Raw genomic sequence first — 60,948 nt, 5'->3', positions numbered from 1 at the left:
TAGCATGAATGTCGTATGTCAAACCAAACGCAAGCGCCTCTTTACGTTGCATTTGGTCCGTAAGTTACTTTAAAATCTATTTCCAGTTCTTTTCACAGGAGCACGTCCCGAGCCAGAGTGGGGAATGTTCATTTCATTGCAGCCCATGCAAGGGTCTGTCTTTCTGCGGGATTTTGCCATCTCGCGGCTCGCTGCTCTATGACAGGGAAGCAGCAGGGGCTAGCGGCGCAGCTGGTGAGGGTTGGTGCAGCGCTGCCGACTTCCGTGGAGTTCTGCCAATCCACAGGGTCTGCTCCAGGCACGGAACGGGAGCATCAACGGTCCAGTGACAACGGAAAGGGGAGGAGAGTTCGGGACCTGGCCCAGAGGGGGATGCAAGTGCTGTAGGGTTATGGATAATGCATTGCCCTTCCACAGCTGGCTTCATCTAAGGGTCTGTCTGCACTTCGCAGTCTTTAATTGTGCCTGGTGCTGTGCCTAAGAGGTAGGTCACTATTTCACCCCATTTACAGATGGTGACATTGAGACACAAAGAATGGAAGGGGTCACCCAGGGCCGGGCCTGGGGCTGGGCCTGGGGCCGGGCTGGGGCTGGGGCCGGGGCTGGGGCTGGGCCTGGGGCTGGGGCTGGGGCTGGAAGGGGTCACCCAGCGCTGGGCCTGGGCCTGGGCCTGGGCCTGGGGCCGGGGCTGGGCCTGGGGCTGGGGCCGGGGCCGGGGCCGGGGCTGGGGCCGGGGCCGGGGCTGGGGCTGGGGCTGGGCCTGGGGCTGGGCCTGGGGCCGGGGCTGGAAGGGGTCACCCAGCGCTGGGGCTGGAAGGGGTCACCCAGCGCTGGGGCTGGAAGGGGTCAGCCGGGGCTGGGGCCGGGGCCGGGGCTGGGCCTGGGGCCGGGCCTGGGGCTGGGGCTGGGGCTGGGCCTGGGGCTGGGGCTGGGGCTGGGGCTGGGCCTGGGCCTGGGGCCGGGCCTGGGGCTGGGGCTGGGGCTGGGCCTGGGGCTGGGGCTGGGCCTGGGGCCGGGCCTGGGGCTGGGGCTGGGGCTGGGGCTGGGCCTGGGCCTGGGGCTGGGGCCGGGGCCGGGGCTGGGCCTGGGGCTGGGGCTGGGGCTGGGGCTGGAAGGGGTCACCCAGCGCTGGGGCTGGGGCTGGGGCTGGGGCCGGGGCTGGGGCTGGGGCTGGAAGGGGTCACCTAGCGCTGGGGCTGGAAGGGGTCAGCCGGGGCTGGGGCCGGGGCTGGGGCTGGGGCCGGGGCTGGGCCTGGGGCTGGGCCTGGGCCTGGGGCCGGGGCCGGGGCTGGAAGGGGTCACCCAGGGCCGGGGCCGGGGCTGGGGCTGGGGCCGGGGCTGGGCCTGGGGCTGGGCCTGGGCCTGGGGCCGGGGCCGGGGCTGGAAGGGGTCACCCAGGGCCGGGGCCGGGGCTGGGGCTGGGGCTGGGGCTGGGGCCGGGGCTGGGCCTGGGCCTGGGGCCGCGGCTGGGGCCGGGGCTGGGGCTGGAAGGGGTCACCCAGGGCCGGGGCCGGGGCCGGGGCTGGGGCCGGGGCTGGGCCTGGAGCCGGGGCCGGGGCCGGGGCTGGAAGGGGTCACCCAGCGCTGGGCCTGGGGCTGGGGCTGGGGCTGGGGCCGGGGCCGGGGCCGGGGCTGGGGCCGGGGTCGGGGCTGGAAGGGGTCACCCAGCGCTGGGCCTGGGGCTGGAACCCAAGAATCCCGTGGTCTGGCCACGCTTCCTTCCGAACCGTTGGAAATCTGCCCTGCCACGCACTAATTCTCGCCCTGTCACCCGCGGAGCACAAAGGCCGGGCAGTTTGTGACTCACTCTCCTTCCACCAGCCGATCGCAAGCTCGCCCCGGGCGCCCGAAGGGCTGCGTGGTCCCGGACCCGCCCGCCGCCCGCGGGACTGGACTTGCGCTGCAAGGGCTCAAGGCAGCCCAGGGTGAAGCGCCGCGGGGAGAGACTCCCCTCGGGCTCGAACTGGCCGCAGGCGAGCCGGCACGAGGACCTCGGGGGCTCGGCCTCCGCCGCCCAGCCCAGAAGCGAAACGAGGAACTAAAGCGGAGGCGAGCTCTCGCCGGACGCTTCGCCCCGCTCCGCCGTTTGAACTGGGACCCAGTCTCCAGAGTCCTGGGGCTCGAGCCGGGCGTGGCTGGGGGCGACGTGGGGCTTCGCATGGGGGCTGCAGGGAGGTGAGTACAAAGCTCTGGCTGAAGCAACCGCTGCGGCTGGGTGAGGTGTTTCCCTTCTCCCCTGCAGGGGGGCAGCCGAAGACAAACGGGCCTGCAGCATTCAAGGGGCTGCGCTCAGGGGGATACATAGCAGGTCCCCGGGCTGGTAGGTGTAAGTGAGGGGCAGGCGGTCGGGGCATGTGGCCGGTTGGATATTTGATGCAGAGCTGCTCAGGTGCCAGCTCTGCGGCCGCTGGGCCTGCGACCCCCGGGTTCCTTTAGCTCTGCAGAAGGAGCTGCTCCGTGGGGTGATGCTTGAGGCAGTACAAACCAGCCTGACTTCTGGATCCGAGGCAGGTTTCCAAAGCACTTGTGACAGTGGGAAGGGAGGGTGGGACCATGAGGCTTGGCCCAATCTCATGGAGTATGTCAGAGACTTTCAATTCCACAGGCTACAGCAATCAAACCCGGTTAAAGTGGGCTGGACCAGCTCAGGAGCTGGTGAAGGATTTCCCCATTACCCCTAGGTCAGACTGGGAGTGACTGAAGGTTGTGAGGAGCATCTGACAGGGTTGTAATCTGGATGGTTCTCCTTCAAACATTTGTCCATGTGGATTCTACTTCTGGGATGCACGAGTCCCAGCTGGGGGATCCACGTGAACAAAACATCTCAAAGAACCACACTTACTGTCAGGCCTTTCCCACTGCTCAGGAAAGGCAGGGAAGCAAAATGACCAACTTTAACCCTCCCAATAAGCTGGGCACTGACTTCTGTGAATGAGCTTGATAGACCAGGCATTTGCATCATCAAACTACCACAGTTTGGCAGTGAACCCTTCTCTCAGCCTAGCAGTGGCTGCATCAAGCCCAGCTCACAAGATGCATTGGCTGGGTTGGGTGGGGAAACTTGCCATCCAGTTTGTTCTTCAGTACTTTGGATTCCCAGGGCTGATCAGCAGCCAGCTTTCTCCAGCAGGGTAGGCAAACGTGTGCTCCACAAGGAGCTCTGATATGGAGAAAACAGCCGCTGCTCAGCATCTGTTCTACCTATGTCATGGAGCGTTCAAAGTAGGGAATGGAGGAGACCTGTAAGGCCAGCTACTCTACCCCCTGCCAGTGCAGGACTGATCCCTAAGACAAAGCTCCTCTCCTGTGGTATCTAGAAGCCAGTACAAAGCATCCTTGTCAGCTCCCCATGTGCAACGCTTCAGCACTTTCTAAATGCTGTAGCAAGAGCTGCTGTTTGGCTTCTCTGCCTGCTGCCTCTGGTTCAGCAGAGAAACATTCAGCACTCAGCTCTCCGCGTACCTGCCCCAGGAAAGCAGCTGAACAGAAGAGGGGGAAGGGATAATGGGATCCAATAGGCAGGTCCCATGGGACAGACTGGTTTGATAGATGCGATGAGCCTCATGGGTGGTTTGTGTGGCTCATTCAGTAGGCTTTGTTCCCGCCATGTCTTCATTCATCAGTTGGGACCGGGGTGAAAGTAACTTAAAGGACTTACTAGTATGCAGGGCTGCCGGGAGCCTGGGCAAGGTGTGTGTGGGGGGCATCTCTGGGCTCCTGGAAGGGGCGGGGCCTTGGGCAGAAGGGGCGGGGCTGGGGAGGGGCTCCCGCAGCCAGCCCTTCAGTGCTGCCCGGCCTGCGCCGCCTGGTGCTCTGGCGGCTATTTAAAGGGCCTGGAGTTCTGGCCGCTGTCATGGTAGTGGTAGCGGCTGGGAGCCCCAGGCCCTTTGAAATCGCCAGGCCCCTGGGCAGCTGCCCCTTTTGCCCCCCACCCCCTCAGTGGCCCTGCAGGTACGATCAGCTGCATACCGGCGGTCCCTTTCTTACCGGTACGCCGTGTCCCCAGTACCGGTTTACTTTCACCTCTGCTTGTGACTGTGGTAACTGGCTCCCTTCCTTGACCCTGACTCTGGTTTAGTTTTAGTGGGGCAGGTGAATGGAAAAAACAATTGACTTAGAATCACAGAATCATAGAATATCAGGGTTGGAAGGGACCCCAGAAGGTCATCTAGTCCAACCCACTGCTCTAAGCAGGACCAATTCCCAGTTCAATCATCCCAGCCAGGGCTTTGTCAAGCCTGACCTTAAAAACCTCTAAGGAAGGAGATTCTACCACCTCCCTAGGTAACGCATTCCAGTGTTTCACCACCCTCTTAGTGAAAAAGTTTTTCCTAATATCCAATCTAAACCTTCCCCACTGCAACTTGAGACCATTACTCCTCGTTCTGTCATCTGCTACCATTGAGAACAGTCTAGAGCCATCCTCTTTGGAACCCCCTTTCAGGTAGTTGAAAGCAGCTATCAAATCCCCCCTCATTCTTCTCTTCTAAAGGCTAAACAATCCCAGCTCCCTCAGCCTCTCCTCATAACTCATGTGTTCCAGTCCCCTAATCATTTTTGTTGCCCTTTGCTGGACTCTCTCCAATTTATCCACATCCTTCTTGAAGTGTGGGGCCCAAAACTGGACACAGTACTCCAGATGAGGCCTCACCAATGTCGAATAGAGGGGAACGATCACGTCCCTCGATCTGCTCGCTATGCCCCTACTTATACATCCCAAAATGCCATTGGCCTTCTTGGCAACAAGGGCACACTGCTGACTCATATCCAGCTTCTCGTCCACTGTCACCCCTAGGTCCTTTTCCGCAGAACTGCTGCCTAGCCATTCGGTCCCTAGTCTGTAGCTGTGCATTGGGTTCTTCCGTCCTAAGTGCAGGACCCTGCACTTATCCTTATTGAACCTCATCAGATTTCTTTTGGCCCAATCCTCCAATTTGTCTAGGTCTTTCTGTATCCTATCCCTCCCCTCCAGCGTATCTACCACTCCTCCCAGTTTAGTATCATCCGCAAATTTGCTGAGAGTGCAATCCACACCATCCTCCAGATCATTTATGAAGATATTGAACAAAACCGGCCCCAGGACCGACCCTTGGGGCACTCCACTTGATACCGGCTGCCAACTAGATATGGAGCCATTGATCACTACCCGTTGAGCCCGACAATCTAGCCAGCTTTCTACCCACCTTGTAGTGCATTCATCCAGCCCATACTTCCTTAACTTGCTGACAAGAATACTGTGGGAGACCGTGTCAAAAGCTTTGCTAAAGTCAAGAAACAATACATCCACTGCTTTCCCTTCATCCACAGAACCAGTAATCTCATCATAGAAGGCAATTAGATTAGTCAGGCATGACCTTCCCTTGGTGAATCCATGCTGGCTGTTCTTGATCACTTTCCTCTCATGCAAGTGCTTCAGGATTGATTCTTTGAGGACCTGCTCCATGATTTTTCCAGGGACTGAGGTGAGGCTGACTGGCCTGTAGTTCCCAGGATCCTCCTTCTTCCCTTTTTTAAAGATTGGCACTACATTAGCCTTTTTCCAGTCATCCGGGACTTCCCCGGTTCGCCACGAGTTTTCAAAGATAATGGCCAATGGCTCTGCAATCACAGCCGCCAATTCCTTCAGCACTCTCGGATGCAACTTGTCCGGCCCCATGAACTTGCTTGCTCCTGAAGGCCTGTGAATGAAAGAACATCAGAAGAACATAAGAACGGCCATATTGGGTCAGATCAATGGTCCATCTAGCCCAATATCCTGTCTTCTGCTAATGGCTGGTGCCAGATGCTTCAGAGGAAAGAAATTGTGAGGATCTGGGCATAAGTGACATGCCCAAGTCACCCAGAGTGTCTGTAGCAGAACCAGGCATTGAACCCAGATCTCCTGGGTCCCACTCTGTGCTTTAATCACACAACCATCCTTCCCTCCTAGGGAGCATATGGCTTGGGAGGGGGGGCATAGTGTGGATGGGAAAACCCACAAGGAAGCCAGGCAGAGGTGGGGTGAGTGATTGGGGAGCAGTCCTGAAGTGGCATATGTCACAGACTCCAACTTTCTTGTGTCCAGGTGGGTGCTCCACCCCCACTCTGCCCCTTCCCCCAGGGCTCTGCCCTCGCCTGGGCTCTACCTGCCCCCGCTCCCCCCCCGAACCTCCTGCCCACCAAACAGCTGATCGGCGGGTGGCTGGCGGGTGCCGAGCACCCACTAGTTTTTTTCTCTGGGCGCTTCGGCCCCGAGCACGCACAGAGCTGGCGCCTCTGGCATATGTGCTAAGCTCTGCTGTGGGTGCAAATGGCTGTGCTTTGTTCACTCTTTGCCTCCCTGCACTGGATGGATTGGTCTCTGCTGCCCTGCCTTTGACTGGGTCCGGGGATGCTTTGGGAACAGCCACTGACTGTTACCTCAGCTGCCTGCTCCTCTTTGCAGCAGTGCTGATGGGTGTTTCCAGCTTGGCAGGCTCCGCTCCTATTGGAGCAGCGGGAGGCTTATAGGCCAGAGAGCCACGGGGGCTCCAATGAAGCCGTGGCATTTGGCAAGCACAGTTGTCCATGAAGATCTCAGAGACCCTGTCTCAAGTGAAGCTCTCTGCTACGTACCAAGCAACCTTCCATTTCCTCTCCTTCCCATTAGCCCACCAGGCTGCAGTTCTCCGACCTTACGGCAGATGCTGCCGGAGGGAAGGAGGGAAGGTTGATCCACTGAGAATGGTGGGTTACTGAGCTTTTCCCCTCTCCCTCTCGCTGCCCCAGCCAGAGGCTATTAGCAGCCACCTGCTGGCTCAGTGGCAGAGGTGACACAAGTTTGGAGCTATCCCAAGGGGCCACATCCCCAAATCCTCCCCTGCCCATGGCACTGCTATTAGCAGCCTCCGCAGAAGAGCCAACGGAGAGCTTTCTGTCTCTGCTCCCCGCCCTTCTGTTTCTGGGGCTCATCCAGTCTAGGGATTGCTTCATGCAGGAGCAGGTGTTCATTAATGGGGTGTAAAACAGGACTTGGCTCAGTGTCGACTGGCACTGTCATAGCTGCAGTGGTTAATTTGTGCCAGGGCTTGCCACGACAGTTATGAATATAAAAAAATTGCTTGACACCTGGCACCTCTTTCCTTACAAATTAAGCCCTGCATAGTTGGCTCTGCGGCTGCTGGTCAGTTACAGTTACAGGCCTGCTCTGGACTCGGGGAAATGGTGTATTTTAACACTTGTTAAAATGCTAGTAAGAACAAGGCAGATGATGGTTTCAGGTTGTGTGAGCTGATCAAGATAAAACCTGGGCTCCTGTCTCAGATTTACCTTGACCAGCTAGCGTGTTTCAATTACAGCTGCCTAGTCTTCACTCGTACTTTAGCACCCAAGAGCTCACATGGGTTAAAGATGCACTTTTGTCCTGGCACGAGTGTGACCCATGTGTCTCAGGTCTTGTTAGTTAATGTGAGGTTTCAGAGTAACAGCCGTGTTAGTCTGTATTCGCAAAAAGAAAAGGAGGACTTGTGGCACCTTAGAGACTAACCAATTTATTTGAGCGCTGTAGCTCACGAAAGCTCATGCTCAAATAAATTGGTTAGTCTCTAAGGTGCCACAAGTCCTCCTGTTCTTTTTAGTTCATGTGGTTGAACACAAGGCGCTGCTTTCCCACTGCGGCTGGTCCCTCTCCCAGGCTCGGGTAGATTGGTGGAGCAGGGAGAAGCTGGCCCTGCTGTTGTTCATGCTGTCCTGGTTCTGGGGAGGAACAGGGATTCCCTCTCCACCTCCACCCACCTGGCGCTTTTCACAGGAACTTAAAGGCACTAAAATTACTAAGGAACGGACGGTAGCACCAAAGACAACCACACTGTTTCTTGGTCAAATGTTGTCTCGGAAATGAACAAATCGCCACCTGGTGCTTATTTTTAGCCTTGAAACATCTGCAGTTATCTCTTCCTGTTGCTTCTCATTTTATAGCAGGCAGCAAGGAAGTGCTAGTAGGGTCTGGTGCAATAAAGATTCCAATACTTGAGATTACAAAGAAAACCCACTCTGTTCTGCCCCTTGTGATGCCCAGAAACCACTGTGACTCACCCCCCAGAAGAGGAAGAGGATGGGCTGCTATCACCTCTTCTGCAGGAACATGTCTTTAAACAAACTAAAAAAGACCTCCAGCTTGCTCAGCTGATGAAATGCTGCTATTTTTATTCCCTACCCCCATGCAGCTCAGATGCGGGGAGGGTCGCTGCAGGAGTCTCATAGCCTGGCCTCCTGGAACCGAGAAAGGGTGGGTTTGTCACCTTAAGGTGCCAGTGTATTAATCCAGTGGGGGAAAGCAGGGCCTCATTGCTGTGTCCTGCACAGAATTGCTGATGCAGCTGCTGCCTCCCCTTCCAGATGTGCAGTGCTGGTTTGGGTTTGTACACGCCCAGGGGCTTTTCATAGGTGACCCGCAAAGGGAGACGACATTAGGATTGTGTTCCCCACCCTGCCCTTTTTGCTTCTTTATATAGCAGATCCAAAAGAGACAGAGAGAGAGAGAGAGTTTAGCAATATCAGAACTGTCTGGAGGTCTGTGCTGGAGGTCTCTTTGGAGAACTCCAGGAGGAAATGGAGCACATTCTCAGTCCATCATTAGAATGGTCGTGGGAAGCACTGAATCTCAGGCATTCGAGTTCAATCAGCGCTAACAGAAACAAAAAGGGTGAACAAAAATCACTTTCCCCCTCAGTCCGTCAGGCCATTTTGCTTCTTTGGAGTCTGTCAGTTCTCTAGTCATCCATCGGGTCTTCTTGAAAAAAAATGGCTGTGAATTTCTAACTTGAAAAGCTTTCAGCCCTTCTTTACAGGGCAGACAGAGATAAGCAGGGCACAAACCCAGTGTTCCTGGCACCCATGGCTAACTCAAGTCTCACAATAGTTGGTGTTATTCTTAAAGCCCCAGATGCTGGAGTCATGTGAATATATGGGAATCTCAGCTTTCTTTTTTCAAAAAAAGTAAGTTCCTAGCTCTTATGGCTGTGGAGAAAAGCTTGAAACCATGAAGTGAGTGCAAGTAAAAGGCTCAGAAACCAGAAGGTGAAGGGCAAGAACTTCCAATATATTATTTTTTAAAATGTCATGATTGTGGATATTTCTCTGCTTTGGTGGGGGGCTGGGAGTATTGCACTCCTGTCCTGCTGCTGCAGATGGTCCACTGCCAGGGTGGGGTTGGCAGTGCTCTCCAGAGCCAGGGGGTGCTGGAGTTAACAGCCCATTGAAATGCAAGAGGCAGTTCCTCCCTCTTGGAGTGATGGTCTCAGGCTCTCAGCAGACATCCCTACATCATGGCCTGAGTGTAAACCTTTTAAATCTTTTCTTCACTGCTCTGAGGGCTAGAAACTTACTTGTTTAAAGCTGACATTGTGATTTAATCACATGACTCCTGGAGCTGGAGCCATAGGTGCTGACCTAGTACCTTAATCCAGCCCCGCTTATGGTAGAATAAATCAGGAATAACTCCATGAAAGTCAAGGGAGTTACTCTGGGTTTACAAACAGGATATTTCTGTAGGCAGATACAGTGGCTGGAAGATGAAGCTAGACAAATTCAGGTTAGAAATAAGGTGCAAACTTTTAACAGTGAGGCTGATTAACCATTGGAACAACTTGCCAGGGTATGTGGTGGAGTCTTAAAATCAAAACTGGATGTGTTTTTCTAAAAGATACAGTCCAGCTCAACTACAAGATATGGGCTGGATACTGGACGCACCAGCGGCCATTCTCTGGTCTGTGTTATACAAGAGGTCATGGGATCACAATGGTCACATCTAGATTTTCCAGGCTGAGAGGAACTGTGGGGTCAGGCTGACCTCAGACGAAGCAGAAGGAGGGTGCCAGCACCACCCACGCTGACTTCCCCCCACTGCCCGGGTTCAGAGAAACAGCTGGCGTCAAGTCCTGACTCATTTTCTCCATATTGTAGTTCTGTGGCAGGGTGACGCCTCTTGCCCAGTAGCGATTTCCTCTTCTTTGGGCAGCAGGATCTTAGCTCATCTTGTGCCTCACGCTGAGCCTGGATGATCCCATTTAAAAAGAAATGACCTACCAAAACCATAGTATGGGTGTGTGAGTGTTCAGACAAATGGTGCATCCAGCTGCCTGGGACATGGGCCCAGCAAGGGCAGCTGGTTACAGCAGCTTCAGTCACAGCTCTGCCTGACCTGCTCTCCACTGGCCCGATCGGCCATGAATCTGGCTTGCATCCAAGCAAAAATCCCAGGAGTTTTTCTCTCTCTTGTGAGAGAGGCTCTGGTGTTGTTTGCCCCGAAAAGCCGGGAGAGGCCACCTACCAGAACCCTCCAAGGCACAAGAACAAGACCAGCAAACTCCAGCTGTGTCCCTGCTTTCAAGTCCAGGTGCCTGAAGCTTCCAGTGTTTAAACTCTGCCCCCACTCAACCTCCCCAGCTGCTTTTCTCTGTTTCTAGGCTGCTCTGACTGGCCCCAGACTATCTCCTTTAATCAGCCTCATCTGGCCTGCCGGGATTAAATCAGGGCAATTATTGCCTTTCTCTGCTGCTCTCTTGGTCATTACGGTAACTTTGCACAGCAGCAGACCAGGTGATGCTCCAGCCTTCCCTGCTGGCACTGCCAAGTGCCCCCGATGGTGCGTCTGTGTGCTGCCAACAGATGACGAGCTAGAAATTGGTCCATAGTGTTTAGCTCCACTGAAATGACTAGGAGAGCTTTGGAAAGGGACCGAGGGAAACTGCAATAGAGACTCAGCCTCCAAATTAGTACCCCAAAGTATTATTTATATTTCCGCAGCATTCAGATGCCCCAGCCAAGATCAATGTGGCATTGTTAGACATCACATATTTGCTTATTAAGAGACAGCCCCAGCCCCCCTGAAGTTACAGTCTAAATAGATAATTATCGCCATTGCATAGATGAGAAATCAGGGGGTAAGTGACTTTCCCAAGGTCAAAGAGGGCATTTGTGGCAGAGCCAGGATTTGACCCCAGATTTGACTAAATCCTACTTAGTACCTTAGCCACAAAGCTGTCTTGCCTTTAAAAGAGGGAAAGCTGCTGTGGAGGAAATATGAGACTCAAGAGCACTGGACTCATGGCACTGCTGTACTCTCTAAGGCAGGATTTAACTGTGGCCTACAGTGGTGAAAGGCCAGTGGCCTCAGCCCAGTGCACTGCGGCGCCCTCTCTCCTGCTGACTGGAGAGTGTGACAGAATGGCGAGGGGCAGAAAGAAGAGTTATTTACCCCTGCCCATCCCACAAGAACCAGGGGCCCCCCAATGAAATGAACGGGCAGCAGATTTAAGACACATCTGGGAAGGTGCTGGGTTACTCAGTGCACAGTCAACCTGTAGAACTTGTCGCCAGGGGATGTTGTGAAGGCCAAAGATGTAACTCGGTTTAAAAAAGAATTAGAAAGCTCCTGGAGATAAGTCCGTCAATGGCTATTAGCCACGTTGGTCAGGGACGCAACCCCTTGTTCTGGGTGTCCATAGCCTCTGGCTGGATGACGGGATGGATCACTTGAAATTGCCTGTTCCGTTCACTCCCCCAGAAGCAGCTGGCACTGGCTGCTGTGAGAGCCCGCGTACGGGGTTAGCTGGCCCATTGGTCTGGCCCATCATGGCCGTTCTTATGACATCTCAGAACTGGGAGTCAGGAGTTCTGGGTTCTATTCCCATCTCTGCTCCTGCCTGGCCACAGGACACTGCCAGACAGGGGTTATGCGTGCTGCCCTCCTTCCGGAAGGTGCCTTCAGATTTTCCCTACAGAAGGGGCCATAGTGACACAAAGTATTCTGAGTGCAATAGTGTCTTGCCAGTGGAGAGTGAGGTGAGTGCATCGGGCCCTGCTGTGAGGGGAAGACGGGGCCCAGCGGAGTGGTCAGCAGTCTAAGCACAGCTTCTCCTCAGTTCTGTCCCAGCTTAGCCAGTGACAGCGCCTCTAACACTAGACAAGTCATTCCCCTGCCCCACTGTGCCTCAATTTTCCCATCTGCAAAATGGAAACAATACTTACTTGTCCCCCTAAAGCAGATGGCAGAGTCTACCATAATCCCCTTGCTGGTTCTAAGGTGCATTCCCAGTGGGGAAGTTTGTATCTGGCTGGTGTTGATCACACAGATTCCTGGCAAGCACTCTGTACCGACGGCCCCGATCCCACGGCCATCACCTTGGGAGCTGGGTTGCCAGCTTTGCAGCATTCTGTGGGGTCAGATCTGGCTCTCTTTAGACTTCACTTGTTGGCAGCCAGGCAGCGAAGGAGGATTTACAATGAAACACACAGTGCCTGGCATGGGGCTCCAGGGTCGAGCAGCCCAGCACCGTCCAGCACGCCCTGCGGGGGGACCTCTGCGGGGGCAGAAGCTGTGGGGGAGAGAAGGGAGGGAGCCATTTAAGAGCCGTGCTAGACACGCGCCCTGCGGTGCGCTCTCCTAGATGGTAAGCGGGGCTCCTGGGGCTCCTGCTGCAGGCACCGGGGGGGCCGGCTGGGGGTGCGCTCCCCTGGTGGGGCGTCCGTCCACCCCCGGCCTGCTGCCCTGCTCCTCTGGCTGCCGGGCGGCGCGGGTGCAGTCTCTGGCGTGCCCTGCTGCCGGCGGCCCCTGGAGAAAAGCCAGGGGAAGGGAGCCGCAGGCCAGGGGGTCTCAGCTCTCAAACGCGGCTGTCGCCACAGCTCCCTCTGGCCGCGATCAGGAGCAGTGGCGGGGCAGGGACGCATCAGCCAGCCCGGTAAGGTAACCCAGCGGCCGTGACTGGCACTGTCCCAGCCCCGAGCTCTCTCCCCACCCCGCCCCCTATACACCCCCCCTGTTCAGGGCAGGGGGCTGGGGTGACCCCACATACCTGGCCCACCCCCCTAACCCCCTGCCCTCACTCCTGCACCCCCGACAGCCCCAGCCCTGACTCCTGCAGCCCCTTCACGCACCCTCAGCCCCCTGACTTACCTGACTCCTGCACCCCCGCACTCACCCAGCCGCCCCACACCCCTGCCCTGACTCCTGCACTCCCCCATCCCCAGCCCCGCCCTGAGCACCAAACAGAAGTTGCCCCAGATAAGCGCTCTGCACCCCAACCCTCTGTCCCAGCCCTGAGCCCCCTCCCACACTCTAACTCCTGGCCAGACCCCGAACCCAACCTCCAGCCTGCTCCTGCCCCCTGACTCCCTCCCAGACCCCACACCCCAACCCTGAGCCTCCTTCCACATCCTAACTCCTGGCCAAACCGAACACCCCAATATTTATTTTTAAGTTTGTTTCTATAAAGCGCTCTTATCCAAAGCACTTTACAATAGTTGGCTAATGGTATAAACAATAAGAAAAAGAGGACTTGTGGCACCTTAGAGACTAACCCATTTATTTGAGCATGAGCTTTCGTGAGCTACAGCTCACTTCATCGGATGCATACCATGGAAACTGCAGCAGACTTTATATACACACAGAGAATATGAAACAATACCTCCTCCCACCCCACTGTCCTGCTGGTAATAGCTTATCTAAAGTGATCATCAGGTTGGGCCATTTCCAGCACAAATCCAGGTTTTCTCACCCTCCACCCCCCCACACACAAATTCACTCTCCTGCTGGTAATAGCCCATCCAAAGTGACAACTCTTTACACAATGTGCATGACAATCAAGTTGGGCCATTTCCTGCACAAATCCAGGTTCTCTCACCCCCTCACCCCCCTCCCAAAAACCACACACACAAACTCACTATCCTGCTGGTAATAGCTCATCCAAACTGACCACTCTCCAAGTTTAAATCCAAGTTAAACCAGAACATCTGGGGGGGGGGGTAGGAAAAAACAAGGGGAAATAGGCTACCTTGCATAATGACTTAGCCACTCCCAGTCTCTATTTAAGCCTAAATTAATAGTATCCAATTTGCAAATGAATTCCAATTCAGCAGTTTCTCGCTGGAGTCTGGATTTGAAGTTTTTTTGTTTTAAGATAGCGACCTTCATGTCTGTGATTGTGTGAGCAGAGAGATTGAAGTGTTCTCCGACTGGTTTATGAATGTTCTAATTCTTGACATCTGATTTGGGTCCATTTATTCTTTTACGTAGAGACTGTCCAGTTTGACCAATGTAAATGGCAGAGGGGCATTGCTGGCACATGATGGCATATATCACATTGGTGGATGTGCAGGTGAACGAGCCTCTGAAAGTGTGGCTGATGTTATTAGGCCCTGTGATGGTGTCCCCTGAATAGATGTGTGGGCACAATTGGCAACGGGCTTTGTTGCAAGGATAAGTTCCTGGGTTAGTGGTTCTGTTGTGTGGTATGTGGTTGTTGGTGAGTATTTGCTTCAGGTTGCGGGGCTGTCTGTAGGCAAGGACTGGCCTGTCTCCCAAGATTTGTGAGAGTGTTGGGTCATCCTTTAGGATAGGTTGTAGATCCTTAATAATGCGTTGGAGAGGTTTTAGTTGGGTGCTGAAGGTGACGGCTAGTGGCGTTCTGTTATTTTCTTTGTTAGGCCTGTCCTGTAGTAGGTAACTTCTGGGAGCTCTTCTGGCTCTATCAATCTGTTTCTTTACTTCCGCAGGTGGGTATTGTAGTTGTAAGAAAGCTTGATAGAGATCTTGTAGGTGTTTGTCTCTGTCTGAGGGGTTGGAGCAAATGCGGTTGTATCGCAGAGCTTGGCTGTAGACGATGGATCGTGTGGTGTGGTCAGGGTGAAAGCTGGAGGCATGCAGGTAGGAATAGCGGTCAGTAGGTTTCCGGTATAGGGTGGTGTTTATGTGACCATTGTTTATTAGCACTGTAGTGTCCAGGAAGTGGATCTCTTGTGCGGACTGGACCAGGCTGAGGTTGGTGGTGGGATGGAAATTGTTGAAATCATGGTGGAATTCCTCAAGGGCTTCTTTTCTGGACCCATGGAAAAGACCTCCAGCTTTCACCTTATCCTTATCCCACCTTATCCTTAACTTATCCTTGCAACAAAGCCCGTTGCCAATTGTGCCCACACATCTATTCAGGGGACACCATCACAGGGCCTAATAACATCAGCCACACTATCAGAGGCTCGTTCACCTGCACATCCACCAATGTGATATATGCCATCATGTGCCAGCAATGCCCCTCTGCCATTTACATTGGTCAAACTGGACAGTCTCTACGTAAAAGAATAAATGGACCCAAATCAGATGTCAAGAATTATAACATTCATAAACCAGTTGGAGAACACTTCAATCTCTCTGGTCACGCAATCACAGACATGAAGGTCGCTATCTTAAAACTTCAAATCCAGACTCCAGCGAGAAACTGCTGAATTGGAATTCATTTGCAAATTGGATACTATTAATTTAGGCTTAAATAGAGACTGGGAGTGGCTAAGTCATTATGCAAGGTAGCCTATTTCCCCTTGTTTTTTCCTACCCCCCCCCCCCAGATGTTCTGGTTTAACTTGGATTTAAACTTGGAGAGTGGTCAGTTTGGATGAGCTATTACCAGCAGGAGAGTGAGTTTGTGTGTGTACGGGGGCGGGGGGTGAGAAAACCTGGATTTGTGCTGGAAATGGCCCACCTTGATTATCATGCACATTGTAGGGAGAGTGGTCACTTCGGATGAGCTATTACCAGCAGGATAGTGAGTTTGTGTGTGTGGTTTTTGGGAGGGGGGTGAGGGGGTGAGAGAACCTGGATTTGTGCAGGAAATGGCCCAAGTTGATTGTCATGCACATTGTGTAAAGAGTTGTCACTTTGGATGGGCTATCACCAGCAGGAGAGTGAATTTGTGTGGGGGGGTGGAGGGTGAGAAAACCTGGATTTGTGCTGGAAATGGCCCAACCTGATGATCACTTTAGATAAGCTATTACCAGCAGGACAGTGGGGTGGGAGGAGGTATTGTTTCATGGTCTCTGTGTGTATGTAATGTCTTCTGCAGTTTCCACGGTATGCATCCGATGAAGTGAGCTGTAGCTCACGAAAGCTCATGCTCAAATAAATGGGTTAGTCTCTAAGATGCCACAAGTACTCCTTTTCTTTCTGCGAATACAGACTCACACGGCTGCGACTCTGAAACCTGTCGGTATAAACAATGTTTGGAAAGTTCATTAAGTGATCTGCAAAGACCCTTCGCGATTTTCAAGTGGTCTGTGAAAAAAAATTTCGACTACAAAACCAATCCAGGTACCTCACTTCATTTTCATTTACTTCCTATTACTTATAATATAGGAGGAAGAAAAAAAGAATGAAAAACAGGGATGGGGAGATAAGAGAGAATGTCTTTTTCTTGGCTTGGTCCTGAGGGAGGACCCCAAAAATGAAGCCGAGCCCAGGGCCCCACTAACTCTAAATCTGCCACTGCCAGGCAGCCTAAGGGCTTGTGCGCCTGGCTCTGGAGCGAGGCGACCAGTGTGTGTAGAGAAGGTGTATTTGTAGCTTCAGGGGTGTGAAGCAGAAAGTTAGAATCATAGACTACCAGGGCTGGAAGGGACCTCAGGAGGTTCTAGTCCAGCCCCTGCCCAGAGCAGGACCGACCCCCAACTAAACCATCCCAGCCAGGGCTTTGTCAAGCCTGACCTTAAAAAAGTTGCTGTGAAACCACATTTTCCGCTCTGGGGCTTCCCATCTCTCAGGGTCCTAGAGCCCGGGCTCCAGGCTGAGCCCAGAGCAGTGAAATGGCCCCTCAGCCCAAACCCCGCAAGCCTGAGTTGGCTGGCATGAGCCAGTCGCGGGTGCCTAATTGCTGTGTAGACAGACTCGTAGGTCCCTCTGTGGCCGCACTGCTGACAGCTCTCAGCAAAGCCCTGGGTGCCTGCGGCCAGTTACAGAAGGAAAGGGTTTCTTGAAAGGAAAAAATATTGCTCATTCTGTTTCCAGGAAAAAGTTCCTTGGCTTGGTCTGACCTGGGAAGGGGAAGCGTAAGAGATGTGCAGGGGGCTCCACACCCTCCTCCCATGCACAGAACTGACCTGCCCAGAAAGGAGAAAAGGGAAGAAGAGTGTGTGAGCCCAGCTGGGGCCAGGGCCAACAGCTGTGGGGCCATTTTTGTTTTTCTTCTTAAGTTCCTAAAAGTCCATGCGACAGGGTTTCAGCCGGCCACCTACAGTGATCCCCACCCCCGCATACACCCGCATACAGTGCATGCTGAGCTGTCTGTGGGATTTTTTATCTCCTTCCTCTGAAGCCTCAGGGAGGGCCAGGGCTGGGCTGGGTCACTGGACGGGGAGGTCCAGGGCTCTGAGGTGGCACTGGATGGGGAGGGCCAGGGCTGGGCTGGATCACTGGATGGGGTGGACCAGGGCTCTGAAGTGGCACTGCACAGGAGGTCCAGGGCTCTGAGATGGCACTGGATGGGGAGGGCCAGGGCTGGGCTGGGTCACTGGACGGGGGCCAGGGCTCTGAGGTGGCACTGGATGGGGAGGGCCAGGGCTGGGCTGGGTCACTGGATGGGGAGGACCAGGGCTCTGAGATGGCACTGGATGGGAAGGGCCAGGGCTGGGCTGGGTCACTGGATGGGGAGGACCAGGGCTCTGAGATGGCACTGGATGGGGAGGGCCAGGGCTGGGCTGGGGCACTGGATGGGGAGGACCAGGGCTCTGAGATGGCACTGGATGGGGAGGGCCAGGGCTGGGTTGGGTCACTGGACAGGGAGGGCCAGGGCTCTGAGGTGACACTGGGTGTTCTCTCTAGCTAGGTGCTTGGCTGGCTGGCCCTTGCTCCCATGCCCAGGGACTGACGCATCGCCCACTGTGGGTCAGGGAGGAATTTTGCCCCAGGTCAGGCTGGCGGTGACCCAGGGGGCGGGGTTCGCCCGCCTCTGCAGTGTGGGGGTGCGGGTCACTTGCCAGGGTTCTCTGGGTATCTCTCACTTACTCATTTCCCTGCCATTGCGGGGCCTCGGGCTCTGGGGCCCCTTGGCCCGTCCTGTTCTCTGCCTGTGGCACGGCGAGGTTTAGTCTCCTGTGAGCCGTAATACCGTGGTCTCATGTCGGTTGTTGGGTCAGTATGCGGGGGCTGGGTGGGAGTGGGGGCTTGTGATCTCCAGGAAGTCAGGCTGGATGGTCTGGGGATCCCTTCTGCCCTTAAACTCTAGGACCTAGTGGTTAGAGCAGGGCAGGGGAGTCCTGGCTCGTCACTTCTAGTCCAGGCTGTAGGAAAGCATGTGATCTAGTGGGGACAGCAGAGGGACCAGGGCGTCAGGACTTCTGGGTCCTAGTCCTGGTTCTGCCACTGACTTGCTGGATGGCCTTGGGCAAGACAGCTTGGGGGGTGGGGGGGCTTCTCCCAAGTGCTCCCAGCTGGCCTCAGGGAGTACCCGCCCACCCAGTGCCTTCAGTGGGAGCAGAGATGGGCCAGAGCCGAGCACCTGAGAATCCCACCCTTCTATTGTTTCTATGTGCAAAGCCGGGCTGCCATCTTGGGGAGGCTGGACCACCTCACCAGGCTCATGTTAGACCATGTGACCATTTGTGACACTATCAGCTTCTTGCTACAACCTTGCCTAGATCCCCTGGCGCTGGGTCAGACGCTGGCTCACGGTGGTCACCACAAACACCTTCAGCTCAGACCCGCCAGGTGAGAACACACCCATTCAGACTCACATTCACAAGCAGTTGTGGTGCTGAGAGGGGAAAACGCCTTTCTAATGATGAGTGATATGTAATCGCTCACGTCGACACCTCGAAAGATCCCAAAGCTCTTCACAACTGCGCAACATATAGTGGGAATCACTCTACCCCAGGTTAAAGGCAGCTGCTTCTGGGGTGGAGTGCAGCAGCTGTTCTAATGTTTGCTTGACAGTTTCTCTTTAAACAAGAAAACCCCAACAGAGTGGAGGCAGTGTTGGCCCTGCGGTCCTTCCTTCTCTGCAGCCCAGAGACCAATGGCTGTTTCCTTCTCCCAGGTGATTGCTGCATTTCCTCAGAGACAGGACTCCCCAGTGCAGCTGTGGATGTGCTGATGAGCCAGGCAGCATGTCAACAGTAAGTGGTGCAGGCTGTTCCAGCCCTCGCAAGGCTCCTGGCAGCACAAAAACCTGGAGCGTGGCTGACTTTCACTTTCCTGGAGGGCTGATTTTCAGACCCAGGTGCCTGTAGGGCACATGAGCCCATGCAAATGGGCAGCGTGAGGGTACCGCAGCCTGGGGAACACAGCCTCAGAGGGGTGCAGATTGTGCAGGCCCCAATGGTCAAGAAGGGGTCACTGAATGTGACACCCTAAAGTGAAATCCCGCTAACTTCCTCCCCCCAGGTACTCGCAGGTCTCCCCTCCTCTCCTTCACCCACTCACTGCCCTTGGGCTGGGCTGTATCCTGGGACCATCTCCAAATGCATGGGTAGCTAAACCCCTCCACCCCTCCTTTATGAAATTCCCAGTGCCAGGATCTGATTTATTCCCTCGAGCTCCCAGGCATAAACCAGCCGCTACCTGCCTGGCGCCAGCAAGGAAGAACCTTCCACCATGGGCAGACAATTGGCTCCTTGTCCCTTAATGGGGCTACGCACCCCTTCTCCTGCAGCAGCTGGCACTGGGGGAGATGATTCCATCTGGCATGACACTGCTTGTCTTCCTAGCTAACCTACAGCACCCGCACGCCCCTCTGCCATTGCCTAGTTGGCACCTGTTTGCCTGGCAATGCCTGGCATTGTGTCATACCAGCTTGGCCATTGATCAGCTGTGGAGCATCCCATACCCCTTGCAGCTCAGGTGGGGAGTACCCCAAATTCACAGCATGGCGGTGACCGTCTCACCCTTGCAGTCCTGCAGGGGTTCAGCCAGTCCTTAGCGCGTGTCCTTTACACAGACCTGGAGGGGTGACAGTTTCGTGTCTAGCTGCTGGGGGAGGAAAGGGGAGCCCTGGCTTGTTGCCGGCTGCCCTCATGCTACCCGCTGTTGCCACAGAAACGCTGGTTGCCGGGGACGCAGTGCATCGCCAAGCACGACCACACCAAGCCCAAAGCCCGCGAGCTCGCCTTCCGCAAGGGCGACATCCTCACCGTCGTCGAGGTCTGTGAGGTGAGCCGGGCGGCATGGAGGCATGCGAGGAACGCTGTGCACGGGGTGCCAGAGCCGCGACACCAGCCCAGAGGGCCAGGCCGCAGGGCACGAGCACTTGGGGAGGGGCTGCTCCCGAGGGCAAACCGCTGGGAAGGGGACCCGCAGAAGGGGCAGCGGCTGCTTGCCCACATTCTCCTGGTAATGGGGCAAAGCCCCCAGCCTCCCTCTAGGGGGCTCTGCGGGGCAGGGACCCCCTTTCCTTAGCCGTGTGTGCAGAGCCTGGCACAAGCAGGCCCCCAGCCGCCTGGGCCCCGAGGAGCTGCTGTAACATACGCCATGGAGCGTGGGCCATAGAGCCAGGAGGGTCAGACTCTGATTTACCCTAGGATGGCAGGATCCCACCTTGTCTCTCCCCACCGTCCCACCCCCACCTGACCTCGCCCCTCCCCCCCCGCTCCCTTCCCACCTTGTCCCCCCCACCCCATCACAGCAGCAATGAGAACCTGCCAGTGGAGGGAGTCGTGGGGCAAGGAGAGCTGGGGGTGGGCTCGTGGAGTTGGCCCCTTCCACCGAGAAGTAAGACCCCTCCCCACAAAGTGCCAATGGCATCGAGATCCCACCATGTTCCCCTTCAGCAGAAAGGCTGGTACCGAGCGAAACACAACGACACCGGCGAGGAGGGGCTGCTCTCAGCCAGCTCAGTGCGGGAGCGCGAAGCCATCCGCGTTGACCCCAAGCTCAGCCTGATGCCGTGAGTACAGCCGAGTGCTTGAAGGCGCCAGCATTGTGGCATGGGGTGCGCTTGCGTTGTGAAGGAGACCGATTTCTGTCCCACTTCTGGCTGGGATCAGCTAGTTTGAGCACCTGGGAGTTAACGTCATGCCCGGGCCGCGGGCCTTGCCATGGCTCAGGTCACGTCTAGGAAGTGGAGAGACCAGGTTATTTTACAGCTCTATTGGCTGACGCAGGGGTAGCTCGAATCTCAGGCTTCAGGCCATGTGCTGGTCACTGCAGGGGTCAGGAAGGGGATATTCCCTGCTCTATAGTCAGCTGTGAGGGGTTGGCCAGGTGCATTGTGGGTGCTTTTTGCCCTTCCCCTAAAGTATCAAGGATCGGATCTAGCCACAGGCTGGATGTCTGGCTATGTGGCCCTCCCCTGGAGTGCCCCCCAACCAGACTGGAGTGAGCAGGGGTTGGCCCTGCTCTGGTTAGGAGAGGGGCCAGCTGGGCAGTGACCTTCTCCGGGGCTGCTGGTCTCCAGTGTGGCACTCGGAGGGGGGGGCGGGGAGGTTGGCTGGATGTAGTGCAGGAGCAGCTCACCCCACGCCCCCTCCCCACACTCCCTGGGATGGGAGGGAACTCAGGAGGGGCGGGGGATCTCCGCCACACTGCTCATGTGGGGAGAGCTGTGTGGAGCTGGGGCTGGTTCCCAAGTGTGTGCAGCGTGGTTCCTTTCCTCCTTGCCCCCCAGCTGGTTCCACGGGAAGATCTCTGGTGTGGAGGCCGTGCAGGCACTCCAGCCCCCTGAGGACGGGCTCTTCCTGGTGCGGGAGTCCATCCGGCACCCCGGGGACTACGTGCTGTGCGTCAGCTTCGGCAAGGAGGTCATCCACTACCGCGTCATCTACCAGGAGAACTGTCTGAGCATCGACGCCTCTGTCTGCTTCTACAACCTCATTGACATGATTGAGGTCAGCAGGACACCTACCCAGGGTCCCAGCCCCCCGTGGCAACTGGGCAGGCACAGCTCCCTGGAGTCAATAGGGGGCTCCACTAGGCAAAAAAATGAACCAGAGCAAAAGCATCAGGCCCAACAGCACCCGGGCTCCTGGGCTGCATAAGAACCTAGACAGGAAGGTGGCTGGATAGACAGGCGGCTGCCCCTCCCCATCTTCTCTGTACGGCTCTGTCAGCCCTGAGTGATCCACTCGCATAAAGCAGCGGCTAAAACCGCATGATCTAAATATAGAGCCGCTGCTGAAACCCTGCGGAAGGAAGTGGAGTCAGCTATTTCTAATAGTCACCCTCTGGCCTTCTGCATCGCCTCCCAGCCCAGCGCTGCTGACTCCCAAATTTGGGGAATAAACCCTGCCCTGGGAAGCAGGGACGTATTTTTATCCCCACCTAACAGGCAGAGAAACTGAGGCACAGAGACAGGGAACTGCCCTACTTCTGGTTGCACAGTGACTCAGCCACAGAGCTGGGAATAGAACCCAGGAGTCCTAACTCCCTCCAAGAGCTGGAAATATCCCTCAGGAGTCCCTTGTGCCAATCCTGAGCCCTCCCAGGAGATGGAGCTCAGAGGGGGAGGGGTTCCCATTGCCTATGCCCAGTCCCACCAGGTGGCAGGGAGCATATCTCCATTGATAGATGGGCACAGGGCAGATTCAGTGACTTGCCCAAGCGCACCAGTGGCTAAGCCAGGAATCAAACCCCGGTCTCCTGCACCCCTGGCCAAGGCCCTGTTGGCCAGGCCATTCTTCCTGCTCTGGGTTCGAGGACTTGGTAGTGACTTGGCAATTGCTTCTGGGGCTGAGAGGGTGGCAGCGCATTCCCGGGGGTGGGGGTGGGGGGCTAGGAGAGGAGCTGTCCTGGCTGTTAGAGAACCCCCTAACGGTCACTTTGTGATGAGCTTGTCCCTGCTCCCTTTCACCATCACTGGGGTCTGCTGCGAGTGCACACACGCACACAGAGTCTCAACAGCGCCCCCTGCAGGAAATGGGAGGGAGCAGCCCAGACACCCTCTCCTCCGACTCCGGCACAAGAAGCCCTCCAGCTTCATTGCAGAGTGGGGAGGGTGGCACAATGCTAGGGTGGTGTGGGACCCGCTGGGCTGCCAGTCCTGCTCAATCTGGCGGGTCTCAGCAGCTGCTCCCAGTGGCAGAAGCACCCTGGGAAGGGCTGCACCCGGGCTCTGTGATGTAGGGTGCAGCGGACTTACTGGGCAGCAGCTGTGAGCCTAAATAACTCTGTCTGTCTGTCTGCAGCACTATATGAATGACCAGGGAGCCATCTGTACCAAGCTGGTAAAACCGAAACCAAAGCCCGGGATGAAGTCTGCTGAGGAGGAGCTGGCCAAGGGTATGAAGAATCTGTCTGCAAACTGCAGGGGTGGGGGATGAAAGGGGATGGGGACACTAGGGCAAGTGGCCGGGACTTTGGGGGGGAAGGTAAAATCCCCAGGGTCCAACGTTCTCGAGCGACAGAGCTGGGAGCTCGGGCCAAGGAATCCTATTGCCAGGGCTGAGCTGAGTGGAGCTTATGGGGTATGAAACTCGCACTCAACTCACGGAGGGGCTTCGGCAGCTCAATGGGGGTCAGGCTCGACACTTGGGGGGAAGACCCAGCCCTGCGACTTGTAACCAGCCAGTCTCCTCTCGCATGCAGCCGGCTGGTTACTGAAACTGCAGCACCTCAAACTGGGAGACAAGATTGGGGAAGGAGAATTTGGAGGTGAGCGCTTGGGTCGGTCCAGGGAGTGGGTGGATCCTGAGATGGCATGAGGCCCTGCCCACCAGTGCATGGAAAGAGCTCTGGGGAGCAGGCTGGAGGCTGAGTCCAGAGAGGGGCCAGCCGGGCAGTGCCAGGCACACCCCCTTGCTCCCATCAGCATGCCCTGTGGGAGCCATGGGTGGCAAAGCAGGGAGGGTCTGCTCGGCCTTGGCCTCGTGGCTGGGATGGACGGGGCAGATAGTTGTCATGGGGACATGCAAACCAGGCCCCTAGGAGCCACCCCATGATGCCCCCCCCCCACCCACCCCCGGCTCACTCCCAGGCTGGACTCGCCCTTGGAGTCACACCCCAACCTCTTTCCCTTCACCTCTTCCAGATGTGGATGGGCCCTCCCTGCCCCAGACCCTGCTTCTGTTTCCCCCTTGCCGGGGTGGGGCCGCCCTCTTGGCACCTGACCACCCTCTCTCCCCACCCCACAGCCGTCCTGCAGGCAGAGTATCTGGGGCAGAAAGTGGCCGTGAAGAACATCAGGTGCGACGTCACCGCCCAGGCCTTTCTCGCTGAGACCGCTGCCATGACGTAAGTGAGCCAGGAGGCTGGGCAGGTGCTCCCTACCCTGCCCCCAGAGGTCTGCAGGATTCCCCCGCGGGCAGGGAGCAGGGGCACGGGCAGCCTGCAGGGTATGACTGAGCATGCAGGGATTTTGCTGGAGCGTGTGTGCGGGAGACGGAGAACAGGCCGACAGGACAGACTTGTGCTGGTAAAGCCGTGTTGCTCAGGGTGTGATCTCTGAGCCCCTGGGCTAAGCCGCTGTACCAGGAGAGCTTATCTAACCGGGGACTGGAATAAGCTACGCTGGTGAAAGCGTGGTTTGGCCAGCGTGAGTGGCATCTGCACTAGGCGCGCTTTGCTGGTCTAGCACCATGGCTCTCAACATTCCCAGACTACTGTACCCCTTTCCGGAGCCTGAGGCCCGAGCCCCCCACCTCCCAGGGCTGAAGCATGTAACTTAGCTTCATAGGGCCCCCTGTGATGTGAGGCCCCAGGCAACTGCCCTGTTGGCCAAGCCCTAACGCTTGCCTTCACTTGCAACCCCCCTAAAGCTGTCCCATGACCCGCTGTGGGTCCTGATGCTCAGGTTGAGAAACACTGATCTAGATGAGTTGACACTGCCTCCTGGAAGACCTCTGTGTACCCCCAGGGGTACGTGTACCCCTGGTTGAGAACCACTGGGCTAGCACAAGGGTGTAGCTAGACCAGCAAACATGCCTAGTGAAGAGCTGGCGTTCCTCTGAGAGACTGGGAGCTGTGTGTGTTTGTGAGAGAGATTGTGTGTTTTCATAATGAACCTCAGTAATAATTACTAATCATAGAATCATAGAATATCAGGGTTGGAAGGGATCTCAGGAGGTCATCTAGTCCAACCCCCTGCTCAAAGCAGGACCAATCCCCAACTAAATCATCCCAGCCAGGGCTTTGTCAAGCCTGACCTTAAAAATATCTAAGGAAGGAGATTCCACCACCTCCCTAGGTAACACATTCCAGTGTTTCACCACCCTTCTAGTGAAAAAGTTTTTCCTAATATCCAACCTAAACCTCCCCCACTGCAACTTGAGACCATTACTCCTTGTTCTGTCATCAGCTACCACTGAGAACAGTCTAGATGCATCCTCTTTGGAACCCCCTTTCAGGTAGTTGAAAGCAGCTGTCAAATCCCCCCTCATTCTTCTCTTCTGCAGACTAAACAATCCCAGTTCCCTCAGCCTCTCCTCATAAGTCATGTGTTCCAGTCCCCTAAACATTTTTGTTGCCCTCCGCTGGACTCTTTCCAATTTTTCCACATCCTTCTTGTAGTGTGGGGCCCAAAACTGGACACAGTACTCCAGATGAGGCCTCACCAATGTCGAATAGAGGGGGACGATCACGTCCCTCGATCTGCTCGCTATGCCCCTACTTATACATCCCAAAATGCCATTGGCCTTCTTGGCAACAAGGGCACACTGCTGACTCATATCCAGCTTCTCGTCCACTGTCACCCCTAGGTCCTTTTCTGCAGAACTGCTGCCTAGCCATTCGGTCCCTAGTGCCACAAGTACTCCTTTTCTTTTTGCGAATACAGACTAACACGGCTGTTACTCTGAAACCGGTCCCTAGTCTGTAGCGGTGCGTTGGGTTCTTCCGTCCTAAGTGCAGGACCCTGCACTTATCCTTATTGAACCTCATCAGATTTCTTTTGGCCCAATCCTCCAATTTGTCTAGGTCCCTCTGTATCCTATCCCTGCCCTCCAGCGTATCTACCACTCCTCCCAGTTTAGTATCATCTGCAAATTTGCTGAGAGTGCAATCCACACCATCCTCCAGATCATTTATGAAGATATTGAACAAAACCGGCCCCAGGACCGACCCTTGGGGCACTCCACTTGACACCGGCTGCCAACTAGACATGGAGCCATTGATCACTACCCGTTTCAATATTAATCATTTATTATTCGGACTCCTTTTTAGCATTATACTGTGGTGGCCTCCAGCCAGCCAGAGCCCCCTGATGAGGGCACTGGACAAACATGTAGTGAGGGACAGCCTCTGCCCTGAAGAGAAAGCTTGCTAGACAAATTCAGACTAGCAATAAGGCATCCTCTTAGCACAGTGGGGTTAGCGAAGCATTGGAATAACTTGCCAAGGATGCGGCAGACTCTCCACCTCCTGCAGTCTTTAAATCAAGACTGGATGTGTCTTTCTAGAAGACCTACTCTAGCTCAACCACAAGTTGTGGGCTGGATGCAGGACTCACTGGGTGAGGCTCTCAGGTCTGTGCTCTACGGTCCCTTCTGGCCGTAAGATCTGTGACTGTAGGATTAGGGTTCCCAGGTGTCTGGTTTTCGACCAGAATGCCGGGTCGAAAAGGGACCCTGGTGGCTCCAGTCGGCACCACCGACTGAGCTGTTAAAAGCCCGGTCAGCAGCACAGCGGGGGCCCAGGGCTAAGGCAGGCTTCCTACCTGCCCTGGCTCCACGCTGCTCTCACAAGCAGCCACCAGGTTCTTGTAGCCCCTGTGTGCTGGGGTAATCAGGGAGGCTCTGTGCTGCGCGCTGCCCCCACCCCGCGTATCAGCTCCACAGCTCTCATTGGCTGGGAAGGCCAAGGGCACTGTGCAGAGGCGTCTGACTGCCCATGCACCTGAAGGCTGCAGGGACCTGACGGCTGCTTCCTCGGAGCCGTGGTAAGTGCCTCCGGGACACCGCACCACCATCCCTGGATCCCAACTCCCTGGCCCAGCCCAGAGCCACTTCCTGCACCCCAAACCCCTCATCCCCAGTCCCAGCCCAGAGCCCGTATCCCCTCCCACAGCCCAACCCCCTGCCCTAGCCTGGTGAAAGTGAGTGAGGGTGAGGAAGAGTGAGCGACCGGGGGGGGGGGGGGGGGATGGAGTGAGTGGGGGCGGACCCCCAGAGTAGGGGCGGGGCATGGGCAGGGCCTCAGAGAAGGGGCAGGGCAGGGTGTTCGGTTTTGTGTGATTAGAAAGTTGGCAACCCTACTGTAGGAAGAGCTCTGAGTGTAAGAGACAAGCCCTAGCAGGGGGATGAGAGCAGCAGGGAGCTATGGTGGGACCTGCCGACAAGTTCTCCACGTGGGGGTGGGGGCTGGGGGGTAATAGAACAAACAGGGTCTTTCCCTACAGATTAGCTATGTGCCCACTGCCAAGCTGGTAGGAGCAGCAGAGCAGTTGGGGGGGGTGGCCTGCAGGGGCCACAGCAGAGTGGGTTGGAGGAGGGGAAGTGGTGGCTTTGCAGGTTTCGGCTGGCAGCTTGTCCCCCTGTGAGAGGGAAGGCCCAGGGTGCGCGCTGGGGAGCCGGGCGATGGAGCCTGTGTCCCCCTCCCAATGCTGGCAGAGCAGACAGGTGAGCTTGCACGACAACAATGGGGGTGGGTAAATTGGGGAGGGCTCTGATGGCTGGGACAAGGGGTTCAGGTATCCCCAGTGCCAGGCAGCTTCGCCCAAGTGGGGCCCCCCCACAAGCATTAGCAGCTTGTGTGGCTTCCCCTGCAAGATGCACCGCTTGGCAGAATGTCTGGGCCCTTTAAGAACCCAGAGCTGGCCCGGTGTTGAGAGTTCAGCAGTTAGTCAGGGGAACGCCGCGTCGCCTTTCCTACCTTTGTGTGCAGGACAGTGACAGGGTTATCCCTAACTAGGAAGAGACATCTGGGAGGTTTGCTGGGCCTGGTGTCTTCTGACTTAACAACTGCGTGTGGGTTCCCTTTAACGACACCTTGAGCCTGAAAAATACTCACCCCACAAAGAACAAGGGCTGCAGCCAGGGCCCTGTGAGCTGCAAAGTTCGCCCGCAGTGCGGAATAAGGCTCCAGCAGCTCAGCTTTTGATTTGTGTGTGTAATGCTGACAGCCCCGGTCGGCAGGATCGAACCGGGGACCTCTGGAGCTTAGTATATGAGCCTCAACTGCACAAGCTGACAGCCACCCGGCTGTTAGCTAAGGGTATATAGCAGCCTCATTTTACCTCTCTCTCTAAGTGGTCCCTGTGCCACTGGATGGGACAGAACCCCACACTCGGAGTGTGTGGGTTACATGTGTTCCTGTGTCCCCCTCCCTCGCAGGCCAGGGGCTGGGTGTGTGTTTGTGTGTGTACACATGTGCGTTCCCTGTGTCCACCTCCCTCGCAGGAGGGGCTCTGTGTGTGTGTGTATTCCCCAGGCCCCCCTCCCTCGCAGGCCAGGGGCTGGGTGTGTGTTTGTGTGTGTACACATGTGCGTTCCCTGTGTCCACCTCCCTCGCAGGAGGGGCTCTGTGTGTGTGTGTATTCCCCAGGCCCCCCTCCCTTGCAGGCCAGGGGCTGTGTGTGTGTGGGTGGGTGGGTGTTTCCCTGTGTCCCTCTCCCTCACAGGACAGGGGCTGGGTGTGTGTTTGTGTGTGTACACATGTCTTCCCCATGCCCCTCTCCCTTGCAGGCCAGGGGCTGTGGGGGGGGGAAGGGGGGGTTTCCCTGTGTCCCTCTCCCTCGCAGGAGGGGCTCTGTGTGTGTGTGTATTCCCCAGGCCCCCCTCCCTTGCAGGCCAGGGGCTGTGTGTGTGTGTGGGGGGGTGTTTCCCTGTGTCCCTCTCCCTCACAGGCCAGGTGCTCTCTCAGTGTGGGTGCCACGTGTAGTTAGAGCCCACCCCTCTGGCCCGGCCCTTGATGTGGCCATTCCCTCCTCCAGGAAGGTCCATCACAAAAACCTGGTGCTGCTGCTGGGCGTGATCCTGCACAACGGCCTCTACATCGTCATGGAGTTCATGAGCAAGGTGAGAGCATCGCAGGCTCTGCTGCATCAGAGCAAACCAGGGCCCCCGACCAGCCCTTTCCACCAGAGACGCCCTCCCCCGGGCACTCGGGCTGGGGCCTGGTCTGTTGAGCCATTCACGGCTAGGCCGCAGGGTCAGATCTGGCCTGGTTCAGCAGTGACTGGAAACCCTCTGGGGGAAGATGGCGGGTCCCAGGACGGCTTGCAGGGAATAGGCCCCGTTGCAAACCCAACCCCTGCTGAGAGGCCAGGGACCGACTGGGCCATGGAGACCGTTCTTCCAGCTAGTCCTGCAGGTGGGATCAGGGAGGAGGCATGGGTGGCAGACGGCGCTAGCCTGGCTGGCGGGCCAGAGGGCTCCTGTCATCGGGGCTGGCCGTGCATTCCTTGGGGCTAATGCAAGAGGTGACAGCTCCAGCAGCCCTTGGGTTCTGATAAGTGTTTCTCTCTCCTCTGGCAGGGGAACCTGGTCAACTTCCTGAGGACACGGGGCAGATCAGTCCTCCAGCCCAAGCAGCTCATCCAGTTTTCCCTGTGAGTCCTGCACCTTTCCTGCACTGTGACCTGGATGCTCCCAGCAGGGGATAATTCTGTCCTTGCAGTCAGGACAAGCCTTGTCTAAGGCCACCCTCATCACAGGTGGCCCCTTTCCATCCCCTCTGTCCCCTAAAGGATCTAAAGCGCTTCACATTTCGCTCCCCTTGGGAGGCAGGCCCCAGCCATTGTCCCCACGTCACAAAGGGAAAGTGATTTGCCCAGGGCCACGCAGTGAGTCAGTGGTGGAGCTGGGACCAGGATCCAGGAATCCTGAGTCCCAGTCCCCTGCCCTGCACAGGTCAGAGGCTGGGGTTAGGTTATGCTCTGATTCAGGCTGCGCAGAGATGGCATGCCCAGGCAGGCTGCAGCAAACATTTGTCCTCTTTAGTGAGGGGCTAAGTGCACGTCTGTGGCTGAGAGGTGTGGAGGTGGGCACTGAATATGGATGATCTCTTCTCTCCCCGTGCACCTTGGTTTTGGCTGCCCATGCCGTGCAGGGACGTCGCCCAGGGGATGGACTACCTGGAGTCCAAGAAGTTGGTGCACAGGGACCTTGCCGCCCGCAACATCCTGATCTCAGAGGAGAACGTGGCCAAAGTGAGTGACTTCGGCTTGGCCAAGGTGGACCCGAAAGGCACAGACGCCACCAAGCTGCCAGTCAAGTGGACAGCTCCGGAGGCCCTGAAACACAATGTGAGTGAGGGGGAGGGAACTGGCAGGGCCACCCAGCCCAGCCCAGCCTTCCACAGGGCTCCTGCCCTTCACATCATCTTGGCCAAGTGAGATTTGTCACAGGCCGTGACGCCCGCATCTGACCCTGGTACAGCAACATGCCCGCGCAGCTGCCTGTCTCCCAACCCAGCCACGCATCTCCCTGTGTCTGAGCGTCCCCGATGCTGCCTCGCTGGGTTCGTCTCAGTGCATTCTGGGAGAATCCGACATTCCAGGCCGCTGTCCCTTTGTGCCTCAGCAGGGCGCGAAGTGCCCAGGGACACATGCGTAGAGTGGCACCAGCGTGGCAATGCATCCTGGGATTGCTAGTGCACAGAGAACAGGGAGCAAGGCGGAGCTGCCAAACCAGTTACAAACCTCTGGCAGAGCAACCCCCACTGGGGTGCCGTGGGGATGAGCCCTGCAACAGCCACGTGCATGGGCACAGCCCTGTGTGGAGCCAGCTGTGTCACATCTGGTTACAGACCCAGATCCAGTTACACTAGAGACAGGGCTGAGGGGATTCATAGAATCCTAGAAGATCAGGGTTGGAAGGGACCTCAGGAGGTCATCTAGTCCAACCCCTGCTCAAAGCAGGACCAATCCCCAATTTTTGCCCCAGATCCCTAAATGGCCCCCTCAAGGATTGAACTCACAACCCTGGGTTTAGCAGGCCAATGCTCAATTCTCTGCAAAGGGCCCATCCCCCAGTGCGTGGCCTTGCCACGCTCCCGGGAGCACCCAGAAATGGGGCTGGGCCGTTCACCGGGTGGGATACAGCTCCTGCCACCAGCCCTGCGTGGCTTTGCGACTGCCTGCGGCAGCGTCACCTTCCTCACATTCCCTGCAGAAATTCTCGGCCAAGTCGGACGTCTGGAGCTATGGGATCCTCCTGTGGGAAGTGTTCTCCTACGGCCGGGCGCCCTACTCCAAGATGGTGAGTGCTCCCCATGGGGAGGGGTTGGCTGACTCCTGCCACCCCTGGGCTAAGGCCTGGATGGCACAAGGCTCCAGTTAAACCAGATTTCTCAGGTCTTGCTAATGCCAAGCGCCTGAGCGTGGGGGAAGCATGGGAGCCTCCATGCCCATCCCCATGTCCATCCAGCGCCCTGGAGAGCAGCTGTTCCGTGGGGCATGGAAATCATGGGGAGCAGCAGTGCAGCAGGAGTGTCTGTGTCACAGGGGGAGATGGGGGCTCGAGGGTGAGTGAGAGCACACAGACAGAGGTGGGCAGGATTTAGCACTGCCCTGGGTGGTGATGGGGTGGATCATGGCGTTACTCTGCAGAAAGGCCCCAGGATGCATGCAGAAAGGGAGCCGGGGATCTCACAGCAGGTCTCTCTCTCTCTCCCCACAAGACTCTGAAGGAAGTGACGGAGATGGTGGAGAAGGGGTACCGGATGGAGGCCCCTGAGGAATGCCCACCCTCCCTCTACACTCTGATGAAGACCTGCTGGGAGATAGAGCCGGGGAAGCGGCCTTCCTTCAAGAAGCTCACCGAGAAGCTGCAGAAGGAGCTGAAGCACATAGGGGACAGTTAGCCCTGGGGGCTCCTGCTTCCAGGGCTGAAACAGCGCAGGGGCTGGCAGGCTCCATGCAGACTCTTCTGGGGGTTCTTGGCCTGGGTCACCCCTGCCTGACACACCAGGGCACCACACCTGGGACCGGAAACACGCCGCAGCACAGAGCTGCCAGGGCTGGTCCTGCTGCTGCACTGGGTCTGTGCTGCCTTGCCAGGCAGTAAAGATGGGGATGGGACCTGACCTTCTCCTCCTCCGACTCTGTGTGCCTGCACCAGGCTGAGAGACTGGTTCCAAGGGGCCGTATTTACCCTGGCAGCCTTAGCATGTCCCTGCCACAAGCACAGCTCTCAGAGAGCGTGTACTGGCTGGGACTAGACTGGCATTGGGTGCCTCGTGGGTACATGTCGCTGGTGCTCGTTCTGAACCATACCTGGCAGGTTTCTGATTTGTTCAGGATGAGTCTGGTCAGATGGCCCCATGGATCACAGTCTGGTGACCACATGCCCCCTGTCCACTCACCACTAACCACAGCTCAGGGACGGCTTGGAGGAGTGCGTCCCATTGCGCGGAGCCAGCAGCACCCTCCTGGGTGCTCGAGCACGTGAGCCCTGGACACTCCTGGGTGTCTCCATCCCATGCTAACCTCTTCAATCAGTGCAAGTGGCCCACTGCCTGTCTGAGAAAGGTTCAGCGTTTCTTCAGCGTAGCCAGGCCGTCTCCAGGGCCCAGGGATGGGGCTGGGGCTGGGGCGAGGGAAGGGTGGGGGAGAGGAAGTGCTGCTCCCCAGCTCTTGGCCCCTGGACTCAGCTCTCCTGAGTTTATTTCCAAGTGTTTCCCTCGTGTTTTAGTGATTGAAAATGTGGCCGCAGCACAAAATGAAGAGAGTTCCACTGTCCTCAGCCTGGCGTGTGCGTCATTCACCAGGACCAGCTGGGATTTGGCAAAATTCACCAACATGGCTTCAGCCAAAATAGCTCAGCAGCTTCATGGCTAAAGGCATTGCTGTAACAAGGGATGCCTGATTGGGTGTCAGGCCCAGCCTTTGCCCCAGTTTCCCTTTGTGGAGGTCTTCAGCCAGACTCTTGTAAGTCAAGTGTCTCAGCCCTTGCTGCCTGGTGTTCCCTCCAGCCTGTTCCTCTTTAGGCTTCTGCCTCTCGCTGCAGGCAGCTCCAGCTAGGCATGGCTCGCCCTCACCGAGCTGCCAGTTGGCCTGTAGGGTGTCGCCTGATCCCAGACCCGACACCTGGATGGCAGCCAAGTAGTTGCAGGTGGGGCAAAGGCCAGCCCACGCTGCAACAGTCATTTGGATGAGCCCGTGAGGAACGTGGATTCTTTGCTTGAGATGCTGTCGCAACCGCCCCTCCCACACACACACACACAAGTGCAGGCAGTGGGCACATATCCACACCTAACGTACATACACAGCAGCACACACCAAGCCACATGGATACACCCTCGTAATAGAATCATAGAAGATTGGGGTTGGAAGAGACCTTAGGAGGTCATCTAGTCTAACCCCCTGCTCAAAGCCTTCCTCTGCAGCGTGGGGCACGGGTCACTTGCTGGAGGAGTCTCTGCACCTTGAAGTCTTTAAACCACGAGTTGAGGACTTCAGTAGCTCAGACATAAGTTAGGGGGTTGTTACAGGAGTTGGTGGGTGAGATTCCGTGACCTGCGTTGTGCAGGAGGTCAGACTAGATCATCAGAATGGTCCCTTCTGACCTTAAAGTCTATGATTCTATGAAAGCAGGACCAACACCAACTAAATCATCCCAGCCAGGGCTTTGTCAAGCCTGACCTTAAAAACCTCTAAGGAAGGAGATTCCACCACCTCCCTAGGTAACGCATTCCAGTGCTTCACCACCCTCCTAGTGAAATAGTTTTTCCTAATATCCAACTTAAACCTCCCCCACTGTAACGTGAGACCACTGCTCCTTGTTGTGTCATCTGCCACCACTGAGAACAGCTGAGCTCCATCCTCTTCAGAACCCCACTTCAGGTAGTTGAAGGCTGCTATCAAATCCCCCCCCCCCGCTTCTCTTCTGCAAACTAAATAAGCCCAGTTCCCTCAGCCTCTCCTCATAAGTCATGTGTTCCAGACCCCTAATCATTTTCGTTGCCCTCTGCTGGACTCTCTCCAATTTGTCCACATCCCTTCTGTAGTGGGGAGACTAAAACTGGATGCAATACTCCAGGTGTGGCCTCACCCACCAGTGCCGAATAGAGGGGAATGATCACTTCCCTCGGTCTGCTGGCAATGCTCCTACTAATGCAGCCCAATATGCATGCAAACATACAGGAACAGGCACATACACCCATATATGCACGCACCACGTGGACACTTGCAAAGATGGACCTTTGGTCTGACCCAGTATGGCCATTCTTATGTTCTTAAAAATGCATGGTATGTATATATACATGCTCACACATGCATGTTCCTACACACGTGTGCCCAGGCAAACACTCGTGTGTGCACACATTGGAAACATGGCCATGTTCACAGTGCCGGTCTCCTGAGCCATGTGAGCTGGGAAAGAAAGAAATCCCGGGGAGGAGCCCCCACCCCCACCGGAGCAGCCCTAGAAGCTGGTTCTGCAGCAGCTCCCACAAATGGGGTGTGACCAGGCATCAGGTGGCTTTGGCTGGCCATTCTTGCCCCTTTGCTTACTGGCTGCTGGCTCTGACCCCTCTCGCCCAGGCTCACCCCCCCCTCCGCCCCCTGCATGCTTCCTGCCTACCTTCCCTCCTTCCTCTCCCCATCCCAATCTCCTTCTGTGGCCCTGCTCCTGCCCCTGGTCTCCCCAGTTAGCCAATCCCAGCCCTCCCCACAGCACTAAACCCCACCAAAAGGGTTAAACTAACACACCCTGGCACCAAGTGAGGTTTGCACCCCTCACTTTGCTGTCTGTGCATTGGTTACACCCTTCCCCCAGGTTGGGCTGGGCTAGTCCATGGCAAGGACGATCTATTACTCTGTCTGCGTCCCACTTGGCACAGTGGGGCCCCATCCTTGGCTGGCCAGTGGGTGCTACTGTAATACAAATAATAATAATGTACATACACCTGCTGACACTAGTGTGTGCACACACTAACAAACCTCTAACACTAGTGTGCAAACACACACCTGATGCTAGCATGGACACACCTGCTGACACTAGTGTGTGTGCACACTAACAAACCTCTAACACTAGCGTGCAAACACACACCTGATGCTAGCATGGACACACCTGCTGACACTAGTGCACTCACACACAACACACACATCCACTCTCGCTAATGCATTCCCTCTGACACTAACACGCACAGCGGCTGACGCTCCTGCACACACCCACCTGCTCTCACTAGCATGCACTCCCTCTGACACTAGCATTCACTAGCACACGCTCAGTCTATAGCTAGTTAAACTTCCCCTGGCTGGAAACTTCACTTAAGATTTGACCCTCCCAGGATGGGATTTTCCCTCACGGGGCCCCAAACCCTCTCCAAAATGTTTCCACCTCCGTACCTGAAGTGGGGGGTGATAGTGCCACAAAGGACCCCCAAGGCAGTGGGGGTAGGGCGTGTGCTCTGGGTTCCCGTCCCTCCCAGCACAGACCCTTCCCCCGACACCTGATGATGCTTAGCTCATTCCCGAGTCCTGCAGGGCCCTGTGCTGAGCCGCCCTGGGTGCCAGCTGGAGTGCAAGGTGCACTGAAAATGCAGCTACCTCTGCCATCCCCCACCCCTGGCGTTTAGAGCTGATTTGAAAGTTGGGTAATATTTTGGTGGGGAGAATTGTGAATTCCCTCCCCTCCCCTGCCCCCCTTTTGTTAAATCAGGATTTTGAGGCCCGTCTCCCAGCGGCACTGATTGCAGGCTCTGCGCTGGTGAGTTCGTGTTGCTCTGTCCCGGCTGCTCCTGAGCCACAGCGGAGAGGAGTCTATTGCACCCCACGTAGGGCATACCAACAGCACACCCTTTTAGCTCTGCTGGTGCCCAGTTCAGCCCTGGGTGTTGGCCCAGACGATGGCCGTCACACCCACTCGAGTGACTGGTACTCACTGGCATGTGCAGCGTTCACAGCTGCTCCCGTGGGATTTTCATGGGGCACAGGCCTTGTGCGCTCTCTCTGCACAGGAGAAAACAGTTTATTACATGCTCCAGTGGGTACAGGCAGCAAACAGGCCAATGTGTCTGCCTGGAGGCACGAAATCTCCCCGTGGTGGAGAACATGGTGGAAATCCATCCGTGTGTGGCACTTACCTGGCCTCAGTCACGACAGTATCCGAACCCCTCGCAGCCTTTGATGGATTCACCTCCCACCCCCCCTTTGATGTGCTGTGATCCTGGGACCAATGGGGACCTGAGGCACAGAGAAAGCAGGAGCACGGTTTAGACATTGAAGGGCTAGATCCACAAAGGGATGCAGGTGTAGGCACCACTGGTTCAGGAAATCCCGCTCTCTGAGCCCTGCAGGCAGCTGGATCCCTCTCTCCCCTCCCCCAGCTGCCAGAGAGCTCCACGCAGGGGGGAAGACAGGTGGTGAAGTGCCTGTTTTACCTGTGGGGCCTGAACCGTTGGCCATACAGAGGGGCCACCACGCTGCACACAAACCAAGAGGCGGTGGAGGAGGAACTGCCTTTAGCCCAGTAGTTCAGTACTCGCTTTGGGGGTGGGAGCTGCCTTTATCCCTAAGTTAAGTGCTCGCTGTGATGTTCCCCTCTGGTGTTATCGGGGCCAGTGATCTGCTAGCTCCAATCCTTGACTCTGGGAGCCAGCTTTACCCTGCTCTGCTGGGAGAACCCCCACTCCTGGGCTGTTCACACACAGCCTCTGGCATGTCAGCTGCTCCTTGGATTGTGCAACTGAATGACACTAGCTAATATCTCCGGTCCCAGACACAACCCAAGAAACCTCAGTCTTGCAGTGTCTAGTTATGCCTGCTGGACGCTGCAAGCTTATATGAGTTCATCGATTTAACAAAGAAATTGATATGTACCAGGTTTGTTATCCCAAGGGGAATCTCTGACACACTTCAAACCAAACACACGGCTTCAGGTAGAATAAACAAACAGATTTATCAATTACAAAAATAAATTTTAAGTGATTATAAGTCAAAGCACAACAAGTCAGATTTGGTGAAATGAAATAAAAGCAAAACACATTCTAAGCTGATCTTAACACTTTCAATGTCCTTACAAACTTAGATGCTTCTCACCACAGGCTGGCTCTCTAATCAGGCTCTCCCCTTTGATCAGTGGTTCAGTCCCTTGGTGGTGATGGTCATAGGCACCAACTTTCCCCAGTGCCGGTGGGTGCTTGCGCCCCCCTGCCCCTGGCCCCGCCTCTACCTTTTCCCTGCTTTGGCCCCACCCCCATTACATCCCCTTTCCCCCAAAGTCCTCACCTCAACTCCACCCCCTCCCTGCCCCTGTTGGACCCCTCCTCAAATCCTTGCCCCAGCCCCGCCTTTTCATAGAATCATAGAACATCAGGGTTGGAAGGGACCTCAGGAGGTCATCTAGTCCAACCCCCTGCTCAAAGCAGGACCAATCCCCCATTTTTGCCCCAGATCCCTAAATGGCTCCCTCAAGGATTGAACTCACAACCCTGGGTTTAGCTGGCCAGTGCTCAAACCACTGAGCTATCCCTCTGTCTCTTCCCCCAGTGCGCCGCGTTCCCCCTCCTCCCTGCCCATTGAAACAGCTGGTTCATGGTGCAAGCGCTGGGAGCTGGGGAGAAAGCAGGCACATGGCACGCTCGTGGAGGAGGTGGGGAGCGGAGGTGAGCTGGGGGTGGGGGTGGGGCGGGGTGGGGCAGGGAGCTGTCATTGGGTGCAGAGCACCCACCAATTTTTCTCCATGGGTGCTCCAGCCCCGAAGCACCCATGGAGTCAGCGCCGTTGGTGTTGGTGTCTGTAGGTGGAAGAGAGAGAGCAGGGCAAAATATCTCTCCCTTTTATCATGTCCTTTCTTCCTGTCAGAAACATACAGCTAAGGGTAGCATAAAATCCCTCCTTTATCTGTAAGGGGTTAAGAAGCTCAAATAACCTGGCTGGCACCTGACCAAAAGGACCAAAAAGGGAAGAAAATCCTTTCAAATCTGTGGCGGGAAGTTTTGTTTGTGGGGTCTTTTGTTGTTCTCTCCAGAACAAACAGAGACCAGGGCAGGAAAAACACATCTCCTAAAACCCTACCTGAAATAAGCATCTAAGATTACAAATTGTAAGTGATAACAAGGAAAGGTGTTAGATTATCTTTTGTTTTAGCCTGTGAATTTTCCCTATGCTAAGAGGGAGGTTTATTCCTGTTTTTTTATAACTTTAAAGTTTTGCCTAGACGGGAATCCTCTGTGTTTTAAATCTTATTACCCTGTAAAATTACCTTCCATCCTGATTTTACAGAGGTGCTTCTTTAACGTTTTTCTTTATAATAAAGTTTTGTTTTTAAGAATCTGATTGGTTTTTAGTGTCCTAAAAACCCAAGGGTGTCGTCTGTGCTAACCTATTTGGTTGGTATATTATTCTTAAGCCTCCCCAGGAAAGGGGGTGAAGGGGCTTGGGGGGGGTATTTTTGGGAAACAGGAACTTCAAGTTGTCCTTTTCCTGAATCTTTGTCTAACTCACTTGGTGGTGGCAGCAATACTATCCAAGGACAAGGAAAGGAATTGTACCCTGGGGAAGTTTTAACCTAAGCTGATAGAATTAAGCTTAGGGGGGTCTTTCATGAGGGTCCCCACATCTGTACCCCAGAGTTCAGAGTGGGGAGGGAACGCTGACCCTTCCCTTTTGGCTTTGCCCTGGCCCCAACTTCCGAGTCAGGGGAGCATTACCTCATCGCAGTCCCAAACTGCCCACAGGAAGGGGGGTCTTTTGTTGCTGCCTGAGCCAGTGTCCTTTGTTCCTGTGAGGCTGGGCTGGGTTTGTTCCATCCATGCCCTGGTGAGGTGTGAACAGCCTCCCTGTTCTTGGAGAGTTTTTGCATGGGCTTGCTTTAAGCCATGAGGATACATTCTCAGCCTCATAACTAGATACATGAAATTATAACCTATAACCTCACTATAACATTACTGTAACAAGTACAATAATGTCACTATAATAACCACACTGAGTGCATTATGAGCCTTCCAAAGACACCCAACACAAAGTTTGTGTTGGATGCCACACACTCTTTTTATAAAGATGAACATATGCGTTCCCCCGAGGTACAGAGAGTCACACTTGCCTAGGGGAGGGAGCTGCCTTTAGCCTGGTGGTTAGATACTCCTCAGCATCAGCCAGGGTTGCTCAAGGGGTTCCCTGCCTGGCATGCCGGGTTTTATGGATTGCAGGTTAAGGCACCTACCTCTCCCTATCCATGGTACAGGGAGCCTGGCGTTGGCCAGAGGCAGGGGGAATCCCAGTGGTTTTTGAGGCACCTGAAGGAAGGCCTTGGGACGCTCAGTGGCACAGCACAAAGTCCCTTTGTGAATCTAGCCCTGACTGTCGCAGTCGGCGCCTAACACCAAAACGCAGCCCCCAGAAGCCTGCTCCATTGCCGAACCTTCCAGCTTCTCCAGTCCCCATGGCACCTAAGTGTCTGCCAGGGGCATGTGTGCAGCCACCTGACATCTGGTGCCTAGCTTGTACCTAAGCACTGAGAACCTGGGCGATCACTCACCTGCAGGGCCTGAGCTGGTAGCCTGGTCTGAGGCCACCTTAGAGAATGGCCACCAGACTAAACAGATGGCAGCACTAAACACAGCCAGAGGAGGAACCCCCTGCCCCCCAGGTGTCCTTGTGGTTAGCCCACTCACCCAGGCTGTGGGGAGACAGGTACAAATCCCTGCTCTGCCTGAGAGCAGTTGGGACTTAAAGCCAGTTCTGTCATCTTCCAGGTGCGTGCCCAGCCCACTGGCTGCAGGGCACACTGGAGGGGAGTGCTCCGTCTCTGCTGCTGAAGCTGCTTCACTCTGTGTAAGATAATCAAATAGTCCCTGAGCAGCTGGCTCTTCCGCACCCCAGGCGTGTGCCCCAGCAGGCCTGCTGAGTATTTAGCTATTTCATACAAAAACAGAACAGCTTCAGCTGGTGAGATGCAGCCCAGAGACTATGGCACGTGTAAGGTGGGAGACCCGGGTGTGGGTCCCTGCTGCTATCAGGCCCTGGGGGATTTGAACCCTGGTCTCCCCGCACTGGGGTGTGCTCGGCTCACAGGGATGGGCATGGCAGTAGCACCGCCTCCTTTTGCCAGCAGGGGCCGCGGTGGTTTTGGTGCCTCCGGTCAGGCGAGGGGTCACAGCTGCGAGGTGCCTCCGGCCAGCCCACACAGCGCCTGACCCCCTTTGAGTGGCAGGGTGAGGGCCACCCCTATCGCCTCAGCATTGCCTCCTGATTGGCTCTGCGAGCACCCCGCGCTAGGTTCTGCGCTCACCGTCCTTAGACGCCTGACACTCCCAAGCCTTGTGCAGGGTGCCTGGGCACCTCACCCAGGGCTGAGGAGTTCATGGGCACCTAACCATCAGGCGTTGCAACACTGAGCCAAGTCCCCTTTCTGGCCACAGCCCCAGTGTCACACAGCAAGTCTAGGCTGGAGCAAGACTTGAACCCTGGGCTGGGGCATGACTCCGAGCAGTGATGAGCTGCCAAAATCTTAACAACCGGTTCCCTCCTCACCCCATGAGGGTGTCGTGGATCACCCCCACCCCCCAGGACTCCTGCCCCATCCAACCCCCTGCGTTCCTTGATGCCCCCCCGGACCCCTGCCCCATCCACCCACCCCCCCGTCCCCTGACTGCCCCAAGAACCGGGCAGGAGGGTCTCGTGGGCCACCGTAATGGGTGCGCACCCTGTCCCTAAGAGCCAGAGAGACCTGCCGGGGGGCGAGGTGGGGAGTCCCGGCGGTGCTTACCTGGGGCAGCTCCCAGGAAGCATCTGGCAGGTCCCTCTGGCTCCTAGAGGCGGGGGAGCGTAGCTGGGGGGGAGCAGGGGGAGCAGCCGCTGCCCCCACCGATCACATCAAAAGTGGCGCCTTAGGTGCCGACTCCGTGGGAGCTCCAGGGCTGGAGGCCCCAGGGGGAGAATTTGGTGGGTGCAGAGCCCCCGGCAGCTCCCCGCCCCGCGCCCGGCTCCAGCTCACCTCCTCTCTGCCTCCTCCCCTGAACGCGCTGCCCTGCTCTGCTTCTCCCCCCCCACGCTTCCCACAAATCCCGCTCTGCTTCTCCCCCCCCCCGCTTCCCGCGAATCAGCTGTTCGTGCAGGGGGGCTGAGAAGCAGGCTGCGGCTTCATGCTCAGGCCCAGGGAGGCAGAGGGGAGCTGGGGCGGGGGGGGGGCGAGGAGGGGCGCCCGCGCCGCAGCAGGTAACCCGGGGTGAGGGTGGGGTCGCAGGGGAACTGCTCCCCGCCCCAGCTCCCCTCCGCCTCCCTGGGCCTGAGCGCAAAGCAGCCGCCTGCTTCTCTGCCCCCCCACCCCCGGCTTTCCGCAGGAAGACAAAGGGGGGGGGTGGCAGGGCAGAGAAGCTGAGTGGGGCAGTGTGTAACTCAGGGGCAGAGGTGGAGGCAGAGTGGAGTGGAGGGGAGCTGGGGCCGGGCGTGGGGTGGGGAGCTGCCGGTGGGTGCTCTGCACCCACCAAATTTTCCCCGTGGGTGCTCCAGCCCGGGAGCATCCACGGAGTCAGCGCCTAAAGCACCACTTTTGGCTGGTTGTTAAATTTAGAAGCCCTTTTAGAAACCAAAAGGGCTTCTAAATTTAACAACTGGTTCCAGTGAACCGGTGCGAGCCGGCTCCAGCTCACCACTGACTCCGGGACTAGCCTCACTCTGTTTATCGGGTGATTTGCTTCTTTGGCAACGCCAGCTACTCTCCGTTCCCTCCACCCCAGCAGGGCTGGAGCAGGCAGGGTTTCTGTCTGGCAGCGCCTGCGGGCAGAGTCCCCGCTGTGGAGCTTAGACCCAGACCGGAACGCCGGTGCGGCTTGGGGCTTTGGTGCGGGCCCCGTCCTGTTCTCAATAACAGCCTGAAATCCCCCTAGGCACTTTAGCTGCTCTAGGGCGGCTCCCAGCCCGGTACATCTGGACCCACCCTCGATGATGTCTGGAGCCCAGACATGCCACTGAGTGCTGAGTGATCACAGCCTTGGCTTGGGGGGAAGGTAGGTGCATGAAGGGGCATGGGCTGGTCCCTTTCCCCAACCCTCCTAGCAACAACTGCTGTTTTCTAAACAAACCCCCTCACGTAGGGTGGCAGGGGGCCAAGGGGCATCTCGGCTCCATGAAGATTAAAACTCAGCCTCCACCTCCCCCATCCCTCTTCCCTCCAGAGCAGACAACACCCGGGCCCAGGGCCTGTGTGCACCCATCTCCCTCCATCCCTGGCCTCAGAGAGAGACAGAGCAAAACTCACACAGCTGCTCAATGGCCTAGGATGGAGATATCCCGATTCTATCAAAGAAATTAGTTCAACAGCGTCTCTAAGCCTCTGAGTTCAAATGAGATCTATCCCTGACTCAGGGAAGGGTCAGCCCAGCCCATGGTTCAGGGTAAGGGGCTTGGCTGCATAGCAAAATTAGAGAGGAGGGTCTGTGTGTTGGGGGGGCATAGAGATTTAACCCTAAAATACCCCCTCTCTACTGATATGCTGCATGGAGGGTCTCTAGTTCCTGGCCCTGGCTCAGACCACGGCCCTGCCCCGCTCCCTGCCCTGCACAGGGATTAGACTTTTAATCGGCAGCTGTGTGGAAAATCGCTCACATAGAGATAAAGCGCAAGGCACCTCCTTGGGGCACCTCCGTGATCACCCAGCCTGCCCGGCCACAGAAGGGGGGCAATGTACTCAGCCCCCCACCTAACAACCAATCTCGTTGCCTTGGTGGTGCCCAGATTAATCAAGTGCGCGCGTGTGTGCCAGGGATGGGTGGCTCCACTCCAATCCCCTTCTTGTCGCCATTCCAGCCTTTCAAACCTTGGCTGAGTTTTGCTGCCTAATCCTCTTGTGTCTCGCTCTGCGCTGCATTCCGGCACCTCCCTAACCCCGGGAGCTCTGCGCGGCTGCAGACATGGCGGCTGGGACAGCTCCAGCCATCGGCCTGGCCAGCTGGGGTGGAGGATCTCAGCTGCGTGTAGCTGTGCAGCAGGCTGGAGGACACCACCGTAGGGCTGGGGCCAGGGCCAGGCAGGCCAACACCTTTGCAGGACTGTCAGCTCCAGGAGATACAGCCGTGGGGGAGCAGAGGGGGTGAAGGGCAGCTCAAGGGAAGTCCACCCCTCTTCTCCTGAGACGGTTCCCATAGGCCCTAGTCAGCCCTGCAGCCCCCAGTATGTCTTTCCAGGAGGTAGCTGTCTGTCCGTCTGCATTTCTAATGCACCCATCACTGTGGTTTCTGGACATCAGGTGTGGCCAGGGGAGCAGCACTGGAAGCGCCTCTCCCTGGATTGCAGCCAACGTGTCCCCACCCCCAGCCTGGCATGGCCATCGATGGGGACATGAGAGGAGCGTGGGCTCCATGGCCCGCTTGGCCCTCAGCTGGGGCTGCCCAGAAGGGGCCAGTTCGTAGCCGCTGGGGGGGTGGTTTGGATAAGCTGGACATCTGCCTATCGGGTACTGTACTGAGCCCCACCAAACTCATTTCACCTTTGCTCACTGTGCTGCTGCCGCCTGGCTGCCTCCCCTCTGGCCCCTGTCAGGCTCCCACTCTGGGGCTCCTTGGCCCTGGGTCCCAGCCCCTCCAGTGACCCAGCCTAGAGCCCGGTTTACAGAACTCCCCCACCCCCCATCCCAGCTGCCCGGGCCGGTGCAGGGGCTGCAGCACGATCCCACCGACCTCCAGGACGCTGCACGGGGCGAAGGAGGGGGCATGTGACGTGGCAGGGCCTCAGCCTCCATCCTTTACCAGGTGCTGAGCCACCCCTTGGAGCCCTGCCACTCTCCTTCCCAGCTCAGCTCCTCTGAACACCTGGCTCTGTCAAACCCACCCTCCGGCCACATACCCCTGCTGCTGCCACCCGTCTCCGAGCCCCAGCCGCCTGTCTGCCTCTCTCCAGGGCAGGTCTGTCTCTGAGGTATCTGAGCTAGCAGGGAACCGCGCAGGCCTCTGCCCCACACAGCTACTTGCTTTCCACCCTGCTGGCTGCAGATCCTCTCCTAATGCCTTAATCCTGCTGTTATCCCTGCCAGCCCCGACAACGATATTCCCTTGACCTTGACACCCTGGCCCTCTCCAGGAAGGGGGCCCCGGCAGCTTGTGGCACCAGGATTTTGAGACCTAAGGACTGGCTGGAGGTGATCCACCATGGCCTCCCTTCTGCAGGCCACCAGGAGGCAAGGAGCTGGGGGGCCGGCAGCCCTGCCCAGTGGGATGGCCCGCATGGAGTTTGAGGAATGCCAGCAGTGGGCACAGAGTGAGCCCCCAGGGAGGCCACATCCATCAGCGTTTGGGTGTGGCCGATGCCCCAGTCCGGGTGTCACCTGGGCTGTCAGAATCCCCCAGGTGAGGGGCCATGCTGGGCTCACTCTCCGCCTTCTGGGGCTGGTGCCCTGACCATGTCAGAAACATGGGGCTTCTCTGGCCACAGCCCCACACCCGACGAGGAGGAGGAGGATAGAGACAGTGCTAGAGGGAAAGCGAGAGGAGGAAAGCTAGTGGGCACATGAGCAGGGAGAGGGCTCTGCAGAGACTGCGGCTGCAGAAGGAAGCGCTGGGCTAAGTTCACTTCTGGTACTTGTTCCCAGAGCTCCCCCTGGCTCCTAGGAGATTATAGAATATCAGGGTTGGAAGGGACCTCAGGAGGTCATCTAGTCCAACCCCCTGCTCAAAGCAGGACCAATCCCCCATTTTTGCCCCAGATCCCTAAATGGCCCCCTCAAGGATTGAACTCACAACCCTGGGTTTAGCAGGCCAATGCTCAAACCACTGAGCTATCTCTCCCCTCTGTTTATGTATTTGTTTGTTTGTTTGTTTGTTTGAGATGGGAGGTGCCAAGCTAGGACACACAGTGCTTGTGTCCCTGCTGACTGGAAACAGATATGGAGCCTTTAATAGCTGGGCTAGGATTTGACGGTGGCCAATGAATGGGATGTTTTCAAGTAGTACAAAGGGGCTCAGAGTGGGCATTTGGTGGCATCTAATTCTTTGCTTCCCACCATGAGCTATAGATTGTTAAGAAGCTGCCATATTTCCTCCCAGAGGGGGCTGCATTTCAGTGGTGGGTAAAGCAATTCCGATATTATACACTAAGTGCTAAGCTCACCTTGCCCTTGATTATGGCACTGCAGCCGCAATTCTCTGCTATCTGTGCGCTGCAGTACAGGGTGCCATGAGGCTTGATCAGTGGGTGCCAAATTTTCAAAAGCAGCCACTGATCTGGGGCCCCCAACCTGAGCCCCCATGGGCCCAATGCCCAGAGACATGCTGAGCAGCCACTTCTCCAGATGACGGAGCCACAACAACCAGCAGCAGAGGCCACTTTTTGAAGCTGATAAAGTTCTCCGAGCTCCTCAGCTGGAAGGTGCTGGGGCCGGCTAAGGAGCAGGCCTGGCAGTGCCACCTGCGGACGAATTAGGATGAGGTGAGCTGGAATCATTTCAGATCCTGGGACATGGGGCCTTGTAGCATTGTGTCTTCTTGGTGGCATACAGGAGTTTGCACAGTGCTTTACAAACAAGTACCTGCTGCTTCTACAGGCATTGCTGTTGGGAAGGCAATTTGCATTTTCCACCTGCAGAAATCCATGTCTCAATGGCTAAACCCAGCAGGGGCTGGGACACTGAGGCTCTGCCCCGCTCAGAATCCAGGGCTCAATGCGTACGTCTGCCTGGGAGTGAGTGCATCAGGGTGTGGGAGTGTGTGTGTGAGGGTGAAGGATTGTGAATGTGTGTGGGGGGCTGTCTGAGGGCGTGGTTGGTTGGTGTGTGAATAAGTTTGTGTGAGTGCAGATTGCGGCTACTAGAGGACAAAGCCGTTTCTCCAGCAGGGTCCGATCAATATTTTCCCAAGTGACACCTGCTGCTGGTACCTCAGTCACTGGGGACCCAGCCTGAGACACCCTGGGCCTGGCAGTGCTGAGCTCCCGTGGCCCCGGCTGGGGGGCCCCGGGGGTGTGGCTGTGGCCTGGCAGAGAGTCTCTCTCGTGCTGTGTCTCATTCCTCCTGCAGGATGGCAGAAAGGGCAGCTGTGTGGGGGCACCTGAGGGGCAGGTACCAGCTGCTGCAGGCCAGTGTCACTCCGCCCTCCGCTCCCTGATTTTAAGGCACTGCCCCATATTTCATTTATCTGTCCCTTAGGGCGTCCCTGGTGTTAAGCCGTATTGAAGTGTATCCCTACGGCTGACAGGTACCATGGCAACGTTACACTGCAGCTTGGGAGAACGCTTGCAGAGGGCAGTAGAAGTGTACGCTGGAGAGGAAAATGCACAACATGCTCAGGGCACTGGGGCTTCCCTAAAATGTCCCTTAAATTAAGGGGTTGGCCAATGGTTTCCCCACATGGTTTCCCCACATTTTCCACTCCAGTGGCTGGAAACCCCCGAGAGCCAAGGGACCGAGCTGTACTGTGGTTGCAGCAGTCACACTTGTTGCTTCCATCGCATGCACTTCAGGGCACGTGCTCAGGCCCTTCAGATCCAGAGATGCAGGCCCTGCTGGTCCTCACCGCTTGCTGTAACAGCCTTAGGTGTCCTCTGGTCTCTGGGGCGGGAGGGGTGACACCAGATTGAGATTCATTCCCGTAGCAGGCAGTGGTCTCCCCCCACCCACCCCCACACAGAGCAGGGCTCATCCCCTGCAGCAGGGGGCAGCAGGCGCGCACATATGCACATGCACACACTAGCTGGCGACATGACAACGCCAAGCAGCAGCCTCCGGTGTAGCTGGGATCAAAGGAATTAGGTGCCTGCCTACAATGCAGCAGCATCCCAAGTGGGTTCAGTGCAGCTCTGGCTCGCAAACGGCTATTGTCCAAAACTCACCCATCTCCCCTCCCTGCAATACCAAGGGGTTTCCCCCTTGTGTTGGCTGTTTCCAGGGTTTCTCCCAGCCAACCCTCCTGCCTCTTTCCCTGGCCTCCACCTGGCTCAGAGCCTCTCCATCTTTTATATGGCATTAATGAGACCCACCTGCTCTGACAGCCAGTGTGAGTCAGTGAAATAGCTCTTGTCTTCATGCAGGGTTCTCAAAGCTGACACTGTCACCATAGCCAGGCAGCAGTTGCCACCTCTGCAGGCTGCTTTCTGTTTTCCTCTGTTCTTTTGTCACTTTCTTGGCTGTGGCATCCCTGGCCCCCATTGCTGCTTGGCAGTAGCCCTGAGCCTACGGGCAGGGCAGAGGGACTGTTACTTGTTGCACTCACACACCTTGCCTACTTGCAGAGGGACCGGGATGGTGCCCTGCTCCAAATGGCTGGAGATCTCCCCAAGAAGCTGGCATTAGCGGTGAAGGTGAGGAGGAGGCAGGGGTTGAGGAAGCTGCAAGAGGTGGATTTTGAAGCCTGAGGAGTCGAGTGCAGGGCGCTGCCCATGTGGTGAAGGAGAAGTGCTTACTGGTGTATGACCCAGCTTGCCTCCTGCTAAATGAATCCAAACTGAGAGCCCACTTGCTCGGCTTCCGTGGCCTAATGGGTGAGGCGGGGGCAGCCTATGCCAGCCAAGGTGGCTTCAAATGGCATCTGGGATGGGAACATTCAGAACCTTGATATTTTAGACATTCGGATCCCACCATGCTGGGCGCCAGCTAAGACTTGGACTAGAATAACCCCCAACTGCCTCCTCTCCTCCCTCGGCCACAGAGCACAGACACAACCCTGCTGACAGCTGGTGCAGGGACCCAGACCCTGTTCAGCAGAGACTGCTTCTGCCACAGCCCTTCCTGCTCCTCTGGGGTGTGGTGCAGCCACTCGCTTCCCTCACTGTGTATGAGGCTGCGTTCAACTGATCTGGTGTTTAGGGCCTGGCTGAAATCAGGGCTCTGGTGGCAAATTCCCCCAGGAAAGGCTGGGGCTTTCCCGCTGCCCTCGGGGGTGAGGGTGCATGTCCTGGCACTGCTTTCCGGGTCACTGGAGCGCCACAGTCGGCGGGCTCAGCCCAAGCTCTCTGTCATCCTGGATAGGTTGGAGTTGCACAAGCCCGTGGCTCCGTCCCATACGCAGGATTTCAGCCTGTTCTGGGTGCCCTGTGGCTATGGATCCACAGCTGGAGACCCAGGCTGGGCCGGGAATTCCTGCCATGCCACTTGCCCCTTTTTCTGTTCCCCCCTTGACACTGAGATTGAAGGGGTCTGTGTGCACCCCCTGCTGGAGAGAGGGAAGTATCACCACTGTTGCAGGATTTCGAACAGCAATGTGTGAAATCGTTTTTTGGCATCAAACACCCTGTGAAGGTGCTGGCTGGGGGAGGGGTGCATCTTTCACCGAGCACGGCCAGGGTCCCAGGGGTCTAAGCACTGAGGTAGCTTTTGAATTCTCCTCTCTCTGTCTCCAGAGAGTACCCGGCTATCTAGCTACCTACCCCTCTAGCTATGGATCCATCTCTAGCCATACCCCACCACCCAATCTATCTGGTCAGACCCCACCACCCTTTGTACAGCGAGGTTTTGGAAGCGCACAGAATGCAGGACCAGCCCCAAGGGGCATTTGTGTCCAATCCATAATCAAAGCCTCACAGGACCTGGAACTAGGGGAAATCGGGGTATTTTAGTTTTACAAAACCCATGTGCCTCATTTTATTTTTCTCATGTACAAATATGCATCAATTGTCACTTTCATTCCTAGCCAGAGGCAGTGTGGTGCAGTGGATAGGGTCCTGGTATGGGACCCGGGACCTCTGGATTCTACACCTGGTTCTGCAGGTGACCTAGAGGTCTCTTCTGTTTCTCCTCCCACCTGCTGTCTATTTAGCTTGTCAGGTCTTGGGAGCAGGGAGGTTTCTGACTCTATGTTTGTACAGCCCTCAGCACTGAGGGATCCTCATCTTGACTGAGGCTGTGACGCTGTCTCAGGGCATCCAGAATTGACACTGTCTCAAGGCACCCAGAATTATGGGTCACCTCCCCTCTTTACCCCTCTGCCTTAGCAAAGAGACTTGCTAGGGAGTTGAAGTGTACACCAGTTCCCTGACACTCACAGTCAGTTGCCACCCAATCAATCTCCTCCAAAGGTCTGCCAGCCTTTACTTTGCCTTTCAGGTAACACTTGGTTCTTGCCAGCTCCCAAGCCCCCTGGATGAGTGTGTTCCCCTGGATGTGCCCAGAAACGCCCAAGTCCGCTAGCTCCAGAGAGAGAGTGCACACATCGGTTTGTTTGAATCAATGACTCATATTACACAGACTGTACTGAGAGTTAGGTACGATAACACAAGGAGAAGTTTGTTAACAAAGATAGAGATTTAAGTGATACTGTGTAAGAAGAGAGGAAACAGCTGAGAGACTGAACATAACTTTATCAGGCTAAACTCTTTGTCTAAGATAAGCTTCTCACCTAAAGCAACCTCTCCGTGTCACCATCCCCCAGGGCCAGGATCCAGCTTTCATGGGTGCGAAAAACGCTGCCCTTTTTGCTTCCTCAGTGCTGGATACCAAAAATCCCTGTTTGCCTCCTTCTTATAGTCCAGTAGACCTTTGAAACGTAACCGGCTGTTTGCTCTCCGGAGCGCTGGTTGCTCTGTTGCTCTTCTCATCCTCTTGTTAGTTTGCTTTTCCTGTTGACTTCAGATGCAAATAAACTCCCATGGTGTTTGCCTTACCCTGCTTACTATGCATCAGAGCTCCAGGCAGCCCAGTCAACCAACGTTCTTTTGTCTGGGGAAAACAGATTTGTAATACATACATACAACGGCTTGCATGACACCTGTTCATACACCTCACAATGCTTATGATGCCCAGTAGAATATAATCTTTTATTTAAGACCTTACACAACATTCTTTATAGATTAATACCATGGTAGCCATGTGTTAGGTGTAGTGAGTTTGTCAGGTCTGAGAGAGGTTGCTGGTACATGACAGTGAGCCCTTTGTCAACTGGCACGAGGGGCTCCTAGGGTCACAGAGGCCTAGCAGTTACCATAATCTAATGAATAAGAACTGAAGCTCAATACCACGGGCCTGTCTCATCACTGCACAACAGTACAGGGCTTGTTGGGAGGCTGGGTTTGGTTCTCCAAAAATGACACTACCGCCCAGACTGGTTCAACTTCTGCTTCCAGTTTATCTGCCCTGCCAGAGCTCAGGCAAACGGATACGGAGAGGCCGTTCGCTAGTTCAAGCCAAGGCGTGGGACTGGGGAGGAAGTACAGGAATGACTATGGATTTATGTATCGGGGGTAGCCGTATTAGTGTGTATCCACAGAAACAACAAGGAGTCCGGTGGCACCTTAAAGACTAACAGATTTATTTGGGCATAAGCTTTCGTGGGTAAAAAACCCACTTCTTCAGATGCATGTTTTTATGGATTTATGGACATCCAGATTCAGAACCTCAACTGGTGTAGAAGAGCATGCACCGATTTCCACCAGCTGAGGATCTGGCCCTAGAGTGTGTCTGGTGTAAATGGGCATGTTTTCATTCAATATCATTCAATAAAATCCAGATCCTAACTGTTTGTAGCCATAACACAGATCAGGGTACTTTTTCCCAGAGCGGACATGATAACCCTGGTGTCCCAACTAAAATCCAACCCAAGTAAATTGGATTCAACCTTCAGTCCCTGCTGAAGCTTCGCACGGATCCAGGATTCTTCTTGCCCTCCTGACCTCAACTATTTGTGCAGCACTGCTGTTGACTGTTAAACAGCTGGTGCCTTCTACCCCAGAGGTGGCTGCATTTCAGCTGTGGCTGATCTATCCAGATGCTTTGCAAGGTGGTGAGTGCTTATTGAAATGAATAGGAATGAGTGTGGCTGCCTTACAGGATTAGGACCTCTCTTTGTAAACGACTTCAGACTCAAAGGCCCCAATATGTTATTTTTATTATTCAGTTTTATTAAAAATAAACTCGCCGCTGTTGAAGGGAAAGGCTATTCATTCCCTCCTAGCCCCATTTGAACTCCTCACGTGAGCTACATGGTTAAAAAGCTCCTGTCTTTGGAAGACAAAAAAAATAAATAAAAAAATCAAGATGACATTAGTTCTATTTTTCAACTCTAAGATTACTTCATTGAGGACATTCCCTTATTACGTATATTCCACAGGTACCATAGGCTTAAATAGTGCAGAGCAGACAAATAGCCATGGAAGGTTGAAGGCTGCTAAGATCACTAATACCTGTCTATTTTAGTGAGGTCTAATCTGCCTGAATCTCCTGTCCCCAGAGCACTAAGCTAGCTGAACCCTTGCAAAATGCACGGCAGTATTCTATAGTAATGGCCCCAAACGTTGCTGTGTGACCAAGGAAGCTGTGGGGCTCGGGGTCATGGCTGGAGAATATTGGGTTATAGGTTTATAAAGGAAATCAAGCCCTTTGATTGCAGCCCCTGCACTGGGCTGCATGTGGCTGTGCATTGTCCTGCCTGAATGTTAACCCATGTGTCTGTAAGAGCTGGAGTTTCAAAGGAGGCTGTCTGGGCCAAGGACTCTGCCTCCGTTTGTGTTTGCAAAGCACCTCCGGCATCGTGGATGCTCCTGGAACCACAGTGGTGAGCTTTTCTTGGCAAACAAGTGTAGTGTCCAGGTTTCACAGGGTGAAGTGACTTAACCAAGGCCCACAGGCAGACAGTGGGAGAGCTGAGGTGAGAGTCGTCCCTGAGTCCTGAATCCCATTTCGCAACACTAGCCCTGGCTGCTCTCCTCCCTTTGGGTAATGCACTCTTGGCATGTTTAATCTCAGTAACTGAGAGCCTTTTTTCCTGCAGGGACATTTTCTTGCCCTGTTCCCATAGCCGCTGGCTTGGCTCCTGGTGTTCCTCAGTACTTTTGGTAGCCAACTGAGATATTTGGTAGGCCAAGTACTCAGGAACGTGATCTAGCAGCTAAAGACAGAAATGGGAGTCGGAGAGTTTTGGGTCTCTTCCTAACCATGTCAGAGAATTGCTGAGTGGCCCTGGTCAAGTCACATCCCTGCTCTGTGCCTCAGTTTCAACTGCTGTAAAATGAGGCTCATGATCCTCCTCTACTGGAAAGCACAAACGTGCTTGGATATGACAGTGAAGGGGCCTTGTCAGCACCTAGAAGGACAGAGTATTATGAGAATACATAGCCCAGGTACCACAGATCACAGTAATGGGGAGAGGAGACACTTGGTTCAGATAAAAGAAAAGGAGGACTTGTGGCACCTTAGAGACTAACCAATTTATTTGAGCATGAGCTTTCGTGAGCTACAGCTCACTTCATCGGATGCATACCGTGGAAACTGCAGCAGACATTATATACACACAGAGATCATGAAACAATACCTCCTCCCACCCCACTGTCCTGCTGGTAATAGCTTATCTAAAGTGATCATCAAGTTGGGCCATTTCCAGCACAAATCCAGGTTTCTCACCCTTCACCTCCCCCCCCCACAAACTCACTCTCCTGCTGGTAATAGCCCATCCAAAGTGACAACTCTCTTCACAATGTGTATGATAATCAAGGTGGGCCATTTCCTGCACAAATCCAGGTTCTCTCACAGAGGTCCCCCTCGAGATATCTGCTGCACTCAATTCCCATTAGCTTCAGTGGGTGCTGAGCACCGTGCAGGATCTCACACAGACCAGCCACAACTAAAATGTAGTCACCCCGGGGTGGAACGCACCAGCTGTTTAGCAGCACACAGAAGTTCAGGTAAGCTACAGAGACCTCTCTCAGGATATCTGCTGCCCCCACAGGAATAACACCCACTCAGCCCCAAGCACACAGCACACTTGCCATGCCAGGCCTGTCCCAAGCTGCCGTCTGACATGCTGGGCTGGGCCAGGCTGGGCTGCCCTTTGTGTCTTCCCAGGGTTCTTTCCTCCCTAGAATGATTCGGGGGGCACCTCTGCAACTGCCACCATCCCAGGGAGCACTGGGTAGTCGTAGGGGAGGCGCTGGGAGTCCAGCAGCAGCGATCCCAGCCCCTGCTGATGTGTGCCTGCCTGAGCAGAGGAGCCCAGGGTGCCCCAGGGGGCAACACTCTGGTCCTTTTGGGGAAGAAGGAAAGATGCCAAGCCCAGATTCATACAGCAGGGTGACACCCATGGCGGGGATGGGCCTAGCAGGGGTGAGCAGCATTGTGGGGGTGCTGGCCCAGAGCTTGCTGGAGTTGATGGTAAGGAATGGTAAGCAAATACTTCTCTGAAAGGCCATGACCTCCTCCCCTCCCTCCTGTTACTGAGGAATATGGAGCTGCCTGGGACTAAGGGCTGCGGCGAAGGTGCCTTGCAAGCCAGGCCAGCTCCTGGGACATGGCCTTGGGGGTACCTGGTTGCTCCCAGGGCAAAATAGCCCAGGCATGTGGGAGGGGGGTCCCCAGCCCTGGAGGACATCTCCCAGCCCCTGCCTTGTCAGTGAACTATTCAAAGGGTCCAGAATTACACACTCATGGCTGATTTCGGGGGACGAGGTAGGATGGGAAGGGACAGGAAGGAAAGAACAATTAAAACAGCGATGCATCAGAGATCTGGCCTTATATTAAAATGTAACAAATGCCTGGGTGTGTGACCGAGGGGGACAAGAAGCCAGTTCGCCCACCTACCCCCATGTGCCTGCTTGTGTGAAAGCTACAGGTCCTGCACATCAAGTGCAGCCCGTCCCTGACCCAGCGCTGTGCCATGCTCCCCTCCAGCCGTGCTGTGGGCAGGGCCCTTGTTTAAGGCTAGTGGGTTTCAGCATGTGTCAGGCTCAGGCATGGGGAATACGCACCACCAGATTCGAAAACCTACAAATCTGAGGAGGCTTTTTTGCAGTCACACCATGATCCTGTTTTTATGGAGGAGCTGCAGCATGTTCCAGTGGAGGGGGAAATGGACCAGCTTGAGTGAAACTGGGTCAATTCCTCCCCCTCTCTTCCAAGGAAAGGGCCCTGCTTCTGAGGCAGAAAATAGCAACACGTTGGAAATTTGAGACTCTGAAATTTCGTTTTGGAGAAGGTTAGTATTTGCACTGAAACGGCTGCTGCAAAACACGGGCCTTTGGGGCCAGTGCTCCAAAAATGATGAAACTGGCGCTAGAGTATTGTAACATCCTTCATGGTAAACGTCAGCTTTGCACAAGCTGGGGGGTGGTCTTGCAGTCCTTGCACAGTCAGGGCTCCCCATTGAAGTGTGCTTGTCGACACTGGCATTGGGACAGGCAGATCGCACCCCCCCATGCCTCCCCACGGCATTTCCAGATAGCTCCAGTACCTGCTGAGCAACTGAGGTAGATCAGCACCAGCCCCAGATTAACTCGTTTAGAGATGCCTCAGTTTTCCCATCTGTAAAGTAGAGCTAATGCCACCGACCTCCTGTGTGGAGCCGTTTGACAGCTTGGGGCTGTCTGTGAATTACATCATGCGTGGGGGGTGGGGCTTAATGCTGCATGTTTGTTTCAGTGTGGGTCTTGACAATCACCCCCAAAGTGTTACATAATTGATGGACAGCTCCCTAGGGATAAAATCTGGGGATGATTATTGATACTGACTCAATAATAATGACTAATGTAATTAATATATTACAATTATTATTAATTAATGTAATTATTAATTAATAACCTTTCCCTGGCCTGTTTTGTCCGATGATCTCAAAGCTCATCACTAATCCTCGGCAGTGAACTACGCCTTGCAGCCTGCCCGGAGGACAGCACGTTTGCGATTCCCAAGCCTGTGGCGCTCCAGTGGGGTTGGGCACGGGGACCGGCGGGCACTGGGCACGGAGCCAGCAACACTGGCAGGGAGGCACACTATTGCCAGGGAGGTGCCACCATGCCTGGAGGTTCGGCTGCCCTGTCTCTCCTCCAGGCATGGTGGCACTGACTGAGTAAAGGCAATAATGGGCTACTGCTGCTGGGGAAGCCATGCAGAGCTGAGGTGGGTGCTCAGCAATGAGGAGGGGAAGGGGGGAGGGGCTGGCATGGCGGGGAGGGCGCTCTCCCTCTGTTTAACCATGGCACCGGTTCTGTGCCACGATCCCTAATCTCAGTCCGGGCTGTCTGCCCAGTGCCCGGCCAAGGAGCTCAGGGCAACTCTCTGGGCAGGGTGACACCAGCTTGTGATCAGCCAATGGCAGAGAGCCAGACGGCCGGGGATGAGGATTGTGATATTAACCCAGATTTAGAACAGGGGCTTTGGAAAGTTTGGGAACTGCTGCCCTACTCCCTATCTCCCATCCCCCCTCTATCCCAGCCAGCTCCGTGTTCATGGCCAGGCCTGAGGGGGCTTCCTAGTGATCTCCAGCATCACATGGTGCAGAGGCCCTGGGGTTTGCTCTGAAGTAGGGTGGTGCATGAGGTGTGGCCATGCATGCTAAGGTGAAGACATCTGGAGTGCTCCGCTCAGAGGCTGCCCGGGTTTCAGTGGCTCCCCTCCACCCTTGAGACTGCGAGAGTTGGGTCAGCGCCTCAGAGGGTCTTGCGGCTCCGATCTCAGACTGCTGAATGCAGAGGGGAGCTTGGGGAGGGGAGGGGAAGGAGATACACTTCCCCACAACCTCCTCTGCCCCCTGGCTGGGGAAACACGGCAGGGCTGCTGGGCATCCACATCATGGGGACCTGGGCTCACCCCCCCGAGGCCCTGCACCAAAAGGGAAAGCGGGCCCTCTGGCTTGCTGGCCTCTCTCTCCTCACCCCGCGACATGTGGAGATGCGCTGGGGCCCGGGGGGTGGGGCGTGGTGAGCTCATGCCCAAATGGGCTCAGCCACCCGGAAGCACAGAACACAGGGAGGGGAAGTATCCAGTTAGCCGTGCTCAGCACCGTCCCTCTGGGCTCAGGTGTGTGGGCTATGGGATGCCCTCAGCACCTGGTGTTCTCATCACAGACAGCTACCTCCTCCCCTCCTCTCCCCTCCCCTCCCCCCTCCTCCTCCCCCATTCCCCCCCTGCCCCCCCCAAGCCTGGGAGGGGCCCGCATAGCCAGGGACAAGTTTGCAGGCTCCCACTCTGGGCGCAGTTGTGAGCGTGTGTGTGATTCGGGTCAGAACCTGGCTAATCACCCCGCTCCCCCCTACCATGTCACCACCTGTCCCTCCTCTCCCTCTGCCTCCGCCTCCCCAGGACTCTTTTGGGTCACTCCTGCCTGGCTCCCCCGCCTGCCCCAGTCCTCTTAATGAACTAAAAAAGTGATAAATCCCTCTCAGAGCTGACCACGTGAGTGCCCCACACCTCCCGGCCTTCCCCTACCCCTGGCAGCCCCCCCACCTCCCACCCATCCCCTCCCCGGTAAGCTGACGCAGCGTCTCTAAGCGTTAGCAGCTTTAGCTTCTAATAGGATTAGCAAGGTTTAAAACTGTCATTTGAGTGAACTAAACCTCTTGATACCCTGCATTGCACCTTCTTAACCAATTTGCCTTCAATTAGGGTAATTGGGAAACTAGCAAAGAAGTATAGCATTAATATTTTAAAGTGATGAAGTGATTATGGGCCTCAGACTAGGAAGCAAATCAATTTGCTATCTGCGCCTAAAAGGCAATTATAATCATTTGTCAGATACATCCCCTCCTTCCCGTCCGTGCTCACCAACACCTTAAGGAGGTTAGATGGGAAGGCTCTGAGCACGCAGCCATTGTCAGGAAAAGGCAAATCCCTAACATGGAGAGGCAGGGGGCAGCTGGACGGGCCTCCCAGGTTCACAGCTGCCACCGTGCCATGGCACCTACAATTAGATAGGCACTGACTGGCGAGCATGGTTAACTCAGGTGACCCCCGGCTGGGTCTGAGGCAGGCTTGGTCTCCCTAAACGTGCAGCGGATGCGAGCGGAGGAGATGATGCGTTTCAGAGGCTGCTTCAGATCTGGGTTTATCACAGTCATGCACTCAGCTGTGTAGGCTGCATTTTCATATCTGTGAGCGCTGGTGCACAACGCTCGCATACATGCCAACACACACACTCACACGTATGCAGCATGCCCTCTGATGTGCACACTCACTTTCTCCCACACATGCTCCTGCTCACGGAATTCACACTCCGGCACGCCCACACCTGTCACAGCGCTCACACTTCCCTGGAGTGAGGCACTTAAACACCCTTGAGGGGCTGGGCCTAAGGGACTTGCCCACGTAAATGAATGACAAGCTGGAAATAGAGACCAGGTTTCCTGACTCATAGGCCCCTGCTCAAGGCACTAGACCACAATCCAGCCAACCTGCAGCATCCTCCACCAGACCACCTATTAGAGCAGGTCAGAATATTGGGGTGGGGGTGGACAGGGCTGTTTCCACAGAAAATTTTGACTTTTCAGGTTATGATCAAAAAGCTTTTGGGGTTTGGATGAAAGTTTTGGGGTTTCAATACAAAAGTGGCTTTTTTCCGCAGACACTTGCCAGGCCAAGTTTTGTTTAGTTTTCTGCGAACATTTTTTCTTTGGTTGAAAACCCCATTTTTCATTGAAAATGGCTTAATTGGAAAATTGTCTCGGCACCCTCACCAGGACAAATGGACAATCACCCATCAGAATGATTTCATGGCTACCATGGAAGGCAATGCTTTAAGCAACATACTTAATTTTCCAGCAGAGACCTGACCTTACAGTCCTCATGCATACAGAACCATTCAGCCTGCCTCATAATGCAAGAACAAAGGGACATTCAAGGACATCGAAAGGTGGCAAAATCCAGACTGAAAACAGGAAATTCTTTTTTCACACAATGCACAGTAGGCCTGTGGAACTCACTGCCACAAAAACTCACTGAAGCCAGGAGCTTGTCAGGATTCAGAAAAGGGATTAGACATTTCTCTGGTGAATGAGCATAACCAGAGTCATAACAGTATACAGCAAAAAGTAAATAAGAGCTTTGGAAAGGCTAGAAACCCGCCTGCTTCAGGGCATAAGCTGACCTCTAACTAGGGGCGTCAGGAGGGAACTGTCCCTGGCGACAGGCTACCCCATCCCTACAGGGCACTTGCATCTTCCTCTGAAGCAGCTGGTGCAGGCCACTGTCCGAGACATTCCTATGTTCCTAAAATTCTCCTCAGCAAGTCAAGGGGAGCTTTGCCTGTGATTCATAGATTCTAAGCCAGCAGAGACGATTGTGATTATCTAGCCTGACCTCCTGGATCACCCTGGCCAGACAACATCCCAGAAAGAATTTCTGTTTAAACTAGACCACAACTTTTAGGAGAACAGCCAACCTTGATTTATTAATTGCCAGTGATGGAGAATCTACCACAGTCCTTGGTCAGTTGTTCCAATGGTTAATTACCCTGATTGTTAAAATACACATGCCTGATTTCCAGTCTGGATTTGTAATGGTTTTGACTACACACAAAGTTGTACAGCTTTCACTAGGCTGGTGTAGCTAAAGTGTTACCAACCCCCACTGGAGAACAGCTATACTGGTATAAATATGCTTACACCACGGTGTATAGCTATTCACATCTGGGAAGAGGAATAAAATATATGAGGATACGGCACCTTTATACCAATACAACTGTCTCCACACCTGAGGTTGTACCAGTATAACTATATCAGTAAACAATCACACCTCTAACCGAAACAGTTATACCACTGTGTGCAGGGCAGGCCGAAGTAATGAGTGCTGAATCAGGTTCCTAACCATTTCCAGCTGTGCTTAAGAAGGGACATCAAAGACAGTTTCCCATTCCTCTTATAATTCAGGTCCAAATCACCCCAGGGTTTGGGATGGTTTGGATTGGGATAGTATTTGTGTTCATCTCTCTCTTTCTCTCTCTTGCTAAATAACTAAATAGCACCACCTAGTTCATAGTAACTATTTTTCCCTTATTCATAAGCCACTAACCAGGTCCGGACTTAAGCCGCTGGTCGGTAAAACCCGTGACCCAGTACACCCTTTCCCTAAAATGTAAAAAAGTCATGATACTGAAAATCTATTGGGCCAGACTCTGTTCTCATTGTCAATCTGGAGTAAGTCTACTGACGTCCATGGCGTTAGTCCAGATTTACACTGACGTAACTGAGATCAGGACTGCATATTAACTGAAGTGTACTGAAAAAGCCTTACCATGAACTCCAGGATGTAAAGGCCAAGAAACATAGCTTGTGTTGTAAAAATAATAATGTTTTCTACTTCTTTAGTGTCTCTCAGCTACACAGGTCAGTAGAGATGCTGCCTGATTGACCTCTGAGACAGGTACATTCTCTTACTTTCCATTCCCTGGCAATGTGTGGATTTGCACCAGCTGAGGATCTGGCCCCGAGACTGTCTCCTCCAGTGTGTGAAATGCAAGGGAGAATGAGAAGAGTACAGCCTCCAATTATCAGGAATCCTCAGAGATGTCTAGCTCATCAAGCAGTGATGGAGAAATCTGTTCCTGACCATGAGAGAGGTATTGCAACAGATCAGAAATGGGCACATGGGATCAAACCCCGAACAGCATGAAACCTGGGCAGGGCAGCTTGTGCCACTCTGTGACAGAGGGCAGGGCTCACTTTGGTAGCACTGTATAGCTCCTCTGACAGAGACAGTGTGGGTCAGTGTGAGTCAGCATAGGCGCTGACTCCATGAGTGCTCCGGGGCTCAAGCATCCACCAAAAAGAAAAAAAAAAATAGACGATGCTCAGGACCAGCAGGGCCGGTTTAATCTTTTGTGGGCCCTGGTGCCCAGACCATAGCTCCAGCCCCCATTCTGCCTGCTGCTCTGCCCCAAGGCCCTGCCCCCTGCTTGGCCTCTTCCCCTCAAGGCCCTGTCTACTGCTCTCATGAACGGGAGGGGGCAGAAAGGAGCAACCACCGGCGAAAACAAAAGTCAGTGCCTGTGGGCTGGGGCTCTAGTCTGGGCTCTATTCCTGGCTCTTCTGCTGACCAGGAGGAAGGTATTGTGCTTCTGTTTCACACTCTGTCTTGACTTTTTAGGTTCTAATCTCTTCAGGAGCGGGACTGTCTCTTACTATGTGTCTGTACAGTGCCTGATTACACACCCAAAAGGTACATGAAAAGAACATCATTAAGGGTGCAAAGTCAAGCACTCACAAGTCAGGAAATGCCTGAATTCAGGCTACCCAAGTGATGTTAGTTCAACGCCCTTATAATTATGCCTCCTGTCACAACATCCATGTCCTCTGCCTTCAGGAAACCCAAGTTAATTCCCATGTTGCCCATGGTTCATAATCTTTGGTTTTGACATAATCAATTACAGTTTGCATGAAAAATATGGCCGAGCCACTTACATAAGATGCAGTTTAGCTGCTGCGGAGAGTCTACCATCCACATCTGACAACTCTGACCTCGTAAGGATCAATCAGCTTAAAGTGGCTAATGTCTACAAGCCGCCTCATCTGTTATGGCCTGCTCCTGCTTTACCATCACTTCAGCATCCTACCATCTATGCCAGAGACTTCAATAGCCACGCCCCACTTGGGGCTACAGGGAATCTGATCAAAGTGGGCTAAACTTTGCAACGGGGCCTCCCTTGGTTAACTACGCCTTCTTCCTGACCCTAATCAACCGGCAACTTTTCACTCTGCCCACTGAAACCAAGGCTACTCCTCTGACCTCAGCTGGGTCACTTCTGCGGGAGATTTCCCCCTACAAGCCACCTGCAGGGGCCTTGGAAATTTTCCTCATATCCAGTGTCACCCTATTCTCATCCAAATAGGGGTTACAGTATCCATAGTGACCACTAGTCCAAGACTACATTGGAACTACAGAAATGCGGACTGGGACAATTATGGTAAGCTCATAGCCCAATATACTCATAGCCCATAGTCTATATCCAGCGTAACATCTCAAGAGGTCAAGCATATTCTAGGTTTACCAAAGCAATTTCTAAGGCTGTGTGCAAGTCCATCCCATGTGACTGCCAAAAAATCGATATGCCATATCTGGATGAAGAATGTGCAGTCCTTAAACAGTATAAAAATCCATTGATCCAGAAATCCATTGATCCTCAAGAAATCAATTCTGAAGCACTTAGAGGAGAGGAAAGTGATCAGGAACAGTCAGCATGGATTCACCAAGGGCATGTCATGCCTGACTAATCTAATTGCCTTCTATGACGAGATAACTGGCTCTGTGGATGAGGGGAAAGCAGTGGATGGAGTTCCTTGACTTTAGCAAAGCTTTTGATACGGTCTCCCACAGTATTCTTGCCAGCAAGTTAAAGAAGTATGGGCTGGATGAATGGACTATAAGGTGGATAGAAAGCTGGTTAGATTGTCGGGCTCAACGGGTACTGATCAATGGCTCCATATCTAGTTGGCAGCCGGTATCAAGTGGAGTGCTCCAAGGGTCGGTCCTGGGGCCAGTTTTGTTCAATATCTTCATTAATGATCTGGAGGATGGTGTGGATTGCACCCTCAGCAAGTTTGCAGATGACACTAACCTGGGAGGAGAGGTAGATACACTGGAGGGTAGGAATAGGATACAGAGGGTCCTAGACAAATGGGAGGATAGGGCCAAAAGAAATCTGATGAGGTTCAACAAGGACAAGTGCAGAGTCCTGCACTTAGGAAGGAAGAATCCCATGCACTGCTACAGACTAGGGACCGAATGGCTCGGCAGCAGTTCTGCAGAAAA

General features: G+C 55.1%; 1 protein-coding gene across 6 annotated transcripts; it reads left to right on the top strand.

Annotated features, from left to right (window-relative positions):
- The first annotated feature begins 466 nt into the window (after nt 1–466).
- MATK (megakaryocyte-associated tyrosine kinase) lies at nt 467–32,287 on the top strand. 6 transcript variants are annotated; one of them, XM_084614344.1, is made up of 13 exons: nt 467–484; nt 18,816–18,894; nt 19,814–19,927; nt 20,545–20,660; nt 21,381–21,600; nt 22,897–22,990; nt 23,297–23,362; nt 23,842–23,941; nt 28,575–28,659; nt 29,119–29,192; nt 29,693–29,888; nt 30,757–30,843; nt 31,265–32,287. In XM_084614344.1, the coding sequence occupies exons 2-13, from the start codon at nt 18,886–18,888 to the stop codon at nt 31,445–31,447; spliced, it is 1,344 nt and encodes a 447-aa protein (XP_084470470.1). In that variant the 5' UTR covers nt 467–484; nt 18,816–18,885; the 3' UTR covers nt 31,448–32,287. The 6 variants fall into 6 exon arrangements, with proteins under 6 accessions (XP_084470470.1, XP_084470471.1, XP_084470468.1 ...); XM_084614345.1 differs by lacking the exon at nt 467–484 and adding an exon at nt 1,716–2,175 and having other exon boundaries at nt 20,548–20,660; XM_084614342.1 differs by lacking the exon at nt 467–484 and adding an exon at nt 1,716–2,175.
- The last annotated feature ends 28,661 nt before the right edge of the window (nt 32,288–60,948 follow it).

This window comes from Lepidochelys olivacea (assembly GCF_965140295.1).
Source record: "Lepidochelys olivacea isolate rLepOli2 genome assembly, chromosome: 25".
NCBI classification, from domain to species: Eukaryota; Metazoa; Chordata; order Testudines; family Cheloniidae; genus Lepidochelys; species Lepidochelys olivacea.
Note: the sequence above shows the minus strand (reverse complement) of the source record. Positions and strands in the feature narration are given on the sequence as shown.

Excerpts from the sequence above, each read along its gene's own strand:
- MATK (XM_084614344.1), top strand. Across the intron at positions 28,660-29,118 it reads TCATGGAGTTCATGAGCAAG|GGGAACCTGGTCAACTTCCT; the intron begins GTGAGAGCATCG and ends CTCCTCTGGCAG. Across the intron at positions 29,889-30,756 it reads CGGAGGCCCTGAAACACAAT|AAATTCTCGGCCAAGTCGGA; the intron begins GTGAGTGAGGGG and ends CATTCCCTGCAG.